This window comes from Lactuca sativa, chromosome 5 (genome assembly GCF_002870075.4).
Source record: "Lactuca sativa cultivar Salinas chromosome 5, Lsat_Salinas_v11, whole genome shotgun sequence".
Taxonomy (NCBI): Eukaryota; Viridiplantae; Streptophyta; class Magnoliopsida; order Asterales; family Asteraceae; genus Lactuca; species Lactuca sativa.
Window position 1 is genome coordinate 108036482 of NC_056627.2, and position 72089 is coordinate 108108570.

The following is a 72089-nucleotide window of genomic DNA, read 5'->3' on the forward strand; positions in this document are numbered from 1 at the left end:
CATTGGAAGATACAACACTTTCACAGTTGTATGCTTCGGCATCGATTTCATCCTCCTTGAACTCAAGGAAGGGAAGAATCATGCGATGTATCTTCTGACCTATTTCACAATTTAGATGCAGTTGAGTAATGTTAGCATAAAGCCTTTTGGCGATCAAACAAAAAACATTCCTTTGTTTTAACAATTTGAGATTGTCTCTTTGTAAATAAATGTTTTCATCCCTAGACTTAATCAGCTCCAACTCTTTCTGCTCTATCCACATCCTTCGCTCCTCACTCTTGGATGACACCCTGCTTATTTGGTCAGTTAGATTAGAATTCGTGACCCGTGTTTGCTTTAAACAACTATCTAGATTTGAAATTCTTGAATTCAAGTTATTTAATTCGTTTTCATATGATTTTTGTGGTATATTAAATGAGACAAAAATAGATTGTACCTTCTTGATCAGTTCATCAAGTTCACTGATCTGCACACTGAGAGGTTTTGCTGTAAAGCATAAGTCCTCTCGCTCCTTGCCCTCTTCATTTCCACCATTAGTGTTGTATCCCCTCATCTGAGATACATCGGTCACCACCAGACATCTTCCATTAGATTCATCACCTTTTGCAACATAAGCCTTTCCATGAGAAGGCTTTCTCACTTCATCGTCTTCTGAGTCAGTCGACCACACCTGCACGCCACCGAACTCATCATCATCTACCGAACCTTGCACGATAAGAGCATTCATAGAGGAATTAGTAGCAGCTTTCTTCCCTTTTATCTCTTCCAGTCTTTTCAAAAGACTTGCTTCTTCATCTTTCTCTGCCATCTTCTTCAGCACGCAATCTTTTGCGTAGTAATTCTTCCCACCACAGTAGAAGCAACTGACACCAGAGTCAGCTTCACCCTTCGCTTCCTTTTTCGATTCCTCAACCTTCGGTTCGTCTTTCACCTTTTCAGAACTATAGCTCCCCTGCCAATTACGATTTTTGTTGGAAGGGAACTTTTTCTTGATGAACCTTCTAGGATTTGACACCATCATTGCATAGTCTTCGGCTGTCAGATCGTGATCTCCCAGATTTAGATCCTCTTCATCTTCTTCTACACTTTTACCCTTGGACAGAAGCGCCAGAGACCCCAGATTTGAAACCACGCTTTTCTCTTGCAGCACTGTCTTTTCTTGGGATTTCAGAATTCCCACCAGTTTCGCCAGCGAGTACAATTTGAACTGCTCGTGTGCTTTGACCGTTGACACAACAGCTCTCCATTCGGATCTTAGACCATTCAGAAAAGTGACCTTCTATTCAATGAGCTTCCTTTCAATATCATGTTTGATCATCTTGCTGAGAAGATGATTGAAGCGATCAAATGTCTGCGTAACAGACTCATCAGGATTTTGCTTGAACTCTCCAAATTCAGACAGGAGTAAGGTCTGAATTGAGTGCTCTAGATATTCATCTGTGGAATACAGCTCCCGCAGCCGATCCCATATTTCTTTAGTTGTACTACAGGAACTCACCAATCTAAATGTGTTAGATTGAAGAGCGAATCGAATTAGTATTAGTGCCTTGATGTTGCACTGAAACTTCTCCTTTTCGTCCTGAGCAACATCTTTCATATCTTTCAACAAATCATTATACTCCTTTTGAGTTTTAATAATTCTGGATGTTCCTGAATGAGCAAATGGTCCAGTCACAATAGCTTCCCATATTAGATACCCATTATCTTCAGATCCAATAACGTAGTCTTCAAAGTGGTGCGTCCAAACCTCGTAATCTTGAGTGTAGAGAATTGGAATCTTGGTTGTAGATCCAATACTATTTGAGATGTTGATAGGATTGGATTGATAATCATCCATGCTTGATCGTTTAACCTGTTATAAGATCAGACTTGTAATACGTAATATTAGGGCAAGATGAATAAGCAATGAGATACATCAATTATGGAGTGACGGCTCAATAAATATCAATAAATGCGGAATAAACCCTAATCACTTCTTTCACAGAAGAGATGTGTATGAATTACACAGTCTCCTGCTCTGATACCAATTAATGAGTTAAGAAACTCTTTGATAGTTTAGATCTTTGAACAGGTTAATCACAAAAAAGATAATCAGTAATATCAAGCACAAGAATGAATCAAAATATGTCAAATGATTCAATAGATTCAAGCCTCAGCAGAGCTCGATAAAGAACTTCTGCTATAGAGGCTGTTAGGGTTACAAAACGATAAAGATAATAATTGACTTCAAAAACTTACATACTAAGATGCATGCAAGCACCTATAAATACAAAACCCTAGAAATAACTCTCGGATGGACAGGCCCAATCTGGAGACTAAATGGACTAAAGAGCGAGCCCAAGACGCAACACCTTTCAAACCCTACAAATACGAATACGATATGAATGCGAATGCGAATACGAATACGAATAGAAATAGGAATAAGAGTAGGAGTACGAATATGAATACGAATACGAATACGAATGTGAATGTGAATACGAATACGAATAGAAATAGGAATAGGAGTAGGAGTACAAATACGAATACAAATACAAATACGAATACGAATACGAATGCGAATACGAATACGAATATGAATAGAAATAGGAATAAGAGTAGGAGTAGAAATACGAATACGAATACGAATACGAATACGAATACGAATACGAATACGAATACGAATACGAATACGAATGTGAATGCGAATGCGAATACGAATACGAATAGAAATAGGAATAGGAGTAGGAGTACGAATACGAATACGAATGCGAATGCGAATACGAATACGAATAGAAATAGGAATAGGAGTAGGAGTACGAATACAAATACAAATACGAATATGAATACGAATACGAATGCGAATGCGAATACAAATACGAATAGAAATAGGAATAGTAGTAGGAGTATGAATATGAATATGAATACAAATACGAATACAAACACGAATGCGAATACGAATACGAATACGAATAGGAGTAGGATTACAAATACGAAAGTACACCTTTAGATATAATCGAATGTAAGATAACTAGAATAACTGAACTGTTCTTAAACTAGACCGTGCAACTAATGGATAACTAAACTTTACTTTTAGGAAAATAAGGGTTTTTCCTAGGATAACTGAATTGTTCTTAAACTAGATCGTGCAACTAATGGATAACTAGACTTTACTTTAGGAAAATAAGGGTTTTTCCTAGGTTAACAAACTATACATAATCGAACCAGGTAATAAACGAATAACTCAATTAAACTTGTAAGAAAATATGGGATTTTCTTAGATAACAAACTTTTTCAGAAAAACCAAAGGAAACTTGTACATTTTCAGAAAAACAAACCTCTTATGAACTCACCAGCTTTATGCTGATTTTCAAACTGCTTATATTCAGAGGTCCATATTAGACAGGTACCCGCGATCTTTTGGAGAAGACGGGGCGCTTATCAGACTCGTCTTAACTTTTGTTCAAATGATATATATGTATGACACTTGTAACACTTCGATTTCAAACAAATGTAATAATTCTATGTAATGTATTGTTTTGTGTTTACTATGCTTACTATGTACGTTGGTTGCAATATACATGATGTCCTCCGCCCCGGAACATTTCCGCCTTAGGTTTTGGGGTGTGACAGATTGGTATCAGAGCCCTTGTTTATAGTGAACTAGTATACCAAACCTTACATGGTATAAGACTATAAAAATTAAGGGGCCTAAGTGCTCTGAACTAAAAGTATACCTTAAAATATAAGTATTTTCAAAAGTATACAAGTATACCTAACCGTCGAAATCCATAACTACAAGTAGAACAAAACATAAGTAAATGGGTGTTGTACACTGCAGTTAAACCTGGGCAGTTATGTAGTCATGTCTAGGATCAATATAGCCTGGCCAACTATATTCATTCGAGACACGGCCAACATGTGCTTGGGAGTGACTGTGGTATGCAGCATGCCTAAAACTTACCCAATACCCAAACAACGAGCCGTCGTCACAGCGAATCATGAAATACTATAGGAGTATTTCTCGAGCCTAATCTGTTATAGAGATCCTCATTCCAGCGTTTCTCCTCAATCATTCCTTTAGCGATAGTTTATCTGCTTTGATAACTTTTTCCTGCTTTATCGCTTAATAGAATTCTATGTTTGTCTTAATGAGATATCCCTTGTTCCATGTCTCTTGATTCAAATCAGAGGACTTATCATCCCCTCTTTCCTGATCTTTTTAGATCAAGATGCCTCCAAGAAAGAGACCCAACTCAAAGAACAACAACCCTCCACCACCGCCTCCTCCCCAATTTGATCCCGTAATGTTCCAGACAGCTGTTACTGCCGCAGTGGCAGCCACCATGTCTCAAATAAACCCCGGTAGTTCAGGAGGTGGTCCCCAGCCCCAAAACCAGGAAGGTATCTAGGGACACCGGAAGGAGTGTTCCTATAAGGACTTTATGAATGAAAACCCACATTCTTCGATGGCACAGAAGGTGTCATTTCCCTAACTCGGTGGTTAGAGAAAGTCGAATCTATCTTCGAGATCTGTGCCTGTTCAGAATCCGACAAGGTGAAATTCGCCGCCTGCACGTTCACCGATAAAGCTTTGACTTGGTGGAACAGCCGAGTCAAATCTCTAACCCTACCTGTAGCCAATGCTATGGGTTGGGAAGTCATGAAGGAACTTCTGTTCGCAGAGTACTGCCCTCGGGGCGAAATTCAGAAGCTGGATCATGAGCTCTGGAACCTGAAGATGAAAGGTTCCGATATCGCCGCTTACACTTCAAGGTTTGACGACTTGGCGCTTCTTTGTCCAGGGATGGTTACCCTGGAAAATAAGAAGATTGAGAGGTTTATCTGGGGGTTAACCTAGCCAACTAAAGGGAACATTTTAGTTGCGAAGCCGGATACATACGGCAGCGCCAAATGCTTAGCACAAATCCTGATCGACCATAGTGAGAACATAGAGGAAGCAGCCACCACTCTTGAGCCAACAAAGAGAAGTGGTGAAAAAAGAAAATATTGGGAGACGAAGGAGAAAAGTCAGCCTTCATAGGAGTTCTTGAAGAAACAGCAGATAGTGGTAGTCCACACTGCCACTACTCCTGTTGTTGTATCTGTCATCGGTTCCTCAGCCCAAGCACCTATCACCGGATATGCCGGTATTCTCCCGTGGTGTAACCAATGCAGTTACCACCACTGCATCCCCGTTCCCTGTCATGTGAAATTTTGCAAAAATTATGGCCAAGAGGGTCACCTTGTGCGAAGTTGTAGAACACCAACCAATCAAGTCTCCGGAGTAGGTATCAGTCGGGCCTGCTACGGTTGCGGCGAAGTCGGGCATTATAAGAGAAACTGCCCCAAGACAACAACAACTGGCAACACTGGAAGAGTCCTAGCTATAGGACAAGGTGAGACAGCCGCCGATCCCACCGTTGCTACAGGTATATTCCTCTTCGACAACCTTTATGCTTGCAATCCTTTTCGATTCTAGTACTGAAAGATAATCTGTTAGCTATTCATTTGAACATCTTCATAAACATAGGCCCACCTAGTAACCGAAACGTTTACCGTCGAGATAGCTAACGGTGAGAAAGAAGGCATGTTACATTCTGAAAAGCGTATCCCGAGGTACATAGAACTTTTCGAAATCCTCATTAGGATCGATCCCGTAGCCTACAACTCCTGCTACCCTCATAACTTAGCAGCATCCATCCGATATTCCACGTCTTTGTCCTTAAGAAGTTCCTAATCGGCGAAACCATAGTAATCCCTTCGTTGAGACCGAAATCAACGAAAGTCTGAACTTCATGGTAGAACCAATCGAAATCATAGATCAAGAGGTTAAACGTATGAAACAAGCCGTACCCCGATAAGTGAAAGGTTCCCCAAAGTGCCATGCGAGAATCCGAATTCTCTTGGAAGCGTGATGATCCAATACAACAAAAGTATCCGTATTCTCTTCCCAAATCTGCGAGTCGCATCTAAAGTTTGAATTTTGGGACGAAATTCCCTCTAACGGGGGGATAATGTGACAACCCGAAGTTCGTTCCGTCATTAAAGATTCGTCGTCTTGAATTGTTTTCGTTCATTTCTAAATTAAGTCATTAATTTTGAGTTTGTTATTATGACTTAATAATTGTCCAAACACATTAGAAACTCATGAAAATGCCCCAAATTATTATTTGGAAAAATTTTAGTTTTATTCCATCAAGTTATAAAACAATTAAATAGGGTGCGACCAAAAGCCTCACTTAACATCAGTATCGGGTAGAATTCCACCGTGTCCCAAACTTTGAGAATATATAAAGTTGAGAGAGCCTCATTTGAAGCCTTTTCCACTCTCTCTCTACTCTTTCTCTACCTTCTCTCTCTAAAACTCGAAATTGAGCCAAAATCACCCAAATCAAGCTTCAAATCATCAAGGTAACTATCCTAGCTCCTAGTATAACATCTTTAACCTTCAAATTCGTGGTTAATCTATGAAAAAGGACCATTACCATGAGTTTATGGTCCTAGAACAGCCCTAGGCCGTGAACTCACATAAAAAGGGTTTTTGGACCATAAAACCCTTCCAAACCTCATTTGGAGCCTAGACATGACCTAAGGACTTATTTGCATGAACTTAGAACACCTTGAACTTTTCATTTAGGGTATGAACATGAGTTTATAGCCCAAGAATATGCTTGGACCATAAACACCAATTCATGGGGAGTAAACACCTTTTAAGGTGTTAAAATGCCACTTACACACCTTATAAGCCTTAGAATGAAATCTAGAAGCAACCTCAATCAAGTTAAGGACCTTAAACATGCTAAAACTACTCCTATAGGAGCTTACGGCCGTAAACCCCCCAAGAATGGGTTATTAGGCCGTAAACTCCTAAAACTTAGTCAAATGGTACCTTAAACTCATCCCAAGGCTTGTTTAATGACTTAGAAACACTTGTAAAGGACCAAGGACCACCAAAGCACCTTAAGACTTGGCACATAAGAGTTTACGACCGTAAACTCCTATTTTACTACCGTAAACTCCTCAAATTGTCCTTAGGATGTTCAAAACCCATTCCAAAGCCTTAAAACCAAGTCTAGCATTAATCCTCAAGTGATATAAGGCCATTTAGCACCTTAGAACACCCCACCATGAGTTTACGGCCGTAAACTCATGGGGAGTGGGTCATTAGGGCCGTAAACCCTCTTATGAGTTTACTCTTGAAGAGTAAACTCCATATCCAAGCTGTATATGTCCATAGATGTCACCCGGGTCACTCCAAACACTTGTAATGAAGTGTTTTCGCATCTTGGAGTGTATAATCCTATCTAAATTGTAGTTCGAATCCTAATTAGATACAAATGTGTATCTTTTCATATTACATAGGAACCTCACACGCATTCAAACCCCGAACTAACGTTTAGCATCCAATCAGGCATATTCTTCAATCGGTGAGTTCATACCCCTACCCTTTTTCAATGTTTTTCAATGTTTTTAGGGGGGAATACAAGCAAAAGTACAAGGAAATCTTGTACTCAAACTTATGATTTTATTTGAACTATTTCATATGTTGTATGCTTTTAACACGAGAAACCGTATTAACAATTCATTCAACTTACAGAGTAAACTGTCATGTTATTTATGAAACTTCTTTTAAAATGTTATATTTTATATTTCACAAATGAATTTTCCATATAATTGTTGTTAAAAGCATGAATCTTAAAGCATTAAAATGTTCTTGATATAGCTCCCTGTAGATACGAAAGTACAGTTAGAAACAGATAATAATACGAAAGTACAACTAGGAACACGAATACGAATACGAATTCGAATGCGAATGCGAATACGAATACGAATAGAAATAGGAATAGGAGTAGGAATATGAATACGAATACGAATACGAATACGAATGCGAATGTGAATACGATACGAATACGAATAGAAATAGGAATAGGAGTATGAGTACGAATACGAATACAAATACGAATACGAATACGAATACGAATGCGAATGCTAATACGGATAGGAATAGAAATAGGAATAGGAGTAGGAGTAAGAATACGAATACGAATACGAATGCGAATGTGAATACAAATACGAATAGAAATAGGAATAGGAGTAGGAGTACGAATACGAATACGTATACGAATGCGAATGCGAATATGAATACGAATACGAATAGAAATAGGAATAGGAGTAGGAGTACGAATACGAATACAAATATGAATACGAATGCGAATGCGAATGCGAATACGAATACGAATAGAAATAGGAATAGGAGTAGGAGTACGAATACGAATACAAATACGAATACGAACACGAATGCGAATATGAATACGAATACGAATAGGAGTAGGATTACGAATACGAAAGTACGCCTTTGGATATAATCGAATGTAAGATAACTGGAATAACTGAACTGTTCTTAAACTAGACCGTGCAACTAATGGATAACTAAACTTTACTTTTAGGAAAATAAGGGTTTTTCCTAGGATAACTAAACTGTTCTTAAACTAGACCGTGCAACTAATGGGTAACTAGACTTTACTTTAGGAAAATAAGGGTTTTTCCTGGGTTAACAAACTGTACATAATCGAACCAGGTAATAAACGAATAACTCAATTAAACTTGTAAGAAAATATGGGATTTTCTTGGATAACAAACTTTTTCGGAAAAACCAAAGGAAACTTGTACATTTTCAGAAAAACAAACCTCTTATGAACTCACCAGCTTTATGCTGATTTTCAAACTGCTTGTATTCTCAGGTCCATATTAGACAGGTACCCGCGATCTTTTGGAGAAGACGGAGCGCTTATCAGACTCGTCTTAACTTTTGTTCATATGATATATATGTATGACACTTGTAACACTTCGATTTCAAACAAATGTAATAACTCTATGTAATGTATTGTTTTGTGTTTACTATGCTTACTATGTACATTGGTTGCGATATACATGATGTCCTCCGCCCTGGAACGTCTCCGCCTTAGGTTTCGGGGTGTGACAACCAATTCCACCATGAAAACAAAATTTTAAACAAATTAGGTTGTAAATGAAACTCCTAGATCTGTTGAGATTCATTGAACTTTTCAATGGCATGTTTAATCTCGATTATGCCCTTCAAGTTTGTGACTGGGATACAGAGGATCACAAACAGGGTGTGAATAACCATGCAAATTAGCTTGGTACTCTCGAAGTCATTTATCACCTGGGTTAACCACACACGCTCCATTGATCTATGACAAACTACGAGCTACCCATTACCACCCTTCATTAGTCCACATTAGTGTGCCGGTTAACCACACACGCTACACTAACTGACCAATAAGGTACAATGTGCAATTTCATGGATTAGCATCAAATTCACATTTTTCTTAAGTAACTAAGATTGGGAATTTATAAAGCATTTAGCTACTTGGTATTTCATTATACTTTTAATGGAAGTTTGTGTCCTATCCTACCCGTTTAGCTAACGACCCTCCACTGGTCAAGAGTGCGGTGGGTAAGAGTGAGTACCCATTTAATCGTCATTTTATAGGCAATTTCCTTAAACATCCCTTATAGATCAGCTTCGTGAATGAGGCTTACTAACGGTAAGACTGACCTTTCACTTATACACATATAATATATTAGACTTTTAATTTTATATAGTATAAGGGTGTATTTTACACATTTAAAATACTAGATGGTTTAAACTATTAATAAATTAGACTTTTAATTTAATTTAACTTAAACCATACTATTATGGATTTATTAATTCTCTTTTAATTAAACACTTTAATTAATTTAATAAAGTCCATAAGGTGTAATTTGAACTATTGAAAAACATCAAGGTTTTAAATATAAAAAATTCAAAATTAAAACTATTTAATTAATTTTTTAAGCTATGAAACCAAAAGTTGCACCTTTTAAAACTCTTCAAATTACTAGATGTTTTAGAATTCAATGTTTCACAAAAGAGACTTTTCAAATTCCAAAACTTGAGGGCAAGTTTTGTAACTCTTCAAAACTTTTTGACTCCAAAACTTGATGGCAAGTTTTGTAACTCCTTTAAAAAAAACTTTTGAATTCCAAAACTTGAAGACAAGTTTTGTAACTCTTCAAAACATTTAGATCAATTTTAAACCAAAAAAATAATCACATTTTTTTGTATCTTTTACCAATTTGACCTAATACAACTCTTGTAGCAAGATAATTTCAAATAAAAAAATTTACAAATAATTAGCTTTATCATATAAACTAATATTCATCTTAAAATTTTGACAGTTATCTTTTAACTGGATGAGGATGATCACTACCATATCAGAAAAATGGATTTTATGATACAAAACAATTGGCGATAATGATCCTAATCAAATTCTGGCCAAAAAAACTTGAAAAACTGCCATCTAATGATCCAAAAAATGATTTTCTTTTGCTTTGAACAATCAACCAATGCATCTATATGACAGAAAACAACCTGACTTAAGGTCTACTCAACGATTTGGAACGCCCCAACTCGACGAGTAGACACTGTAAAGGAAAATCGTAATTTTCAGGGATTTGTACCATATTTAAGGAACTTATGAATCATTTGTGGCCTCCCTCATCGTCCTATCTATCCAGAGGGAAACCATAGCCGTGTTTTGGTGCTTTCATGAGTGTGTGAGCATTGGGGAGTGAATCTTGTGTTTTTAGAAGGAAACTTGAAGGTTGAAGAGATTGAAGTGAGGAGAGGGATTTAGATCCGACATCTACCTGTTGTTAGCATCCATTAGAGGTAAAAAGTTGCTACATTGATCTCTATTTGCTTAGATCTCATCTTATGGAAGAATATGGTCACTTTTGGTGCAAAAGGGTTTCATACTCGAATTTGGATTTGTCATGAGGATATGGTTCCAGATCTGGACACCTCTAGGTCTTCAATGACATAAAGTTGCTCCCTTTACCTAGTTTAGGCCCTTTTCCACGTCTTAAGTATTGTATGAACCCTAACTTTAGTGTTTTAGCCATTTGCAGCCATGCATGCACATAAAGTTTTCAACTTTACGTGGTATTTCGGTCTTAAGGGACTGGATTTGTAGTTTGGAAGTTTGGATTCGACTAGAAGGGCTGATTATGTTAAGACAAGGGAAAACTTGACAAGATGCCTTGGCGACTCGGCGAGTTGGAGCGGGTTTCCTATTTTCGATATATAGAGTAAACTCGGAGAGTTGATAAGATAACTCGATGAGTTGGATTGAGGTTTCCCCATTTTTGATATGACGAGTAACTCAACGAGTTGATGAGACAACTCGGCGAGTTGGTTAGGGTTTTCCCCGGTTTTCTGGACTCTGAAGGTACTCAACGAGTTGCTAAATGCACTCGACGAGATGGGGTTAACATGGACTGTTGACATTGACTGTTGACTTGGACTTTGACCAGGGTTGACCAAGTTTGACTTCAAGGGTATTTATGGTATTTCGGGATTTTGACAAGTTAATCACATGATGGTTATAGGCAGTTGAGTTGGAGCTTCGCGTTAGGACTTATCTGATTCTATCTTATCAGTTCAGTATTCTTGAGAGGTGAGTCTCCTCACCATACTAATGGGTCGAAGGCACTAAGGCCGACCCATTTTATGATATATGGTACATTAGTTGAAATAGTGTTGTGTGGCATGTTAGCTGGTTATGTGCTAGGAGGTATGCTAGTTGTATATGTTATATGTTTGTATGGAAGACCACGGGAGAGCCCATAGCACCTGGATGTAAGACCAAGTGGAGATCTTATGGCTTTCCTATTAAAGACCATGGGAGAGCCCATGACACCTGGATGTAAGACCATGTGGAGAGCTTATTGTCTTCCTATTCAAGACCATGGGGGAGCCCATGGTACTTAGGTGTAAGACCATGTAGGGAGCCCATGGCAACCTGGAGTAAGACCTTGGGGTGAGCCCACGACATCCCCATATGTTGTATGCATCGCTTGTATGGTTTATGTAACTTTTATAGCCAATATGGATTATGTGATTATGTGGATTGCCAGGGGGAGCGGGGTATGCTCTGGGTAACTCACTAACCATTAGCTTATAATTTGTTGATTTGTTTCAGGTACTTCTGAGCCTAAGGGAAATGACAAGGCTTGATGGCGCGACATGCATTCAAGGCATTTGATTTGATGGGACACTCTGATATTTGAAATAAAAATTGTTGATGTTATGAAACTGAAAACAATTGTTCTTTAGATTTGTGGTTTATTGGAAATGTTTGACTATTTAAAAATGAAAATTTTCTTTTCAAAAATTTAGGTCGTTACATCATAATGATTATTGAGCATAAAGATCCTTTATTTACTTGGATGAAGTCATTGGTTAGGCTCAAGCTCTCCTGGAAGTCTTATTCTCAATTTTCTTTTCTTCTAGAGAAAACTTAACATGACATGGGTTTTTGGGTGGTAAAACAACCGACTAAAGGCTCATATATAGAGTAGAGGGGTGTGTAGGGTTTATGTAAGTTTAGGGTCATGTCTTGGAGGGATACGAGGCCATTCCCAATCATATGTTGCTTGTATCTTAAGAAAAACTATTTTTTACTTTTGGTCCTTGAATTGGTTGGAGGCCATTCCCCTAAACTTGTTTTCTCTAACATTATGGACACTTTATGAACTCACAAAAGACCTCCCTTCCGGTTATCTTATTTCAAATTTAATTAATTTTATTTAATTTATGTTTTTTTTCCTTTTATACATTTAGCCCATTTTACTTTTATATCTTAGGTTAATATTATTCTGATTACTTTAGTTTATGTTTTTAGTCTTCAATAACTAATTTAAAATATCCAATTCTTAATTGATTTGTTTATTGAATATGATTTACCAAAAGTCACAAACTTAAATATATATATATATAATTTATCAAAAGTCACAAACTTTAATAAACATAGTCTTAATTATTATCTTTTAATATTTTAACAATAATTAAGTATATTCGGTTAAATAGTTATTTTTAAAACTCCTAACCATGAACTTAGGTGTCACGTATACATAATACATCTCTTGTTTTTTTATGTTTTATTACAAAATTCATGTTATTTTTTGTTTTTTTATGTTTTATTACAAAATTCATATTATTTTTTCTTCTTGGTACTTACCATTACAAATTTAAATTTTATTACAAAATTCATTTTATTTTTTGTTTTTGATATGTATTATTACAAATTTAAATCAACCAAATTATTGGTAGCTAAACAAATTAGTATTAATTATACTTGTTATGGTACTGTTTACGAAATTTATATACCAACAATAGGTGGTATGTTACATGGTTTGGAAAAAAAGAATTGGTATGGTACCATTTTCACATTTATTTTTTTAACCTTAGAAACTTATGATTTGGTTGTTGTAAGTAGACACAAACAAAAAGATAAAAAGATTGGTCCCGAAAAAGACTGGGGTCGAACGGGTTTAGAACGAGACCAAACCAAAAAAGTATATGCCTGAAAAAAGATTGGACTGAATAAAAGACTAGTAGAAAGTGGTATAAAAAAGACAGGTTCGTTCCGAGTCTAGTCCAAAAAAAATCCGTTCGTTCCGAGCCCGATCTGAGAAATGACTAAAAGTCAAAGTTTAAATCATAATGTTTTTGTGCTAATCACATATTACCTAACATCTTTGTTTTTCTATTTGTTAATAGAAAAACAAAATTGAAACAAAAAATGAAACGGAACCGATAAACCCTAAGGTTGCGTTTAGTTACGGAAAAACAATTTTCATTTTCTGTTTTTCGTTTTTCCTTTTCAGTTTTTATTTTTCGTTGCCGGTAGAGATGAGAAAAAACCAAACCGAATACCAAAAAACCAAAAAAAAACTGACATAACCGAAACCGAAAAACAGAACCATAGCAATAACCGACGGTTTTTGTTTGAATTTTACAAAAACCGAAAAATAACGGTTTGGTTCGGTTTTGACGTATAAAATCGCCCATAAAAACTGAATCGGCCCACATATAAGTATTATTTATTATGTTTTAAACTGTTAGTTTTAGACTTTAGACTTTATAACTTTGGTACTTTATATTTGTTTTTAACAAACTCTTAATGGTGTTAAACTTTGATCTTTTGAATACTTTTATCCCTTTAGAATACTCGAATCCGTACTCTTTATTTTAGTATATTTAAAGTATCTGCAATACTATTTATTGCAACGTACTTTCACTAGGTTTAAGTCCAAAAACTAGAAAAAAATGAGCTCGTAAACCCACGGTTTAAAACCGAAAACCCATGAACCCAACCCAGAAAACCGAAAAAGCGAACCATGCAAAAACTGAACCTATATGGGCTTAAAAATCGAAAAACCGACTTTCTACGGTTTGGTTTGGTTTTAGCCAAAAACCGACTCATGCTCATCCCTAGTTTCTGGTTTTCATTGGAAAATTTAGAAAATACGTTTAGTTAAAACATATTTATTTTTCATTTTTAGTTTTAGAAAATTAGAAAACGTATTTAGATATGTAATTTTCTATCGGTTTTCATTTTTAGAAAATGATAACGGTGGTAGGGTGGGCATGCGGACGGTGGCGGTGGTGGGGGCAGTGGTGGTGTCGATGATGGCGATGGTGGTGGTAGTGGTGGCGGTGGCAGCGGGGTAGCGGCGATGGTGGTGATGGCGGCAGCAATTGTGGCAATGGTAGTGATGGGGTAATGGTGGTGCTGATGGTGATGGTAATGGTAGGTCAGTGATTATGGTAGTTGTGTTGTGTGTGTATGCGTGAGTTTGTGTGTGTGTGTGTTTGTGTGTGTGTATGTGATTGTGGGGGTTGGTGTGTGTGTGTGGGGGGGGGGGGGTGTTTGTGGGGGTTGGTGTATGTGTTTGTAGGTGTGTGTGTGTGGGTGAGTATGGGTGAGTGTGTGTGTGTGTGTGTGGTGGAGAGGGGGTTGGTGTGTGTGTGGGGGGTGGGGGTGGGGGTGGGTTTGGGAGTAAGTGTAGGTAGGTAGGGTGTGGTGGGTTGGAGGTATTAAGGTGATGGTAGGTAGAGGTGGATGGAGTGAGAGTGAGTGTTTATATTTTAGAAAAATTTTGGAATTAGAAAAATATGGAAAACAATGATAATCGTTTTTTCAAAAATTTTCCAACTTCTTTTTAATTTTAAAAAATGGAAAATTTACATTTTCCGTGAAAAATTTAGAAAAACAGACAAACTAAACGCGTTTTCAAAATTTTCATTTTTCTTGGAAAATTTTTCCGGAAAACGGTCGATTTTTCCGCAACTAAACGCACTCTAAATTTGATTGAAAAAGACATATGCAAATATCGTGCCAAAATAAGACTAATTCGAAAAAGAGAAATTAAATATCCTCCCATATTTTTCTTATATCTATATTTTTACCTATATTAAATGATGACAAATGTATTTAACTATTATTAATTTATTAAAAGGTAGAATGATGAGTATGAAGGAAAAAATAGACAAAACTGCAAATTTGGTCCCTGTGGTATTCAAAAACCTTTTGATAGGATCCAAAAAGTTTATAACTTGCATAGAAGGTCCAAAATCAAAGTTTTTCTGGGTTTTTGGTCCAAAAAAACTTAAAAAGACGGTTATGCCCTTTTGATTTCTTTTTTCCTTTTTCTATAAGTATTTAAATGTTATTTTGATTTAAAAAAAAAAAAGAAAAAAATGATTTTTTCACCCTTGCCCCTACCCCCACCGTACTCTCTCTCTCTCTCTCTCTCTCTCTCTCAAACAACACAACAAACCCAAAACTAAAACCCACCATTTCTCAACCGTGTGTTCGTCCCTCTTTTGTTGATAATCGGAGCAAGTCAAGCACCTATGAGTGTGTCATTGTTGCTCTTGGCACTTCCCTGTCTTTCACTCGCTTGTACTGCTGCCGGAATGACAAAGCCAAGGGTGGTGTTGCTGCTGTGTAACCACCAGGAACCACCTTGGTTCTATTCCACTGACCGAAGAAGACTACTAGGAACCACATCCCCTCGTCACTCTCCACCATTTCTCACTCCACCGGTGAAGAGAACCACCACAGTCAACGGTGGCAGCCTCTCTGCCTCCTCCTTGTCCAGGTTTAGAGGAGAACAATATTAGGAATCTCATTGTTCGATTTTAGAAGAGATGGATTTGAAATCTGGACCGATCTAAAGGTATGATTTGTAGGTTTCATTATCTCTTCATAATTCATTTTCAATAGCAATCTGGACCCATTTTCAAGACTTGAATTCTCCTCTCCTTGATTCAAATTCCCCTGATCCAATTTCGATTCCGACCTCTTCATCAATCCTTCCATTTTCCTCTACTTCTTTTCCACCGGAGCTTTCTTTACCTTTCTCGGAGCCAGTATTGTTGTCGCTACCGGTGGTGAAGTGTTCACAGCATTCACCGTCGGAAAATTCCACCAATTCCCATCATCACCGTTCTTTAATGCCCTAACTCCATTCCTCAATTTGAAACCAAAATTAAACTCGAAATTACCACCAAATTTGATCCCCAATGGGTACCCATAACAAGTTTTCGAATTTAGATAAAAATTATCAAATGATCTGTAGTTTTGGATTGTGGATTTAGAGTTCCCCATGACGTCGAAGGTGGGTTAGAGAGAGAGGGAGAGAGAGAGGAGGAGGAGGAGGAGGAGGAGGGGGGTAACGGTGGGGTGGGGGGATAATTTTTTCTTTTCTTTTTATTTTTAAAGTAAAAAAATACAAAAAAAATATTATAATAGTATTAGAATAATTAAAGAAAATACAAAAAGAAAACAAAAGAGTATAATTGTCTTTTCAAGTTTTTCTGGACCAAAATCCGAGGAAGTTTTTGATTTTGGACCTTCCATGCAAGTTGAAAACTTTTTGGACCTTATCCAAAAATTTTTGCAAACCACAAGGACCAATTTTACAGTTTTGTCGAAAAAATATTTAATTTATTTGAGGAAAAAAAATTCATAACCATTCTAATACCAAACCATTTCAAAAGTGCTCTTTTCTTTCAAAAGAGGGTAAGGCTATACAGAGTGGGATAAAAACCTCTATATGGAAGCTTAGGTGGCATCCTAAAAGACTCGTGAATACCGCCCCAAGTGCTAGTGGCTTGAGTGTGGAGTGGATGCAAAGACAAACGAAGACAACCAATAAAATTGAAGATGTGTGAGATTCGGACATTTTTTGGGTTGTGAGTTTGTAGCCCTTGAAAACAATTAAATTTAAAAAAATAAAAAAAGATTTTCAATTTAAATTAACCTCTATATACACATACTTTACACATATTTTTACATACAACAAACACATATTACTTCAAAATGGATAAATTTCCAAGTTCAATTTTCTATTTTTTTAATAATTTAGGTGTAATTTTCTATATTTTTTAATTAATGTAACGTGGTTTTAATTAATATAAAATATTTATTTATGTTATAAATTGTGTTTTTTATTTAATTTAATATTAAAAATTAAAAATAAAATAGTATGATCATTTTCAATATTTAATTATTTAATGAGTTGGTGGTGAAAGTGAGATTAGGCTAAGGTGACAACGTTTCATGATGGTTTACGTAACGGGAGGATGGGTTTGGTTGTTGGGTAAAACACTAAAACCCGAAAAACTAGAAAATTGAAATAAAAATATTGGTAAGAAATTGGAAGGAATCTATTCTGAAGTCCGAGCTGCAGTAAAACCAACGGCCCTGATTAATCGAATCGGTTTTACATATTCAGCGCAGCCAGGCCTCCATTTCTCTACTCACTGTCTCCACGATTCTCCTCGGCATGCCCTTGTGCAATACCTAATCCGTGTAGATTCTAAAGCCATTTTTGATTGATTTTAGAAGCTTCCAGACGCCATGTGTGGAATACTCGCGGTATTTGGTTGTGTGGATTGCTCTCAGGCCAAGAGAGCCAGAATCATCGAACTTTCTAGACGGTAATGTCATCTTTATCACCATTTTTAGTTATTTATTCTTTTCGGTTGATGCAATCGGCTACTATTGTCCATCATTAATCAAATCCGGCAATTGTTTATTATCTTTTTCATATTTCTGGATTTTGTTCGTTGGCATTTGCCTCATTTACGACGAATTTATGTTGAATTTTTTGTTTTTGTGAGATGATGAGAACTATATCTCACTATGTGATGAAGAACAGGATAAGTTTCGTGTAAACTGTAACACTTGGGGCCTCAGATTTTATGCTATTAATGTTATCCAAAAAAATTGGAAAAATGGAAGCTAAGGGATGATGTATTTGGTGGGTGACCAGAAGTCCAGAATTAATATAGTCTTAATCTTAGTCCCAGTTATTGGATTGGTACCACTGTTCTCCTATATCCATGGAAATGATATTATAATTTTTTTAAAAGTAATTGAATCTAACTTTAGCCTTATGTTCATGTAATCTATAAACATTTATATCTTTGTATATCTAAATGAGCTTCATACGCTTTTGCTTAATCATCTTTTAATCCCATATTAATCTCTACTTTGATGATTAAACACTAAAAGGTCACTTGAGTGCCTCCTTGCTCCATATAATGATTTGTAAAACAGTAAATATCAAACATATGATTGACCAAAATCACTTCTTTTGAATCCTCATTTTCATATCCCAATCTAGAGTTAAGGTCAAACCCACCATTCCCTTGAAGAACAACACTCTCAATAACCTATATGCTTTTCTTCTAAAAGAGTCAAAATGACTCTTGGCTATGTAAAAAAAATTAAAACGCATTAGATAAGTTGTCAATTATTGATTCCCCTCTTTATGTTTTTTTTTTTTTTGTTCATTGTGTCAGATTGCGCCATAGAGGTCCAGACTGGAGTGGGCTCCACAGTGAGCAAGACTGTTATCTTGCTCATCAACGGTTAGCAATTGTTGATCCTGCTTCTGGAGATCAACCACTTTACAATGAAGACAAAACGATTATTGTCACGGTAACTGGAATACTTTTTGTCATCAAGACATGTTGGAAATCATATACAAATAAACCAGACCAAAAGTCAAAATAGTAGCAACAAAAGTCGATGCATATTTTGTCAACCAATGAATCTCTCTTTTGTAATTCTTGTATAATGAAGCTAAGTTAGCTAACCAAAAGGCTGACTTTTTTTTTTTTTTTTTTTTAGGTTAATGGGGAGATATACAACCATAAAGCTTTAAGGGAGAAACTGACATCTCACAAGTTCAACACTGGAAGTGACTGTGAAGTGATTGCCCATCTTGTAAGTACCTTTTATAACTTTAACAGGAATACATACAAGTTACAACAAATCAGATAACATGTCAAGTAAAGAATGATATAAAATGAAATGGCATTTGAATTTCGAACTGTTTGGAATATTTTGTGCTAACTTTAGTTATGTATTATTTACTACTAGTATGAGGAATATGGAGAAGACTTTGTGCACATGTTGGATGGAATGTTCTCTTTTGTGCTTCTGGACACTCGTGATAAAAGTTACATAGCAGCTAGGGATGCTATTGGGATCACCCCACTCTACATGGGCTGGGGCCTTGATGGTATCTATAAATCTTAATACTTAATATGTATATATATATATATATATATATATATATATATATATATATATATATATATATATATATATATTAATAAACTTTTGACTTCATCTGCAGGTTCTGTGTGGTTTGCTTCAGAAATGAAAGCTTTGAGTGATGACTGTGAACAGTTTATGTCATTTCTTCCAGGCCATATATATTCTAGCAAAGTTGGTATGCATTATTCATCCTTTAATCAAGCATCTATAATTACATTTTTATAGCCATAATTCCTATGTTTACAAGGTTTAATCTTTTATATTAATATGTATATACTTTTATGTAACAGGTGGGCTGAGAAGGTGGTATAACCCCACATGGTATTCAGAAAGCATTCCTACAACTCCATATGATCCCCTGCTCCTACGTCATGCCTTTGAAAAGGTTTGTTACTTGTAGAATTGCTATTTTTTTTTGAGTAAAATTTTTAATATGAGGTATTTACAGGCTGTAGTGAAGAGGCTAATGACGGATGTGCCCTTTGGTGTACTTCTTTCTGGAGGTCTTGATTCATCTCTTGTTGCTGCTGTTGCTTCACGCCATCTGGCTAACTCAGAAGCTTCCTGGCAGTGGGGATCACAGTTGCATACTTTTTGCATTGGATTGAAGGTCAGTTAACATTCTTGATTCTTTCATCTCATGTATTATCCACTTTTTTTTTATTATTATTTTAAGTAAACCTAATTTGATTAATTATCAACAGATATTCCGTCACGGGTCAACCTTTTAGGTTTTTTTATAACTTAATTTGATTATCATATATAAAAAATTTCTTAATTTGGTTATAAAGAAACCTAATTTTTAGGTTTTACATAATCTAATGCCTTTATCTAATTTGCCTTTTCTTTATTTTGGAAATGTTTGTTACTAAATTTGTGGTTTAATTTTTTTAGGGTTCTCCTGATTTGAGTGCTGCCAGAGAGGTAGCTGATTATCTTGGCACTCGCCACCATGAGTTTTACTTTACTGTCCAGGTAATTCTTTTTAGGGCTAAATGCAACAAATAGCAACGTACTTCCAGGATCTGTTTTTTATACTACATCCTAATTTCATGTCTTTCTGTTACAGTTGTATACTTGAATAATCATAATCCACCCTGTTATAATAAAAAATATTACTGAAATACAAAGCAATTTTCAGTGCTATAACTGTGTAGATTTTTCAGAGTATAATCTTCTGATAATAACAAAACTACAAGTCCAGGGTAGGTTTTCCAAGACGCAATACCTTAACAAGAAACATATGATGTAATGGAAAAAAGAAACTGGAAGGAAATAGCAACACGCTTTTTTTTATTTGTTTATTAAAAGTATAGCATCCTGTTTTCAGGTTTTCCTATTAAAAGTACAGCATTATACCTAAAAATCTACCCAGTTGTAGCAACGTCATTGAAATACAAATCAATTTTCACAGGTATAACTGGGTAGTGTTTACTATCCTGCAAAGAAAAAAATTTACAATACATCAGTAGTTTTTTCAGGTTACAATGCCTTGATAAGAAAAAAAGAGTGATGTAATAGAAAAAACTGGTAATACACAAACAAATGAAAGAAGTAGCAAATATAATTTCATTGATTTGTTTGTTATCCTATCCTACTTTCATTTCTTTCTGTTACAACATTATACTTCAAAAAAATTGAGTAGGTAGATTTTTCAAAGTATAATGTCTTTATAAAAATATTAGAAGTAAAATGGTATAATTGGGTAGATTTTTGAAAATGCAATGGGTTAATAAGTAAGAAATGGAAAGTAGAATGGTGTAATAGAAAAGAATGAAAGTAGGTTGCTAAATACTGATGTTGTTAAAATTTATCAGGAAGGAATTGATGCACTGGAAGAGGTGATTTACCATATTGAAACGTATGATGTGACGACTATTAGAGCCAGCACACCCATGTTTCTCATGTCCAGAAAAATCAAGTCTTTGGGAGTAAAAATGGTTCTTTCTGGAGAAGGCTCTGATGAAATTTTTGGTGGCTACTTGTATTTCCACAAGGCACCTAACAAGGAGGAGTTCCACGAGGAAACTTGCCGAAAGGTTCTAATTCATAATCATCATCATTAATTCATTATTATTATTATTGTTGTTAACTTTCATTTTCTTTTATAGCATCTTCATCTTACTTTCGTTTCTTTCTATTACAATGTCATAATAAGAAGAGATGAAACAAAGTTATTTCTTGCATTTAACTCTTATCATTATTATGATTCATGCTTTATGCTTTATTGATATAGATAAAGGCTCTTCATTTGTTTGATTGCTTGAGAGCAAACAAATCAACTTCAGCATGGGGTCTTGAAGCTCGTGTACCTTTTCTAGATAAGGAATTCATTGATGTTGCAATGAGCATTGACCCTAAGTGGAAGATGGTAAACTAACTTTAACTTTTCTTCATATAAATTTTAATATATGCTCTTATTCTTAGATGACAAAATATAATCTTGTAATCCGCATTATACATATGCTCTTTATGCCAACTGCCTGCTAAATATCATATGGGGTGGTGGAATATTAGTGTTTCCAATAATAGTAAGTAGTAACAATAACAATAAATAAGGATTTGGTATATGATGAAATCAGAGAACGGAGGTATTGGAATGAAAAATTCCGCTCCTACATGCCAACCGAAGGTCATGGAATGTGATGACTCATTCCACCAACTTGTTTATTCCTTTAACTCGGTCATTCCATTTTGTAATCCAATCAAACAAGACATTGAATAAATAATTATACAATTAATTTTCCAAGATTTAATTTGTTGTAATTTTATTATAGATTCAACGTGATATTGGGAGGATTGAGAAGTGGGTCTTGCGCAATGCATTTGATGATGCCGAAAACCCTTATCTGCCGAAGGTATGCTGTTTCATCTATTTTAGAGTAAATTACATTTTTGGTCCCTTATCTTTTTGCAGTTTTGAGGCCTATTTCCAATTGTTTTAATGATTTTGTTCAAAAATTGTATTTTTCAATAGTTTTATCTTGCACTTTTGGTGCCTATAGGAACCAAAATCATTACAACAATTGAACCGAGTTTGCAATAGGAAACTATATGGGACCAAAACTGAAAATTTTGAACAATCTCAGGGACCAATAATGTAATTTACTCTTAATTTTATATCCAAACCCCAAAAGGAACTGTTAGAAATGTTTAACTCTCCAATTATTATTTCATTTGAATTTAAATAAAAATGTTACAAGTTATAATAGTTGCTTGTCTCTTCAACAGCACATACTGTACAGACAAAAGGAACAATTCAGTGATGGAGTCGGATACAGTTGGATTGATGGTTTGAAGGATCATGCAAACCAACAGGTCAGTCGTTTGTTGTTATTCAGCATTGCTTCTAAGACAAAAGGGCAAAATAGTCATTTACTCTTGAATTCAAATGGTGTATCCATGATGTTAAAAAAGAAAGTCTCAACACTTTATCTGATGAAAAAGAAAAAAAAATGACCCTAAGACAATTATTTTTGCAGATTACTGATTCAATGCTAACAAATGCAACTTTTGTTTATCCCGAGAACACCCCTACGACAAAAGAAGGGTACTACTATCGGACAATCTTTGAGAAGTTCTTCCCAAAGGTAGGTTCACTTTACTTTTTTTGCTTATGTTTTGGGTGTTGTATGACTTATAATGTCACTTTCAGCATAACCTTAAACCCCATGCAAAAGACGTCAGTACCCTTTTCAAATAATAAAAAAAAATAGCCCTAGAAAGGTTGTCCAGTGGCAATCCTTGAGAATTTTATAACCCAAGTATTATTATTATTATTATTCGGTTAACTGACTCATTGGAAAAAATATTTGTGGTTTGAAACAGAATGCAGCAAGATTAACGGTTCCAGGTGGTCCAAGTGTGGCATGCAGTACGGCTAAAGCGGTGGAGTGGGACGCGTCATGGTCCAAAAATCTTGACCCGTCTGGTCGAGCCGCTCTCGGGGTGCATGAGGCGGCTTATGCTTCTGATGCAAACAAGACCGATGCTCTACTTAGTTAATGCCTCCTCAACATTTATTTATCATCGACTGGTCTTATAAATATTTGCCTTTTAACCATTTTTTGCTTCATTTAGGGTTGGAAACTGGTTTTGAAATTTTCGTTTCTGTGGATTTGATTTGCTTTCTTCGACACATGTTTTGATCAAACTTTTATTGTATAATTGTTGGTTTGTTTGGTATTTATATAAATGGTTGATGCTTATAGAGCTTTTTGTTGATCTTATTAGTAAAAAAATTGTAAGTATTATCGCCTATCTTAGTAGCAAAACTAAAAGTACATTATATAATTTTTCCTTAATTTGCTCTAAGTACGTCATAAATAATAAAAAGCAGCTGTTGTGCAAAACATGAGAATTAAAACCCTACTCTTGTTAATCCATCAAGTCAAAAAGCAGTATCCTCCACAACTTTCATTTGTAAGTACATTTGATTTACCAGCATTCGAATATCAGTAATCGCGAAATGAGACACATCCCCTCCAACAAAATAATGCCACGTATTCCCGATCTCCATCCAACTAAACCCCGTTTGCTTCTTGACCTCATTTTCCTTCATCAAACTCCTCACCCGTGTCACTTGTCTCCACAAACCCAATGAAGCATAAATATTGGACAACATAACATAAGCCCCCGAGTTTTTAGGGTCAAAACCCGTAAGTTTCTCAAAAGCTAATTCCGCCAATTCGGTATTATTATTCATGCTAAAACTACACCGCGCAAGAATGGCACCCCAAACTCCAGAATCGGGTTCAAATGGCATTTCTTGGATTATTTCATAAGCTTTTTTAACTTCACCCGATCGACCCAAAATATCGATTAAACACGCGTAATGCTCCGAACGTGGGGCCACCTTGTAAAAAGATTTCATTGACTTGAACCAATATAAACTCTCTTTTACCTTACCTGGATCATCAATAACAGTTAAAATTTCAGCGACTTCTTTAGGATAGATATTATACTTTGAAAAACCTTTGCTTTGTGTATGGATGACATTAATACAATTGGTTTTAGTTAGATTTTTCAAGACATAAATAAACAGACAGATGAAAGTGCATTGCTTATAAAAACGAATAATTGTGTACCTACCTGCATGACCACAAGCTGAGAGCAAGCTAAGAAAGGTGATCCCATCGGGTTCAATTCCATGCAATTCAATCTTTTTAAATAATCCAAGAGCTTTCTCATATGCTCCATGTTGTGCAAAAGCTGCAATAATTGTGTTCCAAGAGACAATATTTGGAGTTTTTATATGTTCAAAAGCCGACTCAGAGTCAGGAAGACATCCACATTTGCTATACATTGTGATCAGAGTGTTTCCTACAGAAACATGTGTGCTTAATTTGAGTTTGAATACGAGTGCGTGTGTTTGTTTGCCTTCTGTTAATGATGCAAGACTTGAACATGCAGAAAGAATGGAAACAAGGGTGTATTGATCCGGTTTTAGTGGAGTTTGAATCATTCGGGTGAGTAGTTTTAGTGCTTCCTCACCTCTCCCATTGTGAGCATAACCTACCAACAATCAAGAATTAGTACTTGGGTAAATGACCATTTTACCCTTGTGTCAAGTAAACATACCTGTTATCATAGCATTAAAAGAAACATCATCTTTACATTCAATTTCTTCAAACAACACCCTGGCATCTTCCATCTTTCCTTCCTTGCAATAACCAGTAATCATAGCAGTTATAGCAACTACATTCTTGCATGGCATCCGACCAAAGATTTCTCTAGCCTCATCAAATTGTTCATTTTCAACATATGCACTGATCATCACAGACCATGAAACTTCATTACGAGTTGTCATGGAGTCAAATAACTCCCTAGCTTTCTTAATCTCGCCTTTCTGTGCATACCCATCAATCATAGCTGTATAAGATATCACATTTCTCTTTGGCATTTGTTCGAAAAGCTTCACAGCTTCGTCTACTCTTTTATACCTAATAAAACCCGAAATCATAGCATTCCAAGACGCTGTATTTCTCTCAGGCATCTCGCTAAAGTAAGCAAATGCAATATCGATCATACCATTTTCAACACAACCAGCGATCATCGAGTTCCAAGACACTACATTTCTCAGAGGCATTAGATCGAACATTCTCTTCGATTCTCCAATAAATCCGTTTTTCCAGTAGCCGGTGATGACCGCGTTCCATGAGACAACATCTCTAGTAGGCATTTCGTCGAACAGTTTACGGGCAAGATCCATTTTCCCGGCACGTGAGAGGTTGCCGATTCTAACATTTGAGGAGTATACATCTCGAAATGAATGAAAGTTTAGAGTGTGTGTAAGGAAATAGCGACTGATGCAACGGTTGGATGAAGTGATGGAAGATAGATTGTGAAGTTTTGCCCGGGGAAGCCGCGAGACAAGCATCCGGGAATTGTGAAACTTGGTTCACAGATAGACCGCAGCAGGAAATAGTTGAAATGATTCAAATTAAGGTTAAAGACTATACAAAATTACACCATTGGTTCTTGTGTTTTATTATTAAACTAGTTTATAAGTGTGAACCACGATAATTAAATTAATTAAATTTTCATATAAAAAATCAAAATTATTAATTAATTATTTTAAATAAATTATTATTTAAAAGAAAGTTTTTTAGTTATATAAAATTAAAATCATTGATTTAAATAAATACATGAAGTTATATCATTTTATAATATGTATTAAATTTATTTTATTTTTCAATCTAATGTTATTAATTTAATATAATTAGAGTGAGAAAATTTAAAATTTGAAATTTAAATGAAAGAATCAATTATTAGTTTAATATAATTAGAGTGAAAAAATTTAAAATTTGAAATTAATAATTAATAGGTTGACAAGTTGCATGATAATGTATATATAACATTAATGAGGTGTTCTAATTGTATGTCAATAGGAGATTAAACTTATTCTTTTATTAAAATAGGGATATTCCTACTTTTTAGTTTATATATTCTACTATCGAATTAAATGAATTAGATGGTGACATGTGTAATATTTAATGCACATTTAATAAAATTTAATGATTTTTAAGATTACTAATACGATACATGCCAACATTTAAATATGTAGGAGGATTGATATGAACAAAAAGTAGGATAATATTTAATTTCTCTTATCTTTTTTATTGGTTTATATTTATTATTTCAGTTTTAAATAGTATTGCATTAATTAGAAAAAAAACATCTAAAACATCTAACACTAATCAGATTTCTTCTCTTTCTTTTTCGGTTGGAGCCAACCCAACACATCCCCCCTTTTTCACTTTAAGACGGGTGGAGCGGATAACGCCTTTAGGCGTCAGAATAACGTGGACAACAAAAAACGGCGTTATAACGACCTGTACACCCCCCTCCGTTTTTTAGTGTTATGATAAGAGATTTTATTGTGGTAACGGGTGGAAACGAGACATTTGATTGGAACGGTCATATTTTCAACCGTTTGCATACGGTCACAAATATAAAAAAATCCCTATTAATATAAATACACAACGTTTTTATCTTCATTTTACCTACAAAACTCAACAAATTCTTTCAACAATTCCTATTTATTTCAATTTCATTTTCTTTTCTAGTACTCTATTTAATTAAAAAATTGATCATTTTGATCTGTTCTATCCATACAATCATGATATCGACGATGATGGTATGTTTGTGGGTATGATGTACCGATATATTATGGACATGCTACCCCTCGAAGCCAGCTCCACTACTGACCAGACATGCGGCATTGAACAGAGATCGTGAAGAATAGCATACACGTCTACTACACGATTATTTTGCGGATAACTGTGTCTACCAACCTAGTGATTTTAAAAGAATGTTTTATTTGCAGAAAAATATGTTTCAACGAATAACCAATGCAATGGAAAGCAGTTACCGTAATTACAATTGTTTTAAAAATTAAATATATGTTCATTAGATTATTACATAATTGTTTTAAAAATTAAATATATGTTCTTTAGATTATTAAATAATTGTTTTAATAATTAAATTTATGTTTAGGTGTGAATATTTCCAAATGAGGTATGATGCGAGAGGTAAACAAGGTTTTACAGGGTTGCAAAAAAGTGTTGCTGCAATCAATCTTATGACTTTGAGGGAGTCGTCCGATTCTATTGATGACTATATGAAAATGTTAGAGCGAAGTGCATAAGAAAGTTTGTTTAGATTAGCGAGAGGTGTTATTGAAACCTTCGGTGACAAATACTTGCGCAAACCTTCATTGAATGACATGCACCAACTATATGCGACACATAAAGAACATCATGGTTTTCCGGTTATGCTTGGAAGCATTGATTGCACAAAGTGGATATGGAGATATTGTCATGTGGCGTGGAAATATCAATACACAAGTAGTCATATTGGGTCGCCTTCATTAGTATAAGAGCTTGTTGCGTTACAAGATTTATGGATTTGACATGCTTTTTCCAGAGTTGTGGATTCTAACAACGACGTAAACGTTCTTGATCAGTCACCAATATTTCAAGACCTTTTGACAGCAAAGGCATCAGATGCTCCTTTCACAGTAAACGACCATGAGTATAAGTTCGGGTATTACCTCACAGATGAAACATACTGTAACACCCAAAGTTTGGAAGGCCAAGAAAGGAAAGAAAACCTTAATTTTAAGGGGCGACTCGGCGAGTCCAAGGAGGAACTCGGCGAGTCCGAGCGGGATCCGAGTCGAGGAGTAAGTGACCGATTCGACGAGTCGGCCAAGGTAACTCGGCGAGTCTGGTCTGTGCGAGGAAAACCCTAAATTCGTGTAACAACCCGAAGTTTTCCATCGCCGAAAACCCATTCTACCCGTATAACTCGTCGTATATCGAAATGTCCCGATATCGTTTTTGGGTTTAGTTAATTAAAGTTATATGTTTATTATCGTCCAATGAGTGTCCAAACCCTTTAGGAACTCATGAAACTAGCCCAAAAAAGTTCATTTCAAAAAGCTTAGAAATGTCCCCGCCGGGTGACGGAAACTTAATCGGGTGCGACCTAAAGCCTCGTTTAAGGCCGGTATCGGGTAGAATTCCGCCGTGTCCAAGTTTTGGGAACTATATAAACAAGTTAAACCTTTCATTTGAAGCTTTTTACCTCTCTCTCTACTCTCTCTCTCTAACCTCTCTCCTAAAATCCAAGTTTAAGGGTCCAAAACTTTCTTTTAAGGCCTCAAATCCCTAAGGTACCTTCCTAACTTCATTGTATAGCATATTTGGCTTCCAAATTCGAGATTTAAACATGAAATGGGACACAATATATGAGTTTACGGCCCAGGAATCTACCTAGGCCGTAAACACTAAGTTTGAAGGGTTTTGAGCCCTTAAACCCCTTCCTAGACAATTTTGGACTTTAGATATGGCTTAATGGCTTCATGAATTGAACTTATAACATTTAAAACATGGATTTTGATGGATTTGGAGGAGTTTACGGCCAAGGCACAAGCTTGGGCCGTAAACTCATATTTATGGGGTTTTCTTGACCTTAAACCCTTCCAAATCACTAATAAGGCTTAGATATGAATTATAGAATATTGGTTTTAGCATTTGGACACTTGAAACATAATTTTTGAAGGATTTATGTGAGTTTACGGCCAAGGCTTGTTCTTGGGCCGTAAACTCCTTAAAACTTGGTGTAAATTCATTTTAAAGTGTTGTAAAGCCCCTATAACACCCCTAAAGCCTTGAAACAATTTTACCAATCACATGTGATTTGTTTTAGCATCATTTAACACCATTTTCATATGTATTAAGGAGTTTACGGCCAGGAGCCTATGCTAGGCCATAAACTCCCATAAATTAATCATTTTGATGTTTTAAATCCATTCCAAGCCCTTAAATCCAAACCTAGAAAAATGCCCTTAAAGTGTTACAAGCCATTTTGTGCCATAACTCACCCCACCATGAGTTTACGGCTGTAAACTCATGGGTAGAGGGTCATGTGGCCGTAAACTCCCTAAGGAGTGTTCCTTTGAAGTCCCAATTCATTATCCTAACTATATGTGTCCCTAAACGCCACCCGTGTCCCTCCAAACACTTGTATCGGGATGTTTTCGCGACTAGAAGCATTTTTCCCTATCAAATAATCAATCTAAGTCCTAATTAGATAGAAATGTGTATCTTTAAATTATACTTAGGAACCTCGTGCATTTGCAAGCCCCGGACCAACGTTTAGCATCCGAAATCGTCACGTTTCTCGTCCGATGAGTTCATACCCCTACCCTTTTTCACTGTTTTTAACTGTTTTCAGGGGGGGGGGGGGAATACAAGCAAAAGTACAAATGTATCTTGTACTTAAACTGATTTACAATTAAATGATTTTAGTTTCTAAATGTCATGATTTCCAAAGATTATGATAACTGATGTTTCGAATTGCAGGTTAATTATAGATTTCTTTGAAAAGTGTTTTGATCTATATTGTCTTTTGTAAAAGAAACCATACTAATTATAACGAATATACGAATACGAATACGAATGTAATCTAGAACGAATACTAATACGAACGTAATCTAGAACGAATACTAATACGAATGTAATTTAGAACGAATACTAATACGAACGTAATCTAGAACGAATACTAATACGAATGTAATTTAGAACGAATACTAATACGAATGTAATCTAGAACGAATACGAATACGAATACGTCTACGAATACGAATACGTCTACGAATACGTCTATGAATGCGAATACAACTACGAATGCGAAATGACGCCTTTGGTTGACACTAAGACTTCGAATATACAGTTAGTGTACCCCTTGAGTGTCACCAGAGTTTCGAAGTTAATACGAAAATACGCCTTTGGACCTCTTCTGAGTTTCAAATATATTCGCCTCAGAATGTCGACAGAGCTTCGAATACACTTCTAATATACTCCTATGGAACTCAGCAGAACTTCGAAAATACTATAAAGTACGCTTCTGTGTGATTCCAAATATTCGAAATTACAACAAAGTTAATAGATAACTCAACACATAGGAAAATATGGGATTTTCCTGGGATAACATTACAATCAGTAACGAACCTAGATACTAATAGATAACTCAACACATAGGAAAATATGGGATTTTCCTAGGATAACATTGTTGGATTAGGTGTCTAAGCCCATAACTATAATTGGTATATACTTAAATTGATAGCAGCACAGTCCTTTTGGGTTGCCCTAAACCTAGCAACCGGACAAGGAAATTATGAAAGGAGAGATATTAATTTATTATAAGATTAATAAATTAATATAAATGAATTTATTAATATGTTAAAAGATTAATATATTAATAAGAAATCATTTTGTTTAATTAATTGTTAGCCAGAAATTAATTAGAATTAATTTTGGGGTTAAAAGAATTAATTATAAAGTGCAGGGACTAGTTTGCAATTATCTAATAGCTGAGTGGAAGGCTCCAGAACCTCCTTGGAAGGAGGTGGACGAAATCTATAGGGGAAACCCTAAGGATTTCGTCCAAGGGGGCTTGGATAAGGCTTTTGGCTTTGCTTAGGCCCTAAGTAAGGAGCATTAGGGTTTTTCTTAAACCCTAGATCCCTCAACTATATAAGGAGCCTCCTGGTTCACATTTTGGTCACTCTTTCTTTGGAAGAAACCCTTAGGGCCGAAAATTGCATACTCCCTTTCTCTCCTTCTACTTTCCTTCTTGCTAGTTTGGGTGTGATTCCATTAGAGGCATTACACTTGTGGTGCTAAGCTTCCAAGAAGATCAAGATCAAGATCAAGGGAATTATCAATTGTTTACTATAACAATTGAAAGGTATGTAATTTCTAAACCCTAGTTTGTGAATTTCGAAAATAGTCTCTCTCCTCTAGGGTTCTTATTTTGCAATTCAAAGTTGTATGTTCAATAGCTAAAACATAGATCCAAAGTAGGTTGCATGTGAACTTAGGAATTGTATTCTAGTTTATTTGGTTTACCTAGAAAACTCATCAGTGGTATCAGAGCAATTGTTGCTTTTAAATTGAATTGCTATAATAGTTGAATTGCAAATTAGGGTTTATAGCCATTAAACCATAAAGGCCAAAATTTTTGATTTTAGGGTTTTGGTGCAAAGGGCTTTCGAAAAACCCTAGCCTCCATGAACCCTAGTCGAAATTAGGGTTAGGGTTTCCAAAACCCTAGCCTCCTCCCCTTGTAATTTCGAAATATGCTCCCTCTTTTAGGGTTTCTTTGTTTTGGATAATAGTTGCCTTATTGGATTATTGAGATAAATAAGGAAATTATCCTATCCCCATATTTTCGAAATCTAGAAGGGATATGGATTAGGATTAAGTTAATTGTTTAATTTAATTAGATAATCCTTAAAAGATTTAATAAATTAATTAAAAGTTAATTAATAGATAAATTTTAAATCTAATTAATTGGCTTACTTAAATTTAAAATTTTATAGTTTAAATTTCAAAAAATTTATATAAACCCTTGGAGTTTTAAAATGTTTTAAAACACACCTTATATATATATATTATAATTAAAAGTTAAATATTATATATGTATAAGAATATGGTCAGTCAAATCGCTAGTATGCCTCATTCACGAAGCTAATATAAAGGGGGGGGGGGGGGTATAAGGAAACTGCCTATAAAATGGTAGTTGAATGGGTGTCCACTCTCACCCACCGCTTCCTTGATTAGTGGAGGGTCGTTAGCAGAACGGATTTGATAGGACAACTACATCTCATTAAAAGTATAATGTTATTAAAGAAAGTACTAGAACATTATTTTATAAAATCCCAACTCTAGTTACTTTAGAAAAAATGTGAAAAGTATACCAATCCATGAAATTGCACATAATGTGTTGGGCTGGAGATAGTTTTTGATGTTGCGTCTTTTGGGCTCGTTAGATTAGCCTTGTATTCTCCGGTTTGAGCCTGTCCAACCGAGAGCCTTTTATGTATAGTATTTAAGTTAATGCTTGCATGCATATTAGGTTAAGATTCAAGATTTTCAGATTTAAGATTCCAGAGTTTTACGATATAGCTTTCTTGTAATCTTCTAATCCTTTACAGTTGATGTTCTTAATCGAGCTCTTCTAAGGATTTTATTTAAATCATTCGACACGATTGATTCAAGCTGTTTTGTTCTTAATATTGCGTTCTGCTTTGTTATTAGTATTGCGTTCTTGCTGTTTCATATTCATATACTTGTTCAAGATCTAATCGATCTTCATAGATTAAAAGTTGTTTTAATCCCATCAATTGGTATCAGAGCAGGAGGCTGTGTAATCGATACACATCTTTTCTGTGAAAAAAATTTCCATTAGGGTTTTTCCGCAATCATCGATATTTATTGAGCCATCATCTTAATTGACGTATCTTAGTATTTATTGTTTTGCCCTAATCTGTTTTTTTTACAAGTCTGATCTTTGAATAGGTTATTACGATCATTATGGACGCGACGCAATCAAACCCTATTAATATCTCTAACAACATCGGTTCGACGACAAAGATTCCAATCTTATACACCCATGACTATGAAGTATGGGCGCATCATTTTGAAGATTACGTGATTGGATCGGAGGACAATGGTTTTCTCATATGGGAAGCCATCATCAATGGACCATTTTCTCATTCTGCGACATCCAGAATCATTAAGACGCAAAAAGAGTATAACGATCTGCTTAAGGACGTGACGAATATTGCGCAAGATGAAAAAGATAAATTTCAGTGCAATATTAAGGCACTAAGGTTGATCAGATTCGCCCTTCAGTCCGACACATTCAGACTGGTCAGCTCATGCACTACGGCGAAGGAAGTGTGGGATAGACTTCGCGAACTGTATTCCACAGACGAAGATCTTGAACATTCCATCCAAACCTTGCTTCTATCTGAGTTTGGAGAATTCAGGCAAGGGGCCGAGGAAACGGTGACCCAGACGTTTGATCGCTTCAATCATCTTCTCAGCAAGATGATCAAACACGATATTGAAAGGAAGCTCATCGAACAAAAGGTTACTTTCTTGAACGGACTGAGATCTGAATGGAGAGCAGTAGTTTCCACAGTCAAAGCCCATGAACATTTTAAATCATACTCTTTGGCGAAACTGGTGGGTATTCTAAAGTCCCAAGAGAAGATTGTGGTTCAAGAAAAGAACGTTGTTTCTAGTCTTGGTTCGTTGGCCCTCCTATCTAAAAGTAAAGCCGTGATGGAGGATGAAGAGCTCATCTTGGAAGAGTATGACCTCACAACTGAGGATTATGCCATGATGGTATCCAATCCTAAAAGGTTCATAAAGAAGAGATTCCCCAGCAACAAAAACCGAAACTGGCAGGGGAGTTACAGCTCTGAAAAAGTGAACAATGAACCGAAGGCTGAGGAGCCCAAGAAGGAACCGAAGGCAGATGGCGATTCCGGAGTAAGCTGCTTCTACTGTGGTGGCAAGAACCACTATGCTAAGGACTGTGTTCTCAAGAAGATGGCTGAAAAGGACGATGGAAAGGATGAGGAAGCCGTGCTGCAGAAGAGATTGGATGAGTTGAGAAAGAAAAAGTCTACCGCTAACCCTTCTATTAATGCTCTTATTGTGCAGGGTTCGGTTAATGACGATGAGTTCAGTAGCACCGAAGTTTGGTCTACTGACTCAGAAGACGAAGAAGTGAGGAAGCCTACTCATGGAAAGGCTTACATGGCTAAGGAGGAAAGCAGTGGTGGAAAATGCTTCATGGTGTCTGGCGTATCTCAAATGAGGGGATACAATACCGATGGAGGAAGCAATGGACCGAAGGTGCAGGAGGATATGTGCTTTACGGCCAAACCACTCAGCCAACAGTTCAATGAGCTCGATGAACTGATAAAGAAGGTACAATCTATTTTTATTTCATCTAAAGTACCATCATCCTCATATGAGAAAGAACTAAAAAACGTCAATACAAGAATTTCTCATTTAGATAGTAGCTTAACTCAAACTCGAGTCACCAATTCTAACCTGACTGATCAATTAAGCAGGGTGGCGTCGAAGAGTGAGGAGCGGCGTATGTGGATTGAGTTAAAAGAGTCGGAATTAATTAAAGTCAAAGACGAAAACATTTATTTGCAGAGAGACAATTTGAAATTGTTAAAACAACGAAATGTTTTTTGTTTAATAGCTAAACGTTTATATTCCAATATTACTCAACTTCACTTGGACTGTGAGATAGGCCAAAAGATCCATCGTATGATTTTGCCCTTCCTAGAATTTAAGGAGGATGAAATCGATGCCGAAGCTTACAATTGTGAGAGTGTGATATCGTCTGATGATGTCAACCCAACTTATAAAATTGGACTGGACAAAACTGAGTCCTTCATTAAATCCAAAGACCACAAGGACATGCTCAAAAATCTTTTGGATGAAAATGACAGACTTAAACTGAGAACCGAAACCATACAAAAGTTTGACTCTCTAAACGCCAACGTAAGCTCAGAAAACAAAATCGATGTTGAAAATGCATCTGAGCTTAACGAGGACGAAAACATGAGTGAAATTTCTGTAGAGGATACGGTTGACTGCTCAGAATTTGTTAAAAGCGAAACTGAAAACTACAAAAATCTTATTTCTGAAAATTCTGTGGAATTCGCTAGATTGTCCCAACAAAAGTCCCCGAAATTAGTAGAAAAAGCTGTTGTGTATCAAAAGGTCAGGACCACTCCGAATCAGGTATACAAGGTGACTGGAGTAACTGAACATCAAACAGCTGAACTCACGGCTATTGTTAACGAAGACAATGCTGATGGCTGTGATGAGTTCTTCTGGGAAGCTCCTATTGATAATGGAAACGAAACCGTTGGCCTATCTGAAAGAACCTCCTGGATGAAGAAAGGGAGATACATACCTGAACCCTTGAACAAGCCTGATAATTTCAGTGAACCAAGTACAAGTGGTACAAAAGATATTCCTCAAGAGGTTGATAGTTCAGCAAAAGAAGACATTCCTTCAACGCCAACAGCTCAAAGTGAAACTTCATCAGATACTCCTTCCACTTCCTCAGGGCAAACTGAATCTTCTTCAGATATTCCCTCTGCTTCCTCGGCTCAAAGAAAAACTCCTGCAGTTCAAAAGGAACCAGCCAAGGTGACATCAAAAGCGAAAGCGAACGTTCATCATCCACCTAAACAGATGAGGGATAAAAAGATAGAAAGGAACCTAAGATACAGGAAAAACCTTTGGCACTCCCAGAATGCATACTATTCACACAAAGACAAGAATCTGAAGTATGAAAACAATCCCGTAAGAAAGCCTGAAAGTTCCAACAACCGAAAGCCAAGGTTCGGTTCGCAAGAAGATACCAACCGAAAGTCAAGGTTCGGTTCACAAGAAGATACCAACCGAAAGTCAAGATTCGGTTCTGAAAAGGATTTCAACCGAATCCAAAGGTTCGGTTCCAAGAACAACTCCAACCGAACACAGAGGTTCGGCTCTGAAGTCAAAAGAGAACGAGACTCGAAGGTCTGCTCCTCCAATGATCAAACGCAAAAGGGTCACCTAGAGTCATCAGCCAGGAAGTCCTCCCCATCCAAATTCTCTCGTTCTAATTCTTCTCATTCTTCTACTTCTACTCATTCATCACCATCTTGCTCTAAAGCTAATCCCGCTTTTCCTCAAAAACCTCATTCATCTGCTGAACAGAAGGGAAAGCAGAAGGTCGATGAATCCAAACCTGAGTCCAAAGCAAACAAACCCAATCTTAACAAAATAAAAGTCTACACCATTAGAAAGAAAGATGAAACAACTCTAATTAAAAGAACATATCTAGTTGATATCTCTCTTACTATTCCCGTTCCCATGAAAACCTCACATGGACCCAAGAAACTTTGGGTTCCTAAATCTGCTAAATTTTTGCAGGTTATAAGTGACGAGCAGTTTGACGAAGAATGGTACATCGACAGTGGCTGCTCGCGTCACATGACAGGGAGGAAAGAGGAGCTCAGGGAATACAGATCTCTTGCAAATGGTGGCAACGTTAAGTTTGGAAATAACTCTTTCGGCACCATAAAGGGATATGGGATGATAACGAATGGTGATTTTACCATAAGGAAGGTGGCCTATGTGGAAGGACTTCAACACAACCTCATCAGCGTATCTCAGCTTGTTGGAGGTACAGGTCTCAAAGTTTCTTTCGATGATGAAGGTTCTGAAATCATAGAGAAAAAGACAAAGAAAGTGATTCTGAAGTCAGAGCGAAAGGGTGAAATGTTTCCCCTGAACATGAAACCCATCAAAGGAAACCCAGCAATATGTCTGCTATCAAAAGCTCAATCCGACGAAAGCTGGTTGTGGCACAGAAGACTCTCTCATCTCAATTTCAAAGATATCAACCGACTTGTCACTGGAGGTCATGTTAGGGGTCTTCCATTGCTCAAGTTTGACAGAGAGCATTTATGTGCTGCATGTGAAATGGGAAAGCAGAGTCGTCAAAGTCACCCATCCGTAATTAACACGAAAGTTGTTGAACCACTCGAATTGCTTCATATTGATTTGTGTGGTCCTTCATCTATCGAAAGCATCGGTGGTAGCAAGTACATTCTTGTTATCGTTGATGACTTCTCTCGATTTACATGGGTGTTCTTTCTAAAGCTCAAATATGAAGCGACTCAAAAGCTAAAAGTGTTTATCAAGCAAATTGAACTCCAGCTCAAGAAGGTCGTTCGAAACATCAGGAGCGACAATGGTCTCGAATTCAAGAACAAGGAGTTTGAAGAGTTTCTTGCAGAAAAGGGAATTAGTCATAATTTCTCAGCTCCCTACACACCACAGCAGAACGGAATAGTCGAAAGACGAAACCGATCTCTGTGTGAAGCTGCCCGAACTATGTTAAGTTTCGCTTCCTTACCTCTTTATTTTTGGGCTGACGCTATTTCTGCTGCTTGTTATACACAAAACAGGTCCTATCTCAACAAGCGATTCACACTCACACCATATGAGATATTAAACAACAGGAAGCCCAATGTGAAATTTTTCCACGTTTTTGGCTCAAGGTGTTTCATCTTTAACTCTAAAGAACACCGCAACAAGTTTGATGTCAAAGCCGACGAGGGAATCTTTCTGGGGTACTCGCTCACTTCCAAGGCGTACAAAGTCCTAAACAAACGTTCAAGAAGGATTGAAGAGACATACTATGTGACCTTCGACGATAACTATGTCAAGAAGCTACAGGCCATAGATGACACTGCCAGGGAAATCTTTCCTCAAACTGGCCAAGTCACAGTCTCAATCGCCAATTTGTACGAAAATTTTCTGGAACTATTTGAAGAACCGGAAAAAGCTTCTCTCTCAGAAGCAAGTGCAACTGACAACAAAATAGATCATATGAAGCAGATTGTCGAAGATGCTGCAAGAAGAATGCATGAAGGAGAATCGCCCACTGCTGAATCTCCAACCAACAATGCTTCAGTCGAGGGGGAGCCAAGCTCACAAGTCTAGGGGGAGCCAAACTCTACTACTTCAACCGAAGGTCCTTCACCAACCAAAGGTACCTCTCCAACCGAAGATGCCCCTCCAAACGAAGGTGCTTCAATACCTGAAAGTCCAGCACCGCAAGAAACCCCTGAACCTCATGTTTCTCAAGACTCATCAATTGAGGGGGAGCATGATGATATGACGCTTGATTTCGATAGCCAATCTGAGCCAGAAGAGATGATCAATGCTGAACTAGATCCAACCTTCGATCCGAATTACCCTCCTATTACCAAATGGACCAGAGATCATCCCATCTCTCAAGTAGTTGGTGATGTATCTGAAAAGGTTCTGACCCGATCTCAACTGAAGGCAAAACAGACATCCTTATTTTCAAAGGTTGAGTTTTGTATGTTTAACTCTTTCATATCAAAAGTTGAACCGAAGACAGTGAACACTGCCCTCGATCACTCTGATTGGGTTCAAGCAATGCAAGACGAACTGAACGAATTTGAAAGGAACAAAGTCTGGCGCCTCATTCCAACTCCTCCGGATGCTTCAGTTGTTGGTCTTAAATGGGTTTTTCGAAACAAAATGGACAAGGAAGGTAATGTCATAAGGAACAAAGCTCGTCTGGTTGTCAAGGGATACTGTCAGGAGGAAGGGATAGATTACGAAGAGACGTTTGCTCCAGTAGCTAGGCTAGAATCGGTTAGAATATTTCTGGCCTATGCTGCTCACAAAAACTTTGAGGTTTTCCAAATGGACGTCAAGTGCGCATTTCTAAATGGAGAACTCGAAGAAACTGTGTATGTGGAGCAACCTCCTGGGTTTGTGAACGAAAAGTATCCAAATCATTGCTATATTCTGGATAAAGTTGTGTACGGCCTCAAACAAGCTCCGAGAGCCTGGTATGAAACGCTTACAAAATTTTTAAAGATGTCCAAATTCAAACAAGGTTCGGTTGACCCAACCTTCTTTCGCAAAAAGGAAGGTAACCACCTTATGATAGTTCAAATTTATGTCGATGACATCATCTTTGGCTCTACGAATCCCAGCTTAACAGCTGAATTCAGAAAGTTGATGGAGACTAAGTTTGAAATGAGCTCAATGGGTCCTATTAATTTCTTCCTTGGTTTAAATATAAGCCAGGGACCCGAAGGCATCTTTATCATTCAGGAAGCTTACACGAAGACTCTCCTAGCGAAGTTTGGCATGATGGGAGACTCAAAAGTCAAAGTCCCAATGGCATTCGGCACCAAACTTACCCCTTCACTAGATAAACCGGCTGTCGACATCACGCTCTATCGTCAAATGATAGGCTCATTGATGTATCTAACTGCTAGCAGGCCTGATATCATGTTTTCTGTGTGCTATTGTGCTCGATTTCAGGCTAACCCACGCGAACCTCACATGCTGGCAGTGAAGAACATCCTACGCTATCTCAAGCGAACCGCCTCCTTAGGTCTATGGTATCCATCCAATTCAGGCTTCTTCGTTCAAGCCTATTCGGATGCTGACCTTGGAGGATGTGGACTCGACCGCAAAAGCACAACTGGTGGCTGTCAATTTCTTGATGGGAAGTTGGTCAGCTGGCAATCCAAGAAACAAACATGTGTGTCGCTGTCTACTGCCGAAGCGGACTACATTGCCGCTGCATCCTGCACATCACAAGTGATTTGGATCCAGAGTCAACTTCGAGACTACGGACTCAATATGAAGAAGATCCCTCTATATTGTGACTCTGAAAGTGCAATAAGGATCTGTCATAACCCAGTGCAACACTCTAAAACCAAACACATAGCACTGAGGTATCACTTCATCAAAGATCATGTGGAAGATGGAAATGTCGAAGTTCACTTCGTAAGAACCACTGATCAACTGGCTGACGTCTTTACCAAAGCTCTTCCAGAAGCTTCATTCAATAAAATATTGCAAGGGCTAGGAATGATGGAATCAGAGTCAGTACCTCACACTACCTCTCAACCTCAAACGTAAGAAGCGAAACCAACCGAACGTTCGGGTTCGGTTCAACCATCTCACTCGCTCATTACTTCAAAGGTAGTTTTTCAGTGCTGTATATTTCGTGTGCAAAATTTGTTTTTCTTTATGTAAAAAGTTTTTCCAAATTACATTTCTAAACTCCTTGGTTTCTTAAATTTTTTTTTTCCAAAACCGAAACCTCCAGAAGGTTCGGGTTCGGTTTTTCAAAATTTTCCTGAACCGAAACCAACCGAAGGTTCGGGTTCGGTTTTTCAAAATTTTCCATAACCGAAACCAACCGAAGGTTCGGGTTCGGTTTTTCAACTTTTTCCAACCGAAACCAACCGAACGTTCGGGTTCGGTTTTTCAATTTTTCCAAAGTTTTTTTTAATTGTTTTTTTTTTCTTTTCAATCTTTTATATTTTTTTTAAGTCTCAATTTTTTTTTCTTTTTATATATCAAAACTCCAAAAATATTTTTTTTCTTTCGTGTGCTCATTTCTTTATGGGAATATATTCGATGACTTACTTAAGTGTCCCTAGAAGCATGCTGCTGTATGTGTCCCAAGCCTCATAAGATTTTGAATAATAGCCTTCATGACCTGGTAAACACAAACCTTGTCTTCCCAATAAGGCTAACTCATTTATTCTAATCGTGAGCTACCTCACTCTCTTCTCATATGAGTTCAGAGTCTCCTGCTTGGTCCTTATGTTCGCAGCAGAGGTACTATGTCTTCTTTCACCATCCCCATTACACTTCTCCATAACATTCGTTTCATCACTGTAACCCTTGAGACTCTCAGAAACTACCACTGAGGTTTATGGTTACACAACATCTGTGTTTATGATCTTCGTTTCGTGCCACTACGAGCTGAGTGAAACCCAAAATTCAACACCAACGAATTGAAGATGACCAATTAACTTGATCAAGTTTTCACCAATGAATTGACGAATGTACCTTCATGGAATCTCAATTTCTTTTCTTTTTGAGTGATTCCAATGAAATTGTTACACACCATAACATTTCTTCCCATGGGATCCAGTTTTAAATTTTTATCTGAGATTTCATATTAATCCAAGCCACTACCAAATCAACTCAAACCTACTTGTTCAACAGACTACACTGGTCTCACAAGTACTTTGTTCACGTTCGTTCTTATATCAAGAATTGAATTGTTGAATCAAAGCGAAACCACCCTTAATATGCCTTATTAAAAGAAGCCTTTCAACATTTATTAATAAATGATTGATAGTAATTCAACGGGATTCCACACTAACACTTTGAGGTCTTTCTTGACCTTGAAGGAAGAGATTCGTGCCCGGGATCATCAGTTTCGTGTCATTATTGACATCACAGATTATCCTAAATAGAGTTGCTTTATTTCTTTATTTTTTTACACTCTTTGCACGAAAATCCTAGATTTTCAAAAAAAAATTCCGTTACTAATTATTTTACAGGCTGGATATTTACTGGATGCTTACAAATGAGGTTGTGGTAAAAAATTAGCCACGTGGATCATAAATTGGAAACAACCGTTTAAAAGGGGATAAGACAAAAAGTTGCTGACTCGGCGGGAGTTAAATGGATAGAAATTCAAACGACGGTAAAAAGGAGGGCGCGTGAATTTGAAACGGCCGCGCTTTTTCTGACACTTATTGGACGCGTGTGCAGTATTGAAGCGTCATCCATTTGGCATTAATGGCGCGTGTGGAAATGGAAACGGTTCCTCTCTCTGAACCGGCGCTTATTGGGCGGCGTGATCCTAGGAATCTGACACTCTCTCTCATACGTGATCATCGCACGTCCCAACTGTCACCAATCAGTCACTCCAAAAACCCGTTTTGTATTTCCATAAGAGATTTGAAACGATTTTTCTCTCTCCTATCACCAACTATAAAAACCCATCAATACCACCTTTTACCTCTTTACTGCCCCCATAATTTCCAAAGGAAAAATACTTCCAAACTTTCTCCCGGTTATCTTCTTCTCCCAACCTGCAACAATGGCTGAATCCTCTTCCGTCCATGCTACTTCTCAGATTCTTCCAATCCGTCCTCAGCAATGCCTCGTGATTGATCTCAACCCACTGGCGTATGATTCTTATATGTCGCCGGTCATCGAGTGTCTCAAATACTCCCAGCTTGCTCCTGCACTGTCACGGATTGAAACGGTGTCAATGGTGGCCTTATCTCAGGTCTACGCGACGGCTTACTACGACAAGGTTGTCGACAGGGTATTTTTCGAAGTGGCGAAACACAAGACGTCGATTTCTCATCCCCGCTTCTGCACCATGCTTGGGTTTGCTGCTGACCCATCACGAGTTCACCCGGAGACTATTCCGGTTGGTATGCTCTACAACATGTTCTACAACATGGGCTACACGGAAGTTCTCACCTCCGTCGCCAGGTTCAAGAAGTCCTGCCTACCGCCCCAGTGGAATGGGTTATTTACAGTTCTCTTCAAGGGACTGTCAGAGAGGAGCTCAGGATCAGACGGGGCCAGTCGGCTTTTCCTGTCAATCATGTATGGGGTGTACAACGGGATCAATCTGGACTATGGGTTTGTCCTTTGGCAACAACTGATTCAGAGCCTCTCTTCCTCTTCCCGACACTCCGAGGTGTCGCTGGCCCGGTTCTGGATCTTGATCACAAGATGGGCCATGGACAAGTTTAACGTTCTCACAGCCGACGGGGCACCGATGTCTTCTATTGGTACGTTTCATACCAAGAAGATCATCGTATCCGATGCTTCCAAATTTTCCTTCATTGGCTCCATCCCGGAGTCGATGTATGCCGATGTGCCCGCTGATAGCAGACTGATCAGAACGATCAAGGAGTTTCGCCAAACTGGTCCGAGGGAACTGACACCGGACATGCTGCGATCGATTCATGATGCCGACAAACCGGTGGCCAGGGGTAAAAAGGGTGAGAAAGGGAAGCAAGTGTCCAAAGCTCCAAAGGGACCTTCTCCCAAGAAGCGAAAACAACAGAAAGCGGCTTCACCCCCACAACCGAAAAGGAGGAAACCCCAACTGAAGCGAAAGCTCCTTATTCCCTCCTCCTCAAGCGAATCCGAAGGTGGGAGTTCGGACTCTGAGGGCTCACAAGGAGACGAATCTCCTCAACGAGGCAACACACCCCCTTGGTCCCTAACCCCGGAGATGGAACTTCATCAATCCCCAGTTCCTTCACCTCCACCCACAATACCTATTTCCATTCCCACCATAAACCCCACTATAGCCCCAACCTCATTCCCTATACCCCCACCCATATTCACCACATCAACCGAAACACCACCTGTAACCGAAACCCCTCCTGTAACCGAACCCCCACAAACCGAAACCCATAAATCACCACCACCCGAAACTAACCCTCCACCCACTCAACCTGAACCAACCAAACCAATAACACCCCCAGCTTCACCACCACCTCAATCCCCAGAAGACGCCTCCGATGGCGATGATCAATACCTTGGTGGTGATCACATGAACTTTGATTCGGTCTACTATAGTCCGTTTCAAGTTCAGAGTGATGAGGAGGATGATGCTCCAGTGACAAAGAAGCATCTTCGTGAGCTTAACGAGAAGGTTGATCAACTTCTCGCCTCCTCTTCCACCCAGCATTCATCCTTGTCTGAAGCTGCCATTCAGAAAATCGTTGATGCTAGATCAGGGGCGAGGCCCAAGTTAGGAAATGTACCGGAACGGCGGAAACGTTCTGGGGTGGATGACGTCATGTCAAGTATCACAACACATGCATTATAGTAATCAAAGTACAACAAAACATTGCATTAATAGTAATAGTTTTACAAGGTTACATTACAACAATTTAAAGTAATACAAGTAATAGAATAAATACAGCGTGGTACTAAGCTATCTTCATCAACAGCTCCGAGGATGTACCTGTCTAATGCTAACCTGAGAATACAAGTTATTTGAAAAGCGAGTATCAGCATTTTTACAAATGCTGGTGAGTTCATAAGCATTTAGTGACATTTCATTCAAATAACTTAATAAAGTAATAGTTTAAGAGATTTCAGTGTATTAGAGTCCTTTCCAGAAAATCCTATATTTTCTTTAATAAAAGCAGCCTTCTACCAAGACTGGTCAGTGATGTGGGGTAAAAAGTAGTCTTCCCTAAATTGCTATCATTATCAAAATACTGAATTTGATAATTGAGGAAAGCAAACGACATCAAGGAATATCATATGCCTCAGCAGTGAGGACTGCTGACTAAGGCAAGGAACCATAGACTACAGGAAAGTATCAAACAAACGACACGCCTGGTTCAGTCTAACAAGTGGAGACATAGACCCCAGAAGGTACCAAATGAAAGGTACAACTAGTAGGGTCTAAAACAGTGAATACAGACCACAGACAATATCGAATGAAAGATACGTCTAGGAAGGTCTAGAACAGTGAACACAGTGAGTACCGTGAATACAATGGATTCTGTGAATACAGACCCTAGACAACATCAAATGGAAGATACGTCTTGTAAGGTCATAATAGAGATAAAAGACCCCTGACAGTATCAAATGAATGATACGTCTTGTAAGGTCAAAACAGTGTGACTCTGAAAATGAATTACCGGCATACAGTGTAGATTGCCGGTGAAATACCGTTACCTTAAGGCCAAAGAATTATAAGGTAACCCGGGATACTCGTAACCATACTAACCGACACTAGAGAACCAGACGCCCTACGAGCATCTTAAGAATGTGACATTTGTCACCCTTGGCTTGGTGGGCCGTGGACTGTAGCTAGCAGTCAGGGTGTGGGGGTGTCAATCCCATATAGATCTATACACACAATGTCCGCTCTCCCTACAGGAGACTATGGTTACCAACTAGACGACGGAGAAGGCCGTGTCCTGAAGATGCATCCCAAATAGTGGGTAGAGACTTCCAAATAATGGTTAGCGTGTAAGTGTTGAACTAGAGGTAGAGACTTCCCAATAGTGGGTTTCTAATGTAAGTATAGACTAGAGGTAGAGACTCTTAACTGAATTGACTTGAGAATTCCTATATGTCCATACTCATATACATAATATATAACTAATGAGTCAAACAACCTTCGGACGGCCATCCGATCCCACCAGACCACATCTCAACGAAGAAAAGGAAATAGGGCAGACGAGCCTTCCTAAGTCTTTCAACCATTACTTATATGTACCTATATAAGCACAGACATACATCTAACTATGACTGAGTGTGTATCAAGTAGAAGTGGTCTTTATGAAGTAGAAGTGTCTAACAAGTGAAGTAGAAGCGGTCGCAAGTGAAGTAGAAGTGTCGAACAAGTATAAGCGTATCACGAAGTATAGGCGACAATAAGTGAAGCAAGAGCATATCAAGTATAAGTGAAGTAGGGTCGATATCAAGTATAAGCGAAGTAGAATCGTATCTGTATGTAAGAGCGTGAATAAGTAAAAGCATCATCAGGTATAAGCGGCTACAAGTATAAGTGAAAGCGTTACCGAGTAGGAGTATAATATAAGTATAAGCGAAGCAGCAGTATTTAACAAGTAAAAGTATACGTCGAAAAAGGAAATCTTTAATGAAAAGCCTTTATGTACAGAGAAATTCACAAATTGTATTCTTTTGTAAAATATGTTTAAAAAACCTTAGAGAATCCTTCATAAACCAATTTAGAATGAATTTGGATAAATCAGTATAAGTAAAAGTTATGAAATAAGTAAAAATCATTATAATGTCCCACTCGGTAAAACAGTGTAAAGTGGTAAAATCTTGTGCATGCGGGCTATCAATCACATGTGATTGATATGATAACTGGTATGTTTAACTTGTATTCCCCCCCTATAAAACATTTAAAAAAATTAAAAGGTTCATTCAGGGGTATGAACTCACCTGGTGTAAGTAGGTCCGACGAAGGTGCCGTTTGGGCGTTCAGTGTCACGCAAGGACTTGAACACACACAATGACCTATTTTAACATATGGTAACATATGTTCACATACAATTAGCATATTATATACTAATTAAACAACTATACGCGCTCAAAGGAGCGGAAAACACTTTGGCTAAGTGTTTGGGTGTCCCGGGTAGCGTTTAAAAGTGTGTATGGCTAAGGAATGAAGTTTACCCTCCAAGAATAAACCCTTATCAACTAGTTTACGGCCCATGGACATCTCACCATGAGTTTATGGCCGTAAACTCATGGTGATGGGTTCTAGGGTGTTTAAGGCTTCTACTTGCATCATGGAATTATTCTAAGCACTTTTCCCAAAAGGCATAAGTGAGTTTGAGGCTTCTAAGGGCACTAATTTGGAGTTTACGGCCTAGGGACACTCCTAAGGGAGTTAACGGCCGTAAACTCTCACCCTAAGAGTTTTGGGAAGTTTCAAGCCCATAATGCCTTTCTAGTGATTTCTAATGAAGTGTGATGCTATTTTGGAGGATTAAATCTATCATTTGAATGAGTTTTGGGGAGTTTACGGCCTAGGTAATTACTTGGGCCATAAACTCCGAGTCACCCCATATTTCATTGTGTTTAAGTCCTTAAATCCTTCCTAGCATTTCATAGAAATAGTTTAAGGCCATTTGGGGGGAAAAACCAACATTTTGGCTTGATTTGGGGAGTTTACGGCCTTGGTATAGACCTGGTCCGTAAACTCATTTTTATCCTTCATTTTTATGTGTTTAAGTGATCTAAACCCAAAGGAATAAGCCCTTAATTTATGTGTTAAGCCCTAGGGTGGTTTGGGAGTGTTTTGGAGGCATTTTAACAAGGTTTTGAGGGGTTTACGGCCTAAGCATGTGCTTGGGCCGTAAACTCACTTTTATGCCCCAATTCATTGAGTTTTGATGTTTAAACACTCCTCGGCTAGATCCCTAATTAGTTTCCAAGCTTAAGGGCAAGTTTAAAGGCATGTTTGGCACCATTTTAGGGGTTTACGGCCCTAGAGTGTTCCTAGGCCGTAAACTCCTTATTCCATGCCTTCTTGGATGGTTTTTGGGCTATAATTACAACTAGTAATGTTTAGAACAAACCAGGGTAAGCGGACTTACAATTTGGAAGCGTTTGGTTGCGGATTCGGGGCGAAAACGAGTCTAGAGAGAGATTACAAAGAGAGAGAGAGAGGGTGGAAAAGCTCCAAATGGAGTTTACTCCCCTTTATATATGGGTGGGAGTTGGAGCTCAGTGGAATCCTACCCAATACTGCCGTTAAACGGGGCTTTTGGTCGCACCCGATTTAGTGGTCGTAACAATAAAACTTAACACTTCCAATTAAATGGAAATATGTGGTATGCATTTTATTTCCTTTTGTCATGTCTTAACGGCATTTTTAAATGTAAACAATTGGGATGTTTATCAAATTGACGATTTCCTATTAACGGAACTTTTATACAGTGGAATATTCCGTTAACGGTAACGGGGAAATGTAACGGAACAACTTGGGTTGTCACAGGAAAGGGTGAGTGTGGGCTGGGCCCGTATCTCACTATCGGTAGGAGCATGGACAGGGTTCCATGACTCATCAGTAGCAGGATAAGGGCAAGGCCCAGGATAGGCGAGGCCTTTGGACAGAATCCGTTAGCAGGTGTTTAGCTTATGTGTTGTGATATGATTATGTGCTATTATGTGTTAGTGGGCGAGGCCCTATGATAGGCGGGGCCTAAGTGAAACAGATCTGTATCCGAGCGGGGCTCGAAGCCAGGTGGGGCCTGGAGCGGCGGGGCCGTTGTAGCAGGCGAGGCCCGAGATAGGGGGCGAGGCCCAGGATAGCGGGCGTGGCCCAGTATGTGCAGTATGTGATTTGGCATGGTATGTCGTAGAGTGGGGAACTCACTAAGCTTCGTGCTTACGGTTTTCAGTTTTGGTTTCAGGTACTTCCGGTAGCAGATGATGGAGCTCGGGGTGATCGCATGGCACACACCACAGATTAGTTAGCCTGGGAATGTTTTACTCTGATAATGAACATGTGTTTTGAAAACTATTACTTTGATTATGCTTTGAATCGATGATTTTACTTTAAGTAATATTTTATTAAAAGAAATTTTTAGTCTTGAATTTTGGGACGTTACACATACCAATTGCCATATTCTACGTTTCTGAAGATGTTTCGACACCTGATAGAACCAAGAGACAAATTTTTAAAGAGAAGACAAGAAGGAGCACGTAAAGACGTGGAACGTGCTTTCAGAGTTCTGAAAGCAAAATGACACATAGTTAAACATGTGGCACGACCATGTGAGTTGGAGACTCTATGAGATATTATGTATGCATGTATCATAATGCATAACATGGTGATTGAAAATAAAGGGTGAAAGATTGCGGAGTATTTGCCTACAGAACTTGAACACATTCAATTTCAACTAGGGATACCATAATACTTACATAGAGTCGTTGATATTTAAGACCAACGAAAACACAAACAACTCTGAGAAGACTTGACAGGTCATATCTACGATGACATTGAAGATGAATAATTTAGATCAAAATTGTAATTTTTTTCGTCCTTTTTTGGATTTTAGGTTTTTAAATGTTTTTATCCTTAGTTGTAATTTTTTTATGTTGCTTTTAATTTAGGATTTAAAATTTTATTTTTACTTTTTTAATGTTATTTTTAATATATGATTTAATTTATATGATAATTATAAATATTATGGCATAAATAAAAAAAGAAATTGGAAATACAGAAACTAAAAACATCGAAAAAAAATAAAAAAAAAAGAAAATAAGGGGTGTTGTTACATGTTATTTGGTGTTACTCATTTCCACCTTGGATGTCATAACACCCATGTATGACTAGGATGATGATGTGACACCTTTTGGGTGTAGTAACATGTAATAACATGTTGCCTACACTCAACAGCCTAAATGACCATCATCACTAATTCCATCAATTGTGTTTGACATCTTTCAAGCCAACATCGTCAACGGGTGACCTACTCCCTCCATAACTGTAACATCAGTTTCCTTACTTCCGTTATGTATTGTTTTAAAGGATTTAAAAGAATAAATAATAATAATAATAATAATAATAATAATAATTATAATAATAATAATAATATTATTATTATTATTATTATTATTATTATTATTATTATTATTATTATTATAATAAAAGTCTAGGGTCTATTTTATAAATTTAGGAAGCTAAATCTATGAAGAGAAATGAGGATTGGGTGCATTCTGCCATAAATCCAAAACTTAGGGAACAATGCTTCAATTTCCGGAAACTTATGACACATCTCTTTTCTCTTCAATGGCGCAACTCACATTTGTGTCTTTTGCCTCGTTTGGACATGTAAAATCAAGAATATGTGAAAGATGAATGATTCCCATACCTTAATACATTAAGTCTCAACCTTATAAAGCAAACCTCATCTCTTTTTACCGCAAATTCCGAAAGAAATCGGTGACTGAAGTGGGTTCGGTGATTAGGGTTTTCGGGAGGAAGGACCATGACACTCATTTCAGACCCCCTTCAAGCCAGGTATGAGTCTCATTAACTCACTAGTAGTTGAAGGATCTTGTATACTCAAAAATCATATTAAAATGATATTACGAATTAACATATGACACTAATGGGTCATACTAACAAAAACTTGATACAAATTATTATTTATTAGAAATTGATTTTAATAAATATTCAATAAACTCTTATAGTTAAATATGAAATTATTCATTTCTGGGAAATAATTAATTTTCATTAGCAAGTAACATAATATATGATATGATATGATTTATAAGTTATGCACAACCTTTTGGACTAGATAAATCCTTTTGTCTTTAACCAAAAAGTTAAAGTTTATATTTTATAAACTAGTTTATAAACTTTATAAATCTTGTCTTCTTCTTTATTGTTATATTCGAAGATTGGCAACACAAAAGAAGGGCATGGTCTTATGATTATTCAAAGGAAAAAACATGCTTTGAGGAGTATGGGAGACAAGTAGAGTATATGTCACACCCCCAAACCGGAACGACGGAAACGTTCCGGGGCGGAGGATGTCATGTACAATATCAAAACAATTGCGTAATAGTAATCAAAGTACAACAACCATGTATTGATAAAGTTTAAGTTTTTACATATGTGTTCAAATCATTGTATATTGACACCAAAAATGTAATGCAAAAGCAAAAGAGATGAGTCTATCAAGCTCCGTCTCCTCAAAACCCGTGGAAACCAGTTTACTGGTTTTCTGAGAATACAAGTGGTTTTGGAAAGAGTGTCAACAATTAAGTTGGTGAGTTCATAAGCATGTTTGTAACTGAAATCTGTTTTTTGTTCCTTAGTAATGTAAATATGTTTTCCAAGAAAATCCTATATTTTCTATTGTAGTATGTTGTAAGCAAAATGTGTGAATGTTATTATACTCTGAAGTTGTCACACCCCCAAACTAAAATTGCGGAAACGTTCGGGGGTGGATGACGTCATATGTAGTATCACAACCGTTGAATTACAAGAATCAAAATAAACACAACTATTACGTTAATTAAGTAAAATATTTACATCGGTTTGATTCATGTTTATGGACATCAAAAGTGTAATAAGAGTAAAAGACGCGACTCTATACGCTCCGTCTTCTCAAAATTCCAGGAGGTACCTGTCTACTTATTTCCTGAGAATACAAGCAGGTTTGAAAGAGTATCAGCATAAAGCTGGTGAGTTCATATGCATGTTTTTGAGAAGAAATCTGGTTAATAAATCAATGAATGTATTTGTATGCATCCAAGAAAATCCATTATTTTCTAACATGTGTATTTCGTTACTGAATCCCATTAAATGTGTTGTGCATTGTTTGATTGAATAAGAAACCTCTTTTTATAAGGAAAACCCTGATTCACACCAGTATGTATACTAAGTTCGGAAAGCTCTGAAAACTGTAACATGTATAGTAGTTATGTTACTTTGTAATAAAACTCATTAAAGTTATTATCATTTATATATTAATCGTGTTTTCTTGGTACGGAATTTATGAGTTGTTATAAGCATACGTGACCATTGAATTACCTGAACGACATTCTTCAAGTGTCGGAATCGAAATGACTTTGTCACCCAGGCCTGCCAGCCTAACTATAGCTAACAGTTATGGTGCGTGGTTGTCAATCCCGTATAGATCTATACAAAAACTCACGTTCTCCCTCCAGGAGACTCTGGTTATAATCTCAGGACTTTTGTTAGTACTTATGTAAGTACACGAAGAATGCTTACTCATAAAATGTTATACTAACGATTACATGTAAAGTAAAATGAATCCATTGAATTTAGCTTGTTGTCTATGCGTCTCATAAACTATATTTCGTATAGTTTATATATTTGCTCTCATTGAATCTATGTTTGTACATTTGTATGTTCGTGGTTCCATAAGTTATACCTATTATAGTTTATATGTTCGTTTGTGCATTCAATTCCTGTTTTAGATTGAAAGTTCTGAGTTTAAGATGAAAACTTCCCTTTTGCTCACCATAGTACACAAAGGGATAAAATATCAATATATTTTGTAAAAGCATAGAAAGTATACGATTGAATCAATTGCATCCGTTTTAAGTTTATTGAAATCCTTTTTGTATAAGTTTCACAAAATTATTTATGGTTGGCATGTATCCCCCCCTTGAAAATGTTTAAAAACCATAGAAGTGTAGGGGTATGAACTCACCGTTGGATGTGTGATTCGAATGTAAGACCGATATAGGATGTTGTGTGTCAAATGAAGCCTAAAATACAAATAGGTCCTATTAACATGTAATAGCACATATATGTATCAAATTAGGATAAATCACAACTAGTTATGATAGGGAGCCACCCTAGGGACTCGGAAACACTTGAAACTAAGTGTTAAAATCATATGTGATTGAATGAGGGAGGTTTACGGCTACACTAAGGTGTGTACGACAATGGGTGTACGGACCATGAGTGTACGGCCGTACACTCATGAAGAAGTGTGAAATAGAGGTGTTTTTATGGTGCTTTCTAGCACAATGGAAGTGCTCTATGTCCCATGCTTAGCTTTAAGGAGAGTTTAAGGCCATCTATGACCATCAGCAAGGGTGTACGACCCTTTGAGGTGTGTACGGCTGTACACATGGTTTACGACTTTACAAGCTTCATGTTCTTGCTAAGGTGGTCGATTTTAAGGTGAAAAACAAATGTTTCTAGTAGATGAAAAGCATAGGAAGCAGTTACTCACGATTTGGAAGCTTGATGAGGGTTTACAACCACCAAGGACTAGTGTGTGTCCTTGGTGTTCTTGGTGAAAGATGAAGATCTAGCCAAGGATGAAATTAATGAAATGAAAACATGGATTCAGCACTAGCTAAAACAATGTAGCAACAAATTAATGTAGGAAACACTTACATCTTTGAAGATATAGGTGAGAAATTGGACGGTAGTTGAGAGAATTCCGAAATCTTGGCTTGGGAGTGTGTAAAGTGTTGAAAACATGACTAAGTGTCATCTTTATAGGGAGAGTGTACGACCATGAGGGTGTGTACGGCCGTACACCCATGTGTTTGGCCCGAAATGCAACTTTATGACTTTGGTAACTCATCCCTAAGCCTCAACCTTGATTAATCTTAGAACGCTCAAGCAGACCCTAAACAAGGCTAAAGATAACAGAAATGGGTCTTACTTTAATTGAATTGAATGGATTGTACAAGAGAGAAATTTCGGGTTGTCACAGAAGTTGAAAAAATGTAGTTTAGTTCACTTAAAATTCATGAAAAATATGTTTTCTCTGTACCGAAGTAAAAATCAGTAATTGTACCTGTTATGAAAACCGTGTATTTGTAATCGTTTAGTTTTACTAACTATACTTGTAAAATACTGTATTATAGTTTTGTTATTAAATAAAACTATGTGAAGTTGTTCACTTATTCATATACTAATCATATTGTTCAATACCAAATTGTGAGTTATTATAACCATGCTTGATGACCTAAGATGGCCTGAACATGACGTTCTTCACGCGTCGCAATCAGTACGACAATTGTCACCACAGGCTTGCCAGCCTAGCTGTTGCAAGCAGCTCTGGTGTAGGATTGTCAGTCCTGTATAGATCTATACACAAGTGTCACGCTCTACCTCCAGGGGACTCTGGTTATAATTTCAGGACTTGGTTGGTACTTACATAAGTACTTGAAGTGTATCTTACAAATGCTATATTGATGATTACGCTTAGAATAATGAAAACTACTTTATAATGAATAAACTGTAAATATATCTCATAAACTATACTTAATATAGTTTATATGTTTGCTTTTCTGTAATGTATTATGAATATGTAAAGTAGTGCATATGATCCATAAACTATACCTATTATAGTTTATATGCTTATTATCCATTTTGTAATATGAACTTTGGAAACAATATGTATGTTTCATAAACTATACCTATTATAGTTTATATGTTTGTGTTTTAGTGTAGTGAAAATCTTTGTTTAGTTTGTAAAATCTATAATATGGTTGCTCCTTGAAATTCAATATTTACTTCCAAATGGGACTAAAACAGTTTGCAAAAATTATATTTTTGTTTAACAAATTTGAAAATCATTTTATACTTATATAAATATAATATTTATATAATTGTGATTAAATAGACATTCGAATAAATAATTCTACCAAGCCCACAACCAAACAAGGAACAGGAAATGGAGTTAAATTACCAATTCTAAGCCTGTTGAATCCTAATTATCATATATATATATATATATATATATATATATATATATATATATATATATATATAATTCTTATAATGGAAACATTTTATAAACATTAAAAACATTTAGATATTAACACAATTTTTATTGTGTTACACTTGTATCCCCCCCTTAAAACAGTTAAAATTTTTGAAAACGTAGGGGTATGAACTCACCTTTTGTGTGAGTTCTCGACTGGTTGTGTAGATCTTTGGGTTAGAACTCATATTATAAATCGTATCCTAACAATATTTACACATGATATTGTATTTAAATCAAATATAATAATTTAAATACTAAGTTTAAAGTGTTAAACAACACTTAATCATTGTAAGAAAACTTACGATAAGCCTTAGAATTGTTTATAGGTGTTCTTGGTGTAACTAAGGAGATAGGGTGTTTTCGGTTGAAAGTTAATGAGATTGGATGGTGTTTTCGGTGTGAGAATAAGAAGATTCAATTGAATTTTAGTTGATACTTGAGAGAAAAGTGGTGATTTCGCATATGATCTTGGGAGCAAAAGGAGTGATTTCGGTTCGAGGATGTAAGAATGAGGGGTACTTTTCGGTTATACATATATATGAAACAAAAAGTGAGGCAGTTTAGTTGTTCTCAGTCAAGAACACAATATAAGGAAGGGGTTCTTAGTCAGGTACTCCACCCGAGGAGAATAGTTTTCATCCGAAAAGGGAAACCCACTGAGGAGGTTTTCTGCTGGGAAGGGCTTTCAGTCTCGCACATTTGCGGTTTGAGGTTCTCGGTCGTAAACGGTTTGCGATACAAGGAGAATAAAGGAACTGCGAAGGTTTTCGGTCCGAGGAGAAAAGCCAATCCAAGGGTTTTCGGTGTATGCGAGAATCCTCGATTTTTGGGTGGTTTAACTTCTAAATTCTACAGGTGTATGCGAGAATCCTTGGTTTTTGGGTGGTTTAACTTCTAAATTCTACAACACCTTTACTAAATAGTTTATACATACCAACATTATTAATTTAACTTTATTAAATTAACAAAACAACAAGGTTGACTTTTACTAGATATGTGTGACCTTTGTTGACTTTGGTTGACTTTTACAAGATTGAAAATAACAGGTTGCCACAGTATAGGAGGCATAATGTTCTTAAAGTGTTAAGGACTAATGGTCCATGGACTAACTGGTTGAATGACTTTATGCGTCTTTCACTTGGAGACTCTCTTGGCATATACAAAACCATAACATGCATGTAGTGTGTGATAATCTCTCTATTTTGTTCATTCTTTAGAAGATTACTTGCACCTTTTTCCTCTCCATATGTTATTATTTTGATATGAACATAAAGCTTAAGAGATTAAGAGTTTTATACAAGAAGAACCAACATTCTACATCAGCTTGAGTCATTGTTGTTATCTCTTATGTTCATCATTCTCCATCAACTTCCAAGCCTCCTAAGAGGACCCAAAGAACTACAAAGGTTGTTATTTATTCATCTCTTCTTTGGTTTGTGTTTAATCTTTCTACAACTTGCAAGATGATCCTTGGTGGGTATAAACTTTTTTTTTATGTTATTCAAATTATCAAGTCTTTCGTTTCCTAAAATCATGTTTTTGAAACTAATTTTGAATAAACTCAACAATTGGTATCAAGAGACACATTGCAAGTTTGGTTAGATTTTTTGATTTTTGGAAATATCAGTTTTTGGAAAATATGGATAACTTGGTTTTGTATAAAAACAAGTTCATACATAATTTGTATGATAATTTTATAATTGTTATTTTTCATGTGAAAAAAGTTTCATGTATCTTTTGTTATTTAAAATCGTATTAGAAAAACAGAGGTTGTTTAATGTGTATGTTGATCTGTATGATATGCATAAACTAGCCAATGACCATTGTGTTTGTTATGTTGTCGTATTTGTTGTTTTATAAAAATGTTTACAATAATTTATTTATTCATATGGTTTGTAATAAACTAAATAGATTAGTTTTTTTGGTTTATTTTTGTTAGTAATATATTACTTGTTAGATATAATTTATTTGTACATAAATGTAACAAGAAACGAAGTTGGAGCCTTTTTTTGAAGACCAAAGAGAAATATTTGAGATTAAGAACATGTTGAAAGTTGGCGACAGGTTCTGAAAAGTGTCACTAATGTTGTTTCTTAAGGGCCGTCGGACTTTTAGCCACAGTTGCTGAAATATTGCTTTCAAGAAGCTTTTCCAGTCTTTTTATAACAAATGGTGTTTTTCTCAAGTGGGAGCTTCTACAACAACATTAGAAGAAGATTTTTTGGTCCCTTAAAATGTTTCTTTAGGAATGGACTTGACACTTTTGTGTTGGCTCACAAAAATGTCATTAGTTTCTTATGTTTATGCACATATATTTTTATACATGTTTTTATTGTTTATTTTATGCAATTATTATGTATGGTTGATAAATTAGTTTTTCACATGCTAAAATAATTTATGAACAAAATAAACATCACATGGAGTTTGTTTTCAAAATTTGTAATGTGGACAAAAGATGTGACAAGTTATTGTTTTAAAAGAAAATCCGGCTTATAAAAACGTTAATAACATCAAATTTTGAAATACTAAATTATAAGTTTTAAAATGGTAAGTTTTGTAACTTATACAAACTCCAAACATATAAGTAATAAAATGAAGTTTTATTAAAGATATAAAAGGTTCAAATACACTCAAACTTAATACCGCTTATTAAAATTGAATCACATCAAATTACATAAAAACTATCTTTTTATATAGAACCTTTATAAGTGATTTTCTTTTGAAAATTGGTACCATGGATTACTATGTGCATGTAGTAACATGATATCATATGTCTTTAAAAACTAGAATTACAAAACATATAAAAGACCCTTTCAAACCTCAAATCTATGCAACCCGTCTTGAACAACTCTCACACATCTCTTATATGCACTAATGGGTTAAAGGTCACCTAACCTATTAATATTATCTTTTGATGGCCGAGGTCTCTTCGTGATTTCTATAACCAAGTTATAGGCCGATTACATATGTTTTTCAAATTGGATGCTTTGATTGGAAATATCTTGTGATAAAGGTCACCTAAGCAAGAGATTTCTAAGGCATAGATGCGATCAAACATGTCTTATTAAATTTGTTATTAGCAATCCTATAAATCTAGGAATTATATAGTAATATATAATTGATAATCGATATCTACCGGGTGGGATTCAAGTAAATGGGACAAATGTCCCTTAACCATTTATGGGTTTTGCAACTTGGATCCTAGACTTTAATAATTAATGTTTTTAGAAACTAAAGGGGTATTAATTATTAAAGAGTTTAAATATTAAAAACACTAAACGAATTTTGTTAAAATTTTGTAGTTAAATAATACATCTTATTACCATGAATTATCTTTTTCTTTATTGACTTAATGAAATAATAACATTCACTAGATACAACTTCAATGAATGGGCTCATTTCTTAAGAGACAATCTTGTGAGAGATATGAAATTGTATATACTTAAAGGTCCTTGTCCTAAACTATTTGCTATGAGCAATAAGCCTGAACATGATACCTAGTAAAGGCATCAGTATGATGCTAAAGATGTTTCTAACATCAAACTAAGAATAGTTAAAAACCCAAAAGAATCACCTTGTGTGATCTAGGAGGCCTAAATTTTATTGACTGAACACCTTTAAGCCCAAGAAATCCAATAAGGCCCACATTGATGGATCTTGTTTTTTTTATGGAGAAACTAGACACTGGAAGATGATATGCTCCTCTTATCTTGAAAGAAAGTCTGGAAGAGACTATTACTTCAAGTATCTACTAGATAGAACTCATACTTTTCATATAACACTTAGGTACTTGGTACTTAAATGCTAATCTAATATTTGTAATTGGCTTGTAGATATTTTGCATAAGAGTAACTAGATGAGCACAATCAAGTAGGAACTACACTCTCAGTGTTTAGTTTATTTGGTATGCTAGGAAAACAATACACTTGTATTATGAAACAATGTTTTTTTATGGAACAATGTATGTTTTAATTTAGCATGCCTAAATATATGTCTCAGTTTAATTTAGGAATGATTGAGGATTTACTTAAATCGTTTTTCATAACGACCACCTTTATATTCGAGAATTATTAAAATTATTTTTATGAGGCTATGTAACATTTATTTTTTTAGGTATTTACTTTTGACCATTAGGTTATGAATGGTTTGCAAGATTGGTCCATAATGGAATTTCTGTAATTTTTGGTCTTGTATGCATATATTGGGCATGCGTAGCCAGAGTGCAAACCTTAAAATATATGGTTTTGACCAAATTTAAGCATCTTTATGGCCTCATGCACCCTCTTATCTTAAGCCTCCTTCCTCATTTCGTAACCCTAAAGTGTATGAGTGCCTTATGAAGCTTGAAGATCCCTTTGGTGTCGTTTTGGAGCTTTTAGAGAAGAAGGAAGAATGTTGAGGTTATGGTGTTTCACTCAAGGCCTTAGATCCAACATCTACTTTCGCTTTTTGCATATTTTGGAGGTATAAATCTCCAACCTTGATGAATATTTCATTTGGATCTAGTTTTAGATTAAAGTTGGCACCTTTTGTCCCAATCTTGTTCTTTGTGAGTATGGAATACTCCAAGACATTTGAGTTGTCCTTCCAAATGTTTTAGGGCGTGTTATGTCATAAAAATGTGGTCTTGGACATTGGTTTCTTCCCATGCATGGTCTAGGTTGTCTTAATGGGTCAAGAAGCTAGGGTTTTTGTTATAAAGTTCTTAATATCCATGCAAAACTATAAAGTTGGAAAATTTATGGTTAAGATCACCTTTTAAGGTCTAGATCTGGATTTTGGACATAAGTGGTTAAGGATTAAGCACTTGATGGATAAAGTTGAGAGCATCCGTGTATGCTTGGCGTACTAAGGGGAATGATGCACATACATGGTCAGCTCCCCTATTTTGTTCAACCAAGTATTATGCCCCGTGTTCATTTTATGTACGCACAACATACTCACTGGGCCAACTCGGTTGACTCAGTTGACTTTGACCTGGATTTTTTTTACTAGGGTTTGACCTAGGGGTATTTTAGGTATTTTAATAGGTATACAAAGATTGTGTCACTGAATTCATTAAGGTGACTGGTAGAGTTGATCTCGAAGTGGCATGCTATTGAGTTTGCTTATGTGTCTGTGAGGTGAGCTTTCTCACTAGATTCATGGGTTGAAGGCACCAATGTCGGCACATTACTTTGTTATGTGGAATGCTAGTTGTCTTTGTGATACTTGCATGAAAGACCAGGATTTGGCCCATGGAAATTGTATGAAAGACTAGGATCTGGCCCTTGGCACTTATATGTAAGACTAGAATTTGGCCCTCGACATTGCAAGGAAAGACCATGGGGGTAGCCTATAACACTTGTATGTTAGACTGGGATTTGGTCCTCGACATTGCAAGGAACGACCATGGAGGTAGCCCATGGCACTTGTATGTTTTGGTATGTAGTACTTGGAGGAACTCACTATGATTTGTACTTATAGTTATGTTTATGGTTTCAGGTACTTCCGATTCGAAAGGGAAGGGCTTGGCGTGATAGCACAACATCCTACCCTTCTAATTTTCACATTCTGGATAATTGTAATTTGATGTTTTGAATATTATAACTGGGTGTTTGATTTTGAACAATTTTTGTATGATTTGGTAAACATACAAATGAAAATTTTTATCACTAATTTTGGGATGTTACAAGTTGATATTAGAGCCTTGGTTTATGGGATTCAGACACACCCTCGGGTGTGTCAGAACTCAAACTGAGGAAATGATAATCCTTATTTTTTTTAAATGAAAAATATATTGGATTTTGAAAAGATTTTTATTAAGTAAAAAAGGGGAGTGCGATGCCTTACACATACTTACGTGTTATGAGAAGTATGCTTAATATGAGAATTCCACGCTATTTTAGGTCTACGGATACCTTCAGGAATCATATGACAGAATTACTTGATTTTTGTGATGCCTTATTGTCGAGTGGAATTTGATGCTATGTATTACTTGGGATTGATATTAGTTATGTTAATTTCTAAGTGTATGCTTTTAAAGTTGTATACGATTAGGATTGTATAGCCCTAGAATGATTGATTTGGCCTCATTTACTGTTCCTTGTATGGTTGTGGACTTAGGGTAGAATAATTATTTGACGGTCTGTGTGATCCTATTTTGAGTATAACTTGCATGCATAAGGCAACCTATGGTGTTGATTGAGGTTCTTGGTATTACGATCTGAGAGTTGAGATTTGCTAAAAGAGTCTAGGATTGTGACAACCCGATATTTCAACTCTATGTAATGACCTAAAAAGTCAAGTATTGTAACCACTTTTGATATAATGAAATTAACTTCGAAAATAAAAAGTCCAAAAAGTCTCTAAATAATTACCTACTATGTTTGATGTCATTAAACCGTGATCGTACGTAAAAAGAACGCCCAAATCTGACTTCGTATAATGAAGTTATGATTTTTCCAAGTTCGGGTTAGCGACAGATAGCTAAAAACTCGAATCGGAGATCGAGCGACTTTTGGCCGGAATGACCTAAACGAGAATCGAAGGTCTCGATAATGGTATTACAACGGTAAAAAGTCTGGCAAAAACAGACGTCAGATAAAGAAGTTATGAATTTCTAACGAAATTTTCTTACCGCAACCTTTTAAAAATAAATAATAAAAATAATTTCAAAATTTGCTGACGGAATCTAAAGGAAAGTTGTAGAGCGTAGTCTCACCTACGTGTGGATATAAAGAACGTCGAAAACCGAATTCGTATGAAGAAGATATGAAATTTTGAAGTTTATTAAATATTAAAAATATAATTTTTAATAGAAATTTCGGTATTATCCGAAGGCTGAGTCGCACACGCGTACGCCCAGCGTACTCAAGGCTTAGGCCTCGGATCGTCCACGTCGCGCCCTATGCGAGCCTGTGTCCAGTCCCATCCAGAGTCCGAAGCAGTCGAGGATGCGCTCATGCGTGACGCACGAGTACGACCAGCGTACTCGAGTACGCCCCGCGTACGGAGGCGGTTCCCACTCCCTATAAAAGGGATGCGAGGGTTCCGAAGAGAAGAGCCATTTCCTCTCATCTTTCTTGCGTTTTTGCCTCGTTTTCCGTGCACGAACTATCTCGAAGCCCCGGTTTCCTTGCTCAAGTCCCGAAGGTCGTTTGTGCTCCTGAGATTCCCGAGAATCCCGAGAAAATCCGCTTTCTTGAGTCGAAGTACTGCTCGGTTTTCATCTCGCCTTTTCTGATCTTTCAAGTGAGTTCATACCCTTATAATCCACACTTTTAAATATTTTATAAATGCTTTTATATACTTTAAAGGGGGGAAATACAAGTAAAACACATGATTATTATCGTGTGTTATATAAAGTTTCATTGTACACTTTTTATCAACGGTACCATATGTGATTTATAACTATTATAGGGAAACTTTCGTATGCAAAATATATCACGATAACATCATATCTTTTGAAATGAAAAATGTTGTTATATATATATAAATCAAACACTCTGCTTAGACTGCATGTATATGTGTCCATCTTAGACACTATAAAAATTTATACTTTCATAACAAGTGATTCATTTTTCTAGGGATTTCTAAACAAACGAGACACACTTTTAGAAAACTATAATAGGTATAGTTTTACGAGAACGTCACGAACTGTTACATACTAGAAACAGTATTTCAAGAAGTTTACTTTCACCTACAAGAACAAACGGACATTTTCACAAGTAAATCTGTTTTATACTAAGTTTTGTGAGACATTAACTTCACGTACGTTCGAGTACACATTTCAAGTCCTGTAGTATATACCAGAATCCCTTGGAGGGGGAGCATGGTGTTTGTGTATAGATCTATACGGGCTTGACAACCCCACACCCTTACTGTTAGCTACAGTACACCATTTGGGGTGACAAACGTTAGAACATTCCAACGCCTGAAGAACGTTGTGTATAGGCATTTCTAGTCAATAACATGGTTATAAAACTCACATGGAGTATTAAAAACTCATTGATTTACAGGGTTTTTCAGACGTATTGGAAATTTTATACGTACATACATTTTCTAGAAACAAACATTGGTTTTAATAGAAGGCTACATTTATGCTAGTAGAAAATATGGGATTTTCTAGGAACAAACAAACAAAACAAACAAAACATTTCATTTCATACAAACATTGTCATTTAATACTTATGAAACTCACCAGCTTAAATGCTGATCTACTCTTTCAAAAGTACTTGTATGTCCCAAGGACTCAGTAATTACAGGTAACAAACAGCTTTTGAAGAAGGAACGTTGCGGCGCCAGTTTAAATTCATATTTTGGCATCATATTGTAATTGGTTTTTGAACATGTACCTTTTAACAATGTAAACTTTCAATTATATATATGATGGTTGTATTGATTTCTTTACTATGTATTCATTTGTTACGTTACCACATGAAGTCATCCGCCCCCGAACGTTTCCGCCGTTCCGGTTTGGGGGTGTGACAAGGATATGTATGTTGTTTAACATGGGATTGTAATATGGTTATTGGTGACTTAGAGGGAAAAGGCCTGATTTTCAGGAAGGTATAATTAGATGGGAAAGGTAGTATTGGGCCTATACTACTGGAAGCACAAGATTTGTACCTGCGATGACGGTGGGCCTGGGAACTCTAAGGAGGCCTTTGTAGTAAAAATCCCCTCGAGTCTTATTCTGATTATTTATTAGTTGTGTTTTAGTTTGAGGATTGTGATGATTACTCAGGGAGGTTCTGGCTCTGGTTCTGGTTCTGGTTTTAGCTTAGGCACAAAACCGATTGATTAGTGTCTGCACGAGTTCATTTCGGCCGAGGTTACTCGTGAAATCTTAGATGCTACCCCTGTGTTGTTCGTTACCATCAAAGAGGGAATTATGGAGGTGAAGATGAGAGGCTCATGACCTTTCAAGCTTAGATTGTTGCGGGTCAGATAGGATCTCAAGCTTCCTCATTCTGGGAGTTCAAAGGCATGTGGAGCTCCTGAGTTCTTTGGGGCTAAGGACCCCATTGCTAGCCAAAGCTGGATAGCTGACATGGAGAATGCTCAGTGGATGAGCTTTTGCCATGATGAGGAAAATATGGGATTTGCATCCTGCCTGTTGAAGGACCCAACACAAGACTGGTGGGAGGAGGTTAGCCGAGTTGTAGGTTCAGTGGCAGTGGCAGTCATGACTTGGGATGGTTTTATTTAGAGGTTCCAGAGGGAGTTTGCACTAGCTATTGAGGTGCAACAGCTAACGAGGGAGCTCCAGGACCTTCGCCGGACTACTGAGACTATATCAGACATTACAACCAAATATAGGGAGAGGGCTTTGTTGGTCCCACAGTACACTGCAGATGAGGAGATGATATAGCATGACATGTTGAGAGAGGATATCAGGGAGTTCGTAAGATTTTCGAGTTGCAAGACCCTGAATGATATGACCAAGAAGGCCTGTGAGTGGGAGATTAAGTTGGTGTTTCGGATAAAGTAGAAGCCAGAGCAGGTACAAATAACTGTAGGCCAGGATAAGAGGCCTAAGACTTTTGATGCTCGCACTAGAGACCAGCAGGACCGGGGCCGTTGCGGCAAGTATGGAAAGCCATATAGTGGGGCATGCCGAATGATGGATTCAGGTTGTTATATTTGTAGCCAATTGGGCCACACGAGTAGGGACTCCCCATGAGTGCTCTTATTTTATTTCATTGCAATCACACCGACCATAAAAAGGCCGTTTGTCCAATATTGTCAGGGGGAGCAGTGGTAGTGCCTACGCTAGCTACCTTGAGGATTACTAATGGCTGCCAGGGTAAGGCGGAGGCTCACGTGGTGAAGAGCAAGGCATTTTAGCTGACCACCAATGAGGCTCGTGCAACACCGGATGTGGTTACTGGTATGCGATTTATCTCTATTTTTGATTGCTACCTTTATTTATGCTTATGACTATTCTGATCTTGTATAGGGACCTTTTTGGTCAACGGTATGTCTGCTCATGTTCTGTTTTATTTAGGTGTTACTTGATCTTTTGTATCTCTTGCACTCAGAAAGAAGTTTGTGATGCTCCCGGGACTTTGGATTTTCCACTAGAGGTTGAGATTGTAGATGACCATATCGTGAGTGTTTCAAGGGTTTATTGTGGGTGTGTGCTGATTCTATTTAGTGAGAGATACTCTATTGATTTGGTGCCAATTCCTTAGAGAGGATTGAAGGTTTTTATCGGGATGGATTGGTTAGGACCCAATGGGGCCATGATCGGCTAGGAGTGACAGTTAGTGAGAGTTCAAACCCAAAGTGGGGGAGAAGTCGTTATTCCTAGCGAGGGATTCTCGCATGGATCGACTCTTTTTTCAGCTGCGAGGGCCAAGAGATATCTTCAACATGCTTGTTCTAGGTTCTTAGCCTATGTTATAGACACTTTTTTTGAGGGTTAGATGGGTTTAGTGGGGTACGTATTGTTTGGGATTTTCCCGATGTTTTTCCTAAGGGTTTGCTAGGAGTGCCTCCTGAGAGACAGATCGAGTTTTAGATTGATCTGGTTCCTGGTGTGGCTCCGATAGCCAAGCCACCGTACTGCCTGGCGCCACTTGAGATGCATGAGTTGTCTATGTAGCTTCAGGAGCTACTAGACAAGGGTTTTATTCATCCGAACAGCTCTTCGTGGGGAGCACTGATTCTATTTGTGAATAAGGACGGTTCATACAAAATCTGCATTGATTACTGGGAGTTGAATAAGCTAAAGGTGAAGAACTGCTACACACTTCTGAGGATTCACGATTTGTTTGATCAACTTCAGGGTGTATCTTGGTTTTCCAAGATTGATTTGTGATCGGGGAACCATCAGTTGAGGGTCATGGATGATGATGTACAGAAGAAATCCTTCATGACTCGTTATAGTCATTATGAGTTCGTGGTGATGACCTTCGGGCTCACCAATGCACTAGTGGTGTTCATGGATCTCATGAATCAGGTTCGTAGGCCGATGTTGGATCGGCTGGTGATAGTATTTATTGGTGATATTATGGTCTACTCCAAGACCAAGGAGTAGCATGAAGAGCATTTGCACGAGGTATTGGAGACCCTTGGAGGGAGAGGCTTTATGCCAAATTCTAAAAATGTGAGTTTTGGTTGCGAGAAGTGCAGTTCTTGGGGAACATCTTCAATCAGAGGGGTGTATTAGTCGACTCGGCCAAGATCGAGGCCTTGATGTGATGGGAGGTTTCGGGGATCCCATATGAGATTCATAGCTTCCTAGGCCTCGTAGGGTATTATCGGAGATTGATTTAGGACTTCTCCAAGATTGCATTTCCCTTGACTCGCTTGACGAAAAAGAATGTGGTTTTTTGATAGGGTACCCGATCAACTGTTGGCTTTTAAGACTCTGAGGCAAAGATTGTGCAAGGTCCCGATCCTCGCACTTTTTGAGGGTTTGGATGATTTTGTGGTTTATTGTGATGCCTCTATTTTGGGTTTGTGAGTTGTCCTTATGAAGAGGGGTCACGTGATTGCTTACGATTCAAGGCAGCTGAAGCCTCATGAGGCAAATTATCCTACGCATGATTTGGAGTTGGGGGTAGTGGTTTTTACCCTCAATATTTAGAGGCACTATCTATATAGGGTTCAGTGTACTATCTACACTGACCATAAAAGTTTGAGGTACTTGATGGACCGGTCGAATCTGAATATACGGCAGCGGAGATGGCTAAATGTGGAAAAATATTATGATTTCTAGATCCTATAGCACCATGGGAATTCCAATATGTTTGTCGATGCTTTGATCCACAAGGCCATGAATTCTTCTATCAAGGATATCTGCTTGAGGATGGTTGTCACTATGTGTTTGTTGGATTTGATCAAGAAGGATCTGGTGGAGGGGTTGAAAAATGAGAATTGGAAGGCTGAGCACATCAAGGTATAGATTCCCTTATTTTTCAAATACAATCGGGGTTTTTTGACCCAGTGTGGTAGAGTTTGGGTTCTGAATACAGGTGGGGTGAGTCAGACAGTTCTGGAGGAAGAGCATAAGTCAAAGTTTTCTATCCATATGGGGCCATTAAGATGTATAGGTATCCGAGGTTGAGTTATTGGTGGCCATGTATGCAAGGGGAGATAACTTGGTTTGTTTAGCGGTGCCTAAATTGTTGGAAAGTTAAGGCCAAACATCAAAGACCCCAGGACAAGATGCAATGTTTACCTATTCTTATGTGGAAGTGGGAAGAGATTACCAAGGATTTCATCACAAAGCTGCCAAGGATGACACATGGAGTAGATTCTATCTGGTTCATCGTTAATAGATTAACCAAGAGTGTACATTTCATAGCGACTACCAAGAGCATATCCGCTAAGAAGTAAGCTGACATCTACGTTCGGGAGGTGGTAGTTTTGGTGGTTTCATACCGGGATGTTTGTTTCACCTCTGGATTTTAGAGGAAGCTTCATGAGGAATTGGGTACTCAGCTGCATTTTAGTACATCATACCACCCCAGACTGATGGAAAAAGTGAGCGGATGATTCAGACACTCGAAGATATTCTCTAGGATTGTGTACTTGATTTTAGAGGGATTTGGGATAATTACCTTCCACTTGTTGAGTTCTCCTACAAAAACAACTATCATGCCAGTATGTACCGACCACTGTTTGAGATGTTATACGGAAGGAGGTGAAACACCCTAGTTTGCTGGGGGGGGGGGGGTCGGGCATTGGGTACGGGGAGTACTGAGGTTGTTCTCAATACTACTGAGTTGATTCAACAAGTGTGCGACAGGTTGCAAATCACGTAGAGCCGGTAGAAGAGTTATGCAGATCGGTGACGTTTGGACCTCGAGTTTCAGGTAGGAGATTTGGTGCTTTTGAAGGTGTCACATTCGAAAGGTCTCATCTAATTTTCGAAGCGGGGTAAGCTGGGAGCCAAATTCATTGGTCCTTTCGGGATATCCACTTGGGTGGGAAAGGTTACATACCGACTAGATTTTCCTGATGAGCTCAACCAGATCCACAACACCTTCCATGTGTCTCAGCTTCAGAAGTGTGTGGCTAATGAGTCCGTAGTGGTTTCTTTGGATGATATTCAGGTTGATGATCGCCTGAATTATATGGAGAGACTGGTGGCAATCTTGGATCAGAAGACAAAGGATCTACACAACAAAGAAGTGTCACTGGTCGAGGTCTAGTGGCAATATCAGAAAGGTTCCAAATGGACATGGGAGCATGAGGCGGAGATGCGAGAGAACTACCTTGATTTATTCGCGACAACAGGCTTCGAGGGTGAAATCTAGTTCAAGTAGGGGAGATATGTAACATCTATTTTATTTTTCAAGTATTCGCTTTTGACCCTTAGGTTATGAATTGTTTGCAAGATTAGTCTCTAATGGTATTAATGTAATTTTTGGCCTTGTGTGAGTATGCTGGGCGTATGTAGCCAGGGTGCAAACCCTAATTTCTAGGGTTTGGACCCAATTTAAGCATCTTTATGGCCTCATGCACCCTATTATCTTTAGCCCCTTTCCTCATTTCGAAACCCTAAAGTGTGTGAGTGCCATGTGAAGCTTGAAGAGCCTTTTGGTGTCGTTTTGGAGCTTTTGGAGAAGAAAAAAGAACCATGAGTTTGTGGTGTTTCACTCATGGCCTTGGATGCAACATCTACTTCCATTTGTGCATCTTTTAGAGGTATAAAGCTCCAATGTTGATGAATATTTCATTTGGATCTAGTTTTAGCTTAAATTTGGCACATTTTGTCCTAATCTTGATCTTTGTGAGTATGGAATACACCAAGACATTTGAGTTGTCCTTCTAGATGTTTTAGGGTGTGTTATCTCATAAAACTATGATCTTGGACATTGGTTTCTTCCCATGCATTGTATAGGTTGTCTTAATGGGTCAAGAAGCTAGGGTTTTTATTATAAAGGTCTTAATATCCATGCAAAGCCTACTGTTTGAATCTTTATGGTTAAGATCATCTTTTAGGGTCTAGATCTAGATTTTGGACATAAGTCCTTAAGGATTAAGCACTTAATGGTTAAAGTTAAGTGCAGCCGTATATGCTGGGCATACCAAGGGGTACGATACGCGTATGTGGTCAGTCACATGATTCCGGTCAGGCAAGTATTATGCCCCACATTCATTTTGTGTATGTCTATCGTACTCACTGAGTAAAATCGGTTGACTTAGTTGAATTTGACCTAATTTTTTACTAGGGTTTTGTTGGATTAGGTGTCTAAGCCCATAACTATTTTGGTATGTACTTTATTTTATTATGAGCATGGTCCTTTTGGGTTGCCTTCAATCATACAACTTGATAGGATGACAAGTGGAGAGATAGGGTAGGATTTATTATATGAATAATAAATTGGTACTCAAAATGAATTTATTAATATATTACATGATTAATACATTATTTGTTAATCATATTATTGATTAATGATTAATCAGAAATTAATCTAGTATTAATTTTGGGATTAAAGGAACTAATTAATAATGGAGGGACTGATTATGTAAATCAGTAGTAGTTGTAGTTTTGGCTAATGGACCTTATTGACAAGGGGTGGACGAAAATCTATGGGAAACCCATAGAGTTTTCATCCAAGGGCCTGTCATATGGGGGTTCATGGATTGCTTAAGGCCTAAGGGAATTAGGGTTTCCACCTGAAAATCCTAATAGCCTCAACTATATAAACCCTCTATCACTAAGGATTTCGGCCCCTATGAGTTTCTAAGCGATCCTAGCCGAAAATCCTCACTCTCCATCTTCATCCTTTGCGTTGAGTCTTTGTGACTCCATTAGAGGTGCAACACTTGGGGCACTAAGCTTTTAAGAGTCAATGAGTTCCTGTTATTGCTACATAACAAGTGACGTAATGTTTCTAACCCTAATTTGAATTAGAATTTCGAAATTGGTATGCTAGTTATTAGGGGTTATGATTTGGATATGAATTGCATGTACAACTTGAGAAAAAGCTAGATCCAAAGCATTAGGGTTGCATGTACACCATAAGAATGTTGTAGTGCTCAAAACCCATCAGTGTTATCAGAGCCTAAGTCGTTTTTCTATTATATTTGATGCCATGGTTAAATGTTCAAAGTTGAAAAAGTTTCATTTTTGGCGTCTGACTGGTAGACTCGATGAGTTCGACCAACTCAATGAGTTGGTTTATCTGGTGGCAGGATTTTTGGATTTTTGGCCTAAATTAGATTTGGATAATTACCATAATTTGGTTTTACTGATTAAAATCGAATTTTGTAATATGGTAATGGATATGCTCATCAAATTAAAAGATAATTTTCAAATTTTAAGAAAATTACAAGATTATGTGATAAATTAATCATTTGTAAAATTTGACTTGAATTTTCTTGCCAAATAAATTGTATTAGATCATATTTTTGATAATGATATAACTATATGATTAATTTAATTGTTTTAAATTTGATCTAGAAGTTTTGAATAGTTTCAAAATTTGCCCTCAAGTTTTGAAATTTAAAATTTGATTAAAAGTTTTAATTGTGAAATATCCTCCCTAATAAATAAAGAACCTTTTGCCACATGTCACTTTCTCATTGATTTGACCACTTGTCATTTTGTGGTTATTTTCAATTATTTTTTTTTCACATGGCATTTTGTGGTTTTTTTCATTCTATTAATTTCCACATAATATTTAAATATAATAAATGCAATAAATTTAATAATAAATACATATCAATTTCATTAATTGACTTCTTTTTAATTTCAAATTTTTTAAATTAAAGTTTCATTAGTTTCTTTTGTTTATTTATCTAAATTATTTGTTTAATTTAAAAAAAACAAACAATTTAATTTTAATAATTAATATTTTTCAATTTTTTTTATAAATTTAAACTTCTTAAATGTTTAGAATTTCATATATATTTTTTCTTTAAAATGAACCCATGTAATACATGGGTCTTATACCTAGTTAAATTATAAAACCCTAGTATTTTAAATGTTTGAAATACATCCTTTTGGTTTCATAATTTAAATTTAGAATTAAAAGTTTTAATTTTGAAAATTTAAATTGACACAACTAGAAGGAATAATTATGGCTTTATTAATAATTAATTAAAAGAGTAATTAAGAGAGTATTAATAAATCCATAAATGGTTTAAAATTTTAATTGAATTAAAAGTCTAATTTATTTAAAAGATTAAACCACCTAATATTTTAAAAGTTTAAAATACACACTTATACTATTATAAGATTAAAAGTTTAATATATATATATATATATATATATATATATATATATATATATATATATATATATATATAAGTAAAGTCAGTCTTACCGTTAGTAAGCCTCATTCACGGAGCTAGTCTATAAGGGGTGTTTAAGGAAGTGACATGTAAAATGACCGCCATTGGGTGTCCACTCTTACCCACCACACTCTTGACTAATGGAGGGTCGTTAGTCGAACAGGTAGGATAGGACACCAAACCCTCATTAAAAGTATAATGAGTTATAAAGTAACTAAACGCTTTTATAAATTCCCAATCTTAGTTACCTTAGGACACTATGAATTTGATGCTAGCACATGAAATTGCACATTGCACCTTATTTGTCATTAATGGAGCATGTGTGGTTAACCGACACACTAATATGGGACTAATGAAGGGTGGTAATGGGTAGCTCGTACGTTATCATAGATCAATGGAGCGTGTATGGTTAACCAGCACTTTGATTAGGTGATAAATGACTTCAATAGTACCAAGCTAATTTGCATGGTTATGCACACCTTGATTGTGATCCTCAGTATCCCAGTCACAAACTTGAAGGGCATAATCGAGATTAAACATGCCATTGAAAAGTTCAATGAATCTCAAAATATCAAGGAGTGTCATTTAAAAACATAATTCGTTAATTTTTTTTCATGGTGGAATTGGTAAATCGTCATTTACCTACCAACAAATAATTTACAATTGGATTTCGACATCCCTCTTCCGAACTGTGAATTATTGTGTTGGTTCCTAGCCTTAATATTTCATTTGGGTGTTATACTAAGGATTAAATCAACTAACTTGAATTTCTCCCTTGTATATGTCTAGTTCTGATAACTATGGTCTTCCTTATCCTTTTGGAAAAAGCTTTCCTCATGAAGATGATATTCCGTGCGACGATCGAGGTGAAAGATCAATCCATTTTTCACGCTTTGGTGGAACTTCTCTTTCTCCACTCCCTCCAATAGTTCTCCCTGAACCACGTGTTCGTCGACTTGAAAAATTCAAGATCACTCAAGCATTATTGACAAGTAAACACAAAGATGGAAAGTTTGTATGTGCACACGTCTTGAAGATGAAGTTGCATATTGACATGCTGGGAATTTTGGGTGTTTCTTTCCCGAGGAAGTTGGCTATTGACTTGGTTCTTCAATCACTTACTGATTCATATGGTCAGGTTGTTAAAGACTACTATATGACAAATCACGACTTGACCCTTGTTGATCTTACATATTTGCTAATTGTTGCTGAATCTACAATGATTTGGCGCACTAGTTAGGCAAATTTGATTGCAAGATCTGCATCCTAGATTTCCATGGACGCTAAAATGGCAAAGGTGATAGTCCAAAAATGTTTTCTTCTCCTAAGGGAGAGAAATCAACCATGGTCGAAAAGTTTGATCACAAGAGAAAGGCCGAGTCTGAGATAATCCCATGCACCATTCCGAAAGAGTCTGTTTGTTTCTATTGCCAAGAGAAGGGGCATTGGATGTGAAGTTACTGTAACGCCTGTGTTTCCGGGCTTGCCGTTTTTAGCAATGTAATAGTCTAGGTTAACTTTTGTAACCCGTTTTGAAATAATAGAAGTATATTATTTGAGTATTATGTGTTTTGTGCCTAATTGCTTAATTATGTGGTTTGATTAATTAAGCAGAAAAATAAGCGTCAAAAGTAAAGTATGAGATAAGTCCGATATCTTTACATAAAGTTGTAGTGGTCGAAATGATGTTTCCGAATATATAAGGAATGCCGAAATCCGAGTTATAACGAAGAAGTTATGACATGTCGAAGTTTCGCGACAGAACCGGCACGACCCAGCGCGACGTAAATAGTGAATTTAAGGTAGATAGATAACTATCCTTAGTGATCTAAATGAGAATTGAAGATCTCATCGATAGTAGTGCAACGACGGAAAGACGGACGGAATCGGAGTTCAGATGAAGGAGTTATGAATTTCGAACGAAGTTTTCCTGTCCCGGCCTACTAAAGATAATATATAAGTAATATACTTATAATATATTAAAAATAAAGTCACAATTAGCCAATGGAGTCTAAAAGAGAGTTGTAGAGCATAATCTCACCTTCGCGGCGATATAAAGAACGTCGAAAACGGAGTTCGTATGCGAAAGTTATGAATTTCTGAAGTTCGGGGCGCGAAACCCCAAAACTGTCAGATGCCACGACGTGGCAAGCAGTGCCACGACGTGGCAAGTGTCCTGTCACCTCCGGAAGGCCCCCAGATGCAACTTGGGATGACGCATGCAGTGACGACCAAGCCCACGACGTGGAACAAGGTTGCCACGACGTGGCAAGGGCCAAATTTGCCCTATAAATAGATTTGAAGGGCCAGCCGTTTATGGTTGCTAT

At 36.9% G+C, this 72089-nt stretch overlaps 2 protein-coding genes across 2 annotated transcripts; one reads left to right on the forward strand and one right to left on the reverse strand.

Annotated features, from left to right (window-relative positions):
- Positions 1 to 17570: 17570 nt before the first annotated feature.
- Positions 17571 to 23676, forward strand: LOC111911757 (asparagine synthetase [glutamine-hydrolyzing] 2). The gene is made up of 14 exons (XM_023907506.2): positions 17571 to 17836; positions 18704 to 18842; positions 19035 to 19130; positions 19287 to 19428; positions 19546 to 19641; positions 19757 to 19851; positions 19915 to 20076; positions 20361 to 20441; positions 21284 to 21505; positions 21703 to 21837; positions 22244 to 22324; positions 22698 to 22784; positions 22949 to 23056; positions 23295 to 23676. The coding sequence occupies exons 1-14, from the start codon at positions 17757 to 17759 to the stop codon at positions 23469 to 23471; spliced, it is 1701 nt and encodes a 566-aa protein (XP_023763274.1). The 5' UTR covers positions 17571 to 17756; the 3' UTR covers positions 23472 to 23676.
- Positions 23677 to 23822: 146 nt separating this feature from the next.
- Positions 23823 to 25902, reverse strand: LOC111911756 (pentatricopeptide repeat-containing protein At1g09410, mitochondrial). Its single transcript, XM_023907505.3, has 3 exons — positions 25047 to 25902; positions 24558 to 24980; positions 23823 to 24374 (listed from the first exon to the last, which is right to left on the reverse strand). Exons 1-3 carry the CDS (start codon positions 25843 to 25845, stop codon positions 23857 to 23859), a joined length of 1740 nt encoding a protein of 579 aa, XP_023763273.1. The 5' UTR covers positions 25846 to 25902; the 3' UTR covers positions 23823 to 23856.
- Positions 25903 to 72089: the final 46187 nt, after the last annotated feature.

What these genes read in the sequence shown, in the direction of transcription:
- LOC111911757 (XM_023907506.2), top strand. Translation starts at nt 17,757, where the DNA reads ATGTGTGGAATACTCGCGGTATTTGGTTGTGTGGATTGCTCTCAGGCC. An exon ending in TACGTCATGCCTTTGAAAAG is followed by an intron (nt 19,852 to 19,914) that starts GTTTGTTACTTG and finishes AGGTATTTACAG; the next exon opens with GCTGTAGTGAAGAGGCTAAT. An exon ending in CTTTTTGCATTGGATTGAAG is followed by an intron (nt 20,077 to 20,360) that starts GTCAGTTAACAT and finishes TAATTTTTTTAG; the next exon opens with GGTTCTCCTGATTTGAGTGC.
- LOC111911756 (XM_023907505.3), bottom strand. Translation starts at nt 25,845, where the DNA reads ATGCTTGTCTCGCGGCTTCCCCGGGCAAAACTTCACAATCTATCTTCC. An exon ending in TTTTAATGCTATGATAACAG is followed by an intron (nt 24,981 to 25,046) that starts GTATGTTTACTT and finishes GATTGTTGGTAG; the next exon opens with GTTATGCTCACAATGGGAGA. An exon ending in CTCAGCTTGTGGTCATGCAG is followed by an intron (nt 24,375 to 24,557) that starts GTAGGTACACAA and finishes TTGATGATCCAG; the next exon opens with GTAAGGTAAAAGAGAGTTTA.